The following is a 72,089-nucleotide window of genomic DNA, read 5'->3' on the forward strand; positions in this document are numbered from 1 at the left end:
TTCAAACACACTACAGCTCCCCGAAAGGGGAAGCCTCACGCCAGTCCACCTGTCCAAAGGACAGAAAAAAACACGGTGGGCTGGGGGGCGATCTCCTCCCTTTCAGGGAGCTGAAGATCGCTTATTGGTTCTTGGGCTCATTAAAAATTCTGCCAGTCCTACCAGTCCACAGGGGCAGTTAACCCCATCTGTGCTGCTGGTAGGACGTAAGGGAATTCCCTTTTCCATGATTTCCCAAACAAGGATAAAATTATTCAGCGCATCTCTGAGATGCCACTTAGCAGAAATGCTGTTAAAGACCGAGTCCAGCGCATGGCCAGCGATGTTAGTCAGCAGCTCACCACTGACTTACAAAAGGCAGCCTGCTACTCCATGTGCTTGGACGAAAGGGTCACAGATAGAAATAATCATGCAAGGCTATGCTGCTGGTGACATCATGAGAGAAGAGCTGGTGAAACTAGTGTCTTTGCCTAAAAGAACACAAGGGATAGATATCTACAATGCTGTGATGGAGGTTTCTTTGTCACAAGACATAAGACCAGAAAAAGTGGTTTCAATTACTAGTGATGGGGCGCCTTCTATGGTGGGGGCAACATCTGGTTTCATACAGTTCTTTGTTAAAGAAACGAAACATGAAGTCATTCAGTTCCATTGCATTATACACCAAGAAGCTCTTTGTGCCGGGGAAAGCAGCAAAAAACTTGACGATGTCCTCCAAGATGTCACAAAAATGGTGAATTACATCATGGCTCGCGCTGAGAATTCTCGACAGTTTCAAGCACTTCTTGAGGAGGTTCAGGCCCAGTATAATTGTTTACTTATGTACAATAATGTACGGTGGCTGAGCAGAGGACGAGTCCTGGAGAGATTTGTAGCCTGTTTGGATGAAATTAGGCTCTTCATGGATGAAAAAGAGCAGGAATCTCCACAGCTCACTGATATGGCCTGGCTTACCAACCTCATGTGTTTTACTGATTTTACACTGCACTTCAATGTACTGAACAAACAACTGCAAGGTGGAGGGAAAACAGCAGAAAGGAGGTTTTGCGATATCAAAACATTTGAGAGAAAACTACAGGTTTTTGAAAGAGACCTTGAAAGTGGGCAGCTAAAATATTTTCCAAATCTAAAAAAGCATTTAGAAAATGCTACAGCATTTGCAGACAATCCTACCAGCCACCAGGAAATCTACAAGGAATTTTCTAGCATCCTAGCAGCTGCGATGGTGAATTTTAATAAAAGATTTTTACAATTCCGTAAATTGGAGACAACCCTGTGTTTTCTCACTTCTCCAGATAAAGCCAAATTTGAAGAACTTGATCTTTCCTGCTTAGACTGGTTAGATTTAGGAATAGAGTTAAGCGAACACCTGGATGTTCGGGTTTGAGAAGTTCGGCCGAACTTCCCGGAAATGTTCGGGTTCGGGATCCGAACCCGATCCGAACTTCGCCCCGAACCCGAACCCCATTGAAGTCAATGGGGACCCGAACTTTTGGGCACTAAAAAGGCTGTAAAATAGCCCAGGAAAGGGCTAGAGGGCTGCAAAAGGCAGCAACATGTAGGTAAATCCCCTGCAAACAAATGTGGATAGGGAAATTAATTAAAATTAAAATTAAAAAAATTAAAATGAACCAATATCAATTGGACAGAGGTCCCATAGCAGAGAATCTGGCTTCACGTCAGCAGAGAATCAGTCTCTTCATGTCATAGCAAAGAATCTGGCTTCATGTCAGCAGAGAATCAGTCTTCATGTCATAGCAGAGAATCTGGCTTCATGTCAGCAGAGAATCTGTCTTCATGTCATAGCAGAGAATCAGGCTTCACGTCACCCACCACTAGAACAGGCAACTGTCACATATTTAGGCCCCGGCACCCAGACAGAGGAGAGCGGTCCCATAGCAGAGAATCTGGCTTCATGTCAGCAGAGAATCAGTCTTCATGTCATAGCAGAGAATCAGGCTTCACGTCACCCACCACTGGAACAGGCCACTGTCACATATTTAGGCCCAGGCACCCAGGCAAAGGAGAGAGGTCCCGTAACAGAGAATCTGGCCTTATGTCAGCGCAGAATCTGTATTCATGTCATAGCAGAGAATCAGGCTTCACGTCACCCACCACTGGAACAGGCCACTGTCACACATTTAGGCCCAGGCACCCAGACAGAGGAGAGAGGTCCCGTAACAGAGAATCTGGCCTTATGTCAGCGCAGAATCTGTATACATGTCATAGCAGAGAATCAGGCTTCACGTCACCCACCACTGGAACAGGCCACTGTCACATATTTAGGCCCAGGCACCCAGACAGAGGAGAGCGGTCCCGTAACAGAGAATCTGGCCTTATGTCAGCGCAGAATCTGTCTTCATGTCATAGCAGAGAATCAGGCATCACGTCACCCACCACTGGAACAGGCCACTGTCACACATTTAGGCCCAGGCACCCAGGCAGAGGAGAGAGGTCCCGTAACAGAGAATCTGGCCATATGTCAGCGCAGAATCTGTATTCATGTCATAGCAGAGAATCAGGCTTCACGTCACCCACCACTGGAACAGGCCACTGTCACACATTTAGGCCCAGGCACCCAGACAGAGGAGAGCGGTCCCGTAACAGAGAATCTGGCCTTATGTCAGCGCAGAATCTGTCTTCATGTCATAGCAGAGAATCAGGCATCACGTCACCCACCACTGGAACAGGCCACTGTCACACATTTAGGCCCAGGCACCCAGGCAGAGGAGAGAGGTCCCGTAACAGAGAATCTGGCCTTATGTCAGCGCAGAATCTGTATTCATGTCATAGCAGAGAATCAGGCATCACGTCACCCACCACTGGAACAGGCCACTGTCACACATTTAGGCCCAGGCACCCAGGCAGAGGAGAGAGGTCCCGTAACAGAGAATCTGGCCATATGTCAGCGCAGAATCTGTATTCATGTCATAGCAGAGAATCAGGCTTCACGTCACCCACCACTGGAACAGGCCACTGTCACACATTTAGGCCCAGGCACCCAGGCAGAGGAGAGAGGTCCCGTAACAGAGAATCTGGCCTTATGTCAGCGCAGAATCTGTCTTCATGTCATAGCAGAGAATCAGGCTTCACGTCACCCACCACTGGAACAGGCCACTGTCACACATTTAGGCCCCGGCACCCAGACAGAGGAGAGAGGTCCCGTAACAGAGAATCTGGCCTTATGTCAGCGCAGAATCTGTATTCATGTCATAGCAGAGAATCAAGCTTCACGTCACCCACCACTGGAACAGGCCACTGTCACACATTTAGGCCCCGGCACCCAGACAGAGGAGAGCGGTCCCGTAACAGAGAATCTGGCCTTATGTCAGCGCAGAATCTGTATTCATGTCATAGCAGAGAATCAGGCTTCACGTCACCCACCACTGGAACAGGCCACTGTCACATATTTAGGCCCAGGCACCCTGGCAGAGGAGAGCGGTCCCGTAACAGAGAATCTGGCCTTATGTCAGCGCAGAATCTGTCTTCATGTCATAGCAGAGAATCAGGCTTCACGTCACCCACCACTGAAACAGGCCACTGTCACACATTTAGGCCCAGGCACCCAGACAAAGGAGAGAGGTCCCGTAACAGAGAATCTGGCCTTATGTCAGCGCAGAATCTGTCTTCATGTCATAGCAGAGAATCAGGCATCACGTCACCCACCACTGGAACAGGCCACTGTCACACATTTAGGCCCCGGCACCCAGACAGAGGAGAGCGGTCCCGTAACAGAGAATCTGGCCTTATGTCAGCGCAGAATCTGCATTCATGTCATAGCAGAGAATCAGGCTTCACGTCACCCACCACTGGAACAGGCCACTGTCACACATTTAGGCCCAGGCACCCAGGCAGAGGAGAGAGGTCCCGTAACAGAGAATCTGGCTTCATGTCAGCGCAGAATCTGTATTCATGTCATAGCAGAGAATCAGGCTTCACGTCACCCACCACTGGAACAGGCCACTGTCACATATTTAGGCCCCGGCACCCAGGCAGAGGAGAGAGGTCCCGTAACAGAGAATCTGGCTTCATGTCAGCACAGAATCAGTCTTCATGTCATAGCAGAGAATCAGGCTTCACGTCACCCACCACTGGAACAGGCCACTGTCACACATTTAGGCCCAGGCACCCAGGCAGAGGACAGAGGTCCCGTAACAGAGAATCTGGCCTTATGTCAGCGCAGAATCAGTCTTCATGTCATAGCAGAGAATCAGGCTTCACGTCACCCACCACTGGAACAGGCCACTGTCACACATTTAGGCCCAGGCACCCAGGCAGAGGAGAGAGGTCCTGTAACAGAGAATCTGGCCTTATGTCAGCGCAGAATCTGTCTTCATGTCATAGCAGAGAATCAGGCTTCACGTCACCCACCACTGGAACAGGCCACTGTCACACATTTAGGCCCCGGCACCCAGACAGAGGAGAGAGGTCCCGTAACAGAGAATCTGGCCTTATGTCAGCGCAGAATCTGTATTCATGTCATAGCAGATATAATATTATTATAGGACTGATACTTTGCTTTTACTTTGTTTTTATCTGCTGCTGTAATAAATGTCATTATATTTATATATTACCACTGTATAATAAAGATCCCTTTACTTAAGAGAGTGCCCCACTTCCATTTTATACTTGAATATAATGGAGTGGCTCACCGCTGATTGTGGGTGGTACGGTGCTAACAAGCTCTGATTGAGGACACCCTGCCTCAATTGATAAAACGGGTGAAGAAAGTAAAATACTGAAGATTGTATTTCCTGTAATACATTGGGGGTAATATATCTAATTCAATGTCCATGCAACCGTCAGTACATAGGTCGGACAAAACGGGTTATGAAAATAAGGATTAATGAACATATTGCGAATATTAAAAAAGGTTATGATAAACATGCACTATCGAAACACTACAAAGAAACACACAACTGTAATCCAGAAGGATCAAAATTTATGGGACTAGAGAAGATAGAGCAACATTGGAGGGGAGGTGATTTTATCCAAAGAATGTCTAGAGCAGAATCTAGACAGATCTATGAATTTGGATCCATATTACCATTTGGATTGAATTCTGATATGGAGCTGTTTGGATTTTTATGAGGTCGGAGTCCCATTCCCGATGGCGGATCCCATGTTTGGCCGTTTATCGGCACTGGGACCCGCTCTCTGGTTTGGGAACCTGACCTATTCCGACCAATTCCATTTTGCATGTAGATTTTATTTTACATTCTATTTGTGATGTTTTATACTCAACCCTACATTTTATTAATTTTAGGTTTATCATGTGATTCATACAATTATATTGAATATACTATTTATGTTTTTAACCCTTGTAATAAACATGTTTATATATATTTTCATATTTTTCATATTTTTAAGTATCTACAAATATCAGATATGGCTCATATTTTATATATTATGAAATCGTAAGGCATAAAGTTTAAAAAGAGGAAAAACGCATTAGAAACGCATCCATAAGGAAAAAAAACGCTATAAAACCGCACATAAACCGCAAGAGGTAGTTAATTTGAGAATTTGGAATCCCGGATTATCTAACCATGGTTTGTGGATGACTTTGGGAGCATTTAAGGAACAGGAGGTTGGGAGTGCCGGATATGACCACTGAGGAAGGGATGTGGAATCATCCCGAAACGCGTCTGGGATATCGGACACTCTGGTGAAACCTCCGCAACAACTAATCTGTGCATGGCCATGCTAGACTTTGTTTCTATGAACCGAATCCAAGCTGTTCCAGCAAATAAATCGACGAACTAAGCGCAGTGATTTAGCTTACCGGACGGGAGTCCCGCGCTTGCTATCACGAGACTGGACTGTCGATCAGCACGAATAGCGAGGAAGTATTGGCGTCCTCTCTTCATCGGCTGCACACAGCTAGGAATAGGATTTCGGAATCATATGTGGAAGGAGGTAAGGGTTTTCTCCTCTCCTAATAACATTAGCCGCACTCACATCTGAGTGAACCGCTTGCTTCAGACGGCTGATTATAGCCTTGTTCAAAAATTACAAGTCCACAGAGTTTCTTATTATATGGTCCGTATGAAAAGACATTAACTGGGACAGTGTCTGTGACAACTACTGCTAACTACAGAAGGTTTAAGCACATATTGATGTGTATTGGACCACAACATAATTCACCTTGATATTGTGATTTTATTTTCACTTCGTTTATTTTTTCACAGACACAAAAGGGATTTATCTTCATTTTTATTTTTATTTTTGCTCTCACCACTATTTGTTTGGACATAAATCACTGAACACTTTTTCACCTCCACTAATTTTTGTGGTCCTCATCACATGCCATCCTTGGATATCGATTGCGTACTTGCGCTATTTGTCGCTATTATAGCTCCTCCATATTGCCATAATCCTTTGTGTAAAAGCTGCTAATTTATTGCCACATTATTACTGTTTAACAGTTGCTGCTGTTCATTGCTACAAGTGATATTATTTAGACACTATTGTGGTTGTAATTCATTGTCTATGGTCACACCAGACCAATTTCCTAGGAATTTTAATATTTTGAGTGTATATGTCAGTTGATTTTATTCATTGTATGAATTTATATTAGATATATAATAAATTATTTCATGCCATAGAGTGAGTGCTCGCTCGTATTCCATTTTATACTTGTTTCACTTTTTCAGACTGGGTGTTGTCTGTCAGTGGGAGCACCTCTGTTGGATCTCCACCTTATTTTAGTGCGACATTTCCTTATATTTATATAAATCTGAAGGTGTCGGCCCTTTAAAGAGTAATGAGGGGGGAGTCGCAGAGAGCGACGAGGAGAAAGCAAAGCTGTTAAATATTTTGTTCTCCAATGTATTCACTGAGGAAAATAAACTGTCAGATGAAATGCTGAATGTTGAAATAAATTCCCCATTAAAAGTGCCCTGTCTGACCCAGGAAGAAGTACAGCAGCGACTTAAAAAGATTAAAATAGACAAATCGCCAGGACCGGATGGCATACACCCCCGTATCCTAAGGGAATTAAGTAATGTCATAGCCAGACCCTTATTTCTGATATTTGCGGACTCTATACTGACAGGGAATGTCCCACAGGATTGGCGCATGGCAAATGTGGTGCCAATATTCAAAAAGGGTCCAAAAACAGAGCCTGGAAACTATAGGCCGGTAAGTCTAACATCTGTTGTGGGTAAACTGTTTGAAGGTTTTCTGAGAGATGCTATGTTAGAGCATCTCAACGGAAATAAGCAAATACCGCCATATCAGCATGGCTTTATGAGGGATCGGTCATATCAAACTAATTTAATCAGTTTCTATGAGGAGGTAAGTTCTAGACTTGACAGCGGCGAATCAATGGATGTCGTGTATCTGGACTTCTCCAAAGCATTTGACACTGTACCACATAAAAGGTTAGTATATAAAATGAGAATGCTCGGACTGGGAGAAAACGTCTGTATGTGGGTAAGTAACTGGCTGAGGGATAGAAAACAGAGGGTGGGTATTAACGGTGCACACTCAGATTGGGTCACAGTCACTAGTGGGGTACCTCAGGGGTCAGTACTGGAGGGGGTCACTGTCACTAGTGGGGTACCTCAGGGGTCAGTACTGGAGGGGTCACTGTCACTAGTGGGGTACCTCAGGGGTCAGTACTGGAGGGGTCACTAGTGGGGTACCTCAGGGGTCAGTACTGGAGGGGTCACTGTCACTAGTGGGGTACCTCAGGGGTCAGTACTGGAGGGGTCACTGTCACTAGTGGGGTACCTCAGGGGTCAGTACTGGGCCCTATTCTCTTCAATATATTTATTAATGATCTTGTAGAAGGCTTGCACAGTAAAATATCAATTTTCGCAGATGACATTAAACTGTGTAAAGTAATTTACACTGATGAGGACAGTATACTGTATATATATATATACTACAGAGGACAGTATACTGTATATATACTACAGAGGACAGTATACTGTATATATACTACAGAGGACAGTATACTGTATATATATACTACAGAGGACAGTATACTGTATATATATACTACAGAGGACAGTATACTGTATATATACTACAGAGGACAGTATACTGTATATATACTACAGAGGACAGTATACTGTATATATACTACAGAGGACAGTATACTGTATATATACTACAGAGGACAGTATACTGTATATATATACTACAGAGGACAGTATACTGTATATATACTACAGAGGACAGTATACTGTATATATACTACAGAGGACAGTATACTACTACAGAGGGATGTGGATAGATTGGAGGCTTGGGCAGATAAGTGGCAGATGAGGTTTAACACTGACAAATGTAAAGTTATGCACATGGGAAGGAATAATGCAAGTCACCCGTACATACTAAATGGTAAAAGACTCGGTAACACTGACATGGAAAAGGATCTAGGAATTTTAATAAACAGCAAACTAAGCAGCAAAAACCAGTGTCAGGCAGCTGCTGCCAAGGCCAACAAGATAATGGGTTGCATCAGAAGGGGCATAGATTCCCGTGATATGAACATAGTCCTACCACTTTACAAATCGCTAGTCAGACCACACATGGGGGACTGTGTACAGTTCTGGGCTCCTGTGAACAAGGCAGACATAGCAGAGCTGGAGAGGGTTCAGAGGAGGGCAACTAAAGTAATAACTGGAATGGGGCAACTACAGTACCCTCAAAGATTATCAAAATTAGGGTTATTCACTTTAGAAAAAAAGACGACTGAGGGGAGATCTAATTAATATGTATAAATATATCAGGGGTCAGTACAGAGATCTCTCCCATCATCTATTTATCCCCAGGACTGTGACTGTGACGAGGGGACATCCTCTGCGTCTGGAGGAAAGAAGGTTTGTACACAAACATAGAAAAGGATTCTTTACTGTAAGAGCAGTGAGATTATGGACTCTTTACTGTAAGAGCAGTGAGACTATGGACTCTTTACTGTAAGAGCAGTGAGACTATGGACTCTTTACTGTAAGAGCAGTGAGACTATGGACTCTATACTGTAAGAGCAGTGAGACTATGGACTCTGTACTGTAAGAGCAGTGAGACTATGGACTCTTTACTGTAAGAGCAGTGAGACTATGGACTCTTTACTGTAAGAGCAGTGAGACTATGGACTCTTTACTGTAAGAGCAGTGAGACTATGGACTCTATACTGTAAGAGCAGTGAGACTATGGACTCTGTACTGTAAGAGCAGTGAGACTATGGACTCTTTACTGTAAGAGCAGTGAGACTATGGACTCTTTACTGTTAGAGCAGTGAGACTATGGATTCTACTGTAAGAGCAGTGAGACTATGGACTCTATACTGTAAGAGCAGTGAGACTATGGACTCTTTACTGTAAGAGCAGTGAGACTATGGACTCTTTACTGTAAGAGCAGTGAGACTATGGACTCTTTACTGTAAGAGCAGTGAGACTATGGACTCTTTACTGTAAGAGCAGTGAGACTATGGACTCTTTACTGTAAGAGCAGTGAGACTATGGACTCTTTACTGTAAGAGCTGTGAGACTATGGACTCTTTACTGTAAGAGCAGTGAGACTATGGACTCTTTACTGTAAGAGCAGTGAGACTATGGACTCTATACTATAAGAGCAGTGAGACTATGGACTCTATACTGTAAGAGCAGTGAGACTATGGACTCTTTACTGTAAGAGCAGTGAGACTATGGACTCTATACTGTAAGAGCAGTGAGACTATGGACTCTTTACTGTAAGAGCAGTGAGACTATGGACTCTATACTGTAAGAGCAGTGAGACTATGGACTCTTTACTGTAAGAGCAGTGAGACTATGGACTCTATACTGTAAGAGCAGTGAGACTATGGACTATTTACAGTAAGAGCAGTGAGACTATGGACTCTTTACTGTAAGAGCAGTGAGACTATGGACTCTATACTGTAAGAGCAGTGAGACTATGGACTCTTTACGGTAAGAGCAGTGAGACTATGGACTCTATACTGTAAGAGCAGTGAGACTATGGACTCTATACTGTAAGAGCAGTGAGACTATGGACTCTTTACGGTAAGAGCAGTGAGACTATGGACTCTTTACTGTAAGAGCAGTGAGACTATGGACTCTTTACTGTAAGAGCAGTGAGACTATGGACTCTTTACGGTAAGAGCAGTGAGACTATGGACTCTTTACGGTAAGAGCAGTGAGACTATGGACTCTTTACTGTAAGAGCAGTGAGACTATGGACTCTTTACTGTAAGAGCAGTGAGACTATGGACTCTTTACTGTAAGAGCAGTGAGACTATGGACTCTTTACGGTAAGAGCAGTGAGACTATGGACTCTTTACTGTAAGAGCAGTGAGACTATGGACTCTTTACTGTAAGAGCAGTGAGACTATGGATTCTATACTGTAAGAGCAGTGAGACTATGGACTCTTTACTGTAAGAGCAGTGAGACTATGGACTCTTTACTGTAAGAGCAGTGAGACTATGGATTATATACTGTAAGAGCAGTGAGACTATGGACTCTTTACTGTAAGAGCAGTGAGACTATGGACTCTTTACAGTAAGAGCAGTGAGACTATGGACTCTTTACTGTAAGAGCAGTGAGACTATGGACTCTATACTGTAAGAGCAGTGAGACTATGGACTCTTTACTGTAAGAGCAGTGAGACTATGGACTCTGTACTGTAAGAGCAGTGAGACTATGGACTCTTTACAGTAAGAGCAGTGAGACTATGGACTCTTTACTGTAAGAGCAGTAAGACTATGGACTCTTTACTGTAAGATCAGTGAGACTATGGACTCTTTACTGTAAGAGCAGTGAGACTATGGATTCTATACTGTAAGAGCAGTGAGACTATGGACTCTTTACTGTAAGAGCAGTGAGACTATGGACTCTTTACTGTAAGAGCAGTGAGACTATGGACTCTTTACTGTAAGAGCAGTGAGACTATGGACTCTTTACTGTAAGAGCAGTGAGACTATGGACTCTTTACTGTAAGAGCAGTGAGACTATGGACTCTTTACAGTAAGAGCAGTGAGACTATGGACTCTTTACTGTAAGAGCAGTGAGACTATGGACTCTATACTGTAAGAGCAGTGAGACTATGGACTGTTTACTGTAAGAGCAGTAAGACTATGGACTCCTTACTGTAAGAGCAGTGAGACTATGGACTCTATACTGTAAGAGCGGTGAGACTATGGACTCTTTACTGTAAGAGCAGTGAGACTATGGACTCTATACTGTAAGAACAGTGAGACTATGGACTCTATACTGTAAGAGCAGTGAGACTATGGTCTCTTTACTGTAAGAGCAGTGAGACTATGGACTCTTTACTGTAAGAGCAGTGAGACTATGGACTCTTTACTGTAAGAGCAGTGAGACTATGGACTCTATACTGTAAGAGCAGTGAGACTATGGACTCTTTACTGTAAGAGCAGTGAGACTATGGACTCTATACTGTAAGAGCAGTGAGACTATGGACTATTTACAGTAAGAGCAGTGAGACTATGGACTCTTTACTGTAAGAGCAGTGAGACTATGGACTCTATACTGTAAGAGCAGTGAGACTATGGACTCTATACTGTAAGAGCAGTGAGACTATGGACTCTTTACGGTAAGAGCAGTGAGACTATGGACTCTATACTGTAAGAGCAGTGAGACTATGGACTCTTTACTGTAAGAGCAGTGAGACTATGGACTCTTTACTGTAAGAGCAGTGAGACTATGGACTCTTTACTGTAAGAGCAGTGAGACTATGGACTCTATACTGTAAGAGCAGTCAGACTTTGGAACTCTCTGCCTGAGGAGGTGGTGATGGTGAGTACAATAAAGGAATTCAGGAGGGGCCTGGATGTATTTCTGGAGTGTAATAATATTACAGGCTATAGCTACTAGAGAGGGGTCGTTGATCCAGGGAGTTATTCTGATTGCATGATTGGAGTCGGGAAGGAATTTTTTATTCCCCTAAAGTGGAGAAAATTGGCTTCTACCTCACAGGGTTTTTTGCCTTCCTCTGGATCAACTTGCAGGATAACAGGCCGAACTGGATGGACAAATGTCTTTTTTCGGCCTTATGTACTATGTTACTACTGTACTATACTATATTGTGCTGTACTATAATACACTGTACTATACTATACTGTGCTGTACTATAATACACTGTACTATACTATACTGTGCTGTACTATAATATACTGTACTATACTATACTATGCTGTACTATAGTGTACTATACTATGCTGTACTATAATATACTGAACTATACTGTACTATACTATGCTGTACTATACTGTGCTATTGTAACGGACCCGTTTCAGCAGACAAGGGGTTAAAATCAGTTTATGCGATAAGCCCCTTTCTGATAGACAGGCACAGCTACTGCAGGACACCAAACCCCCGAACTGGATACAAAGTAGCACTCCAAACTGGAACCTCACAAATAGCTGCTAGCAGACGAACAGGAATCAGGTTACACTCCTGGCAATCAGTCTCTAACAGCATACAGTGGATCCCCCCAATAACGAGACAAGGCTCCGTGTTGAGGGTCAAGCAGTGGTCTGACTGTACTTCACGTACAGCCTCTTTTATTCATAAACCACAAACATAGTACTGCCCACAGGGGTTTGAAATACAACCAATCAGTAATTTACAACACATACAATGTAACTACAGCAACCAATCGTTCACGCCCCCAGAGGACCAGAATGAAGACTGTGACATAGGATAGATACAACATATCCCCACAATGTATCATGGTCTCCTCCTCTCTGTCCCGGAGACAACCTGAGGAGCAATCCAATTATCTCTGAGGACAAAGGGAGATCGCCAATACACATGTGAGGACAACAGAACAGACATCACCATTTAAACACACAATGGGACAATGGCACAATAGAAACACACCCAGCATTTTCCTCCCAAGCTGACAAGTTACACTTATTATAAATTGTTACAACTTTGTGAGTTTACATTGGCCATACATATAACTTACATTAATTTAAACAGTATCACTTGGGGACAAACCTATCCAAAATTCACTTGAATAGGTTCAGGGGTTTAAAAGTTAGTATATGGCCCATAATCCTGGGGCAAGAGGCCAGCAGCCAGTCCTCTCCAAAACACCGTGGCGAGGTTGGTTTCGCCACACATCTCCCCCCCCCAGGGAAGACTAACCAGATACCTGACCTCACGCCGGTCGGTACCTGAGTTAGTCTGGCAGCCCACCCACAACTAAATACTGGACCTGTTGCATTTGGTAGCCTGTCTCTGTCCAGTGAGTCCACCAAGGTTATGTTGGAAGCTGGTACTCCCGGTCTCTGTGTTGCTCCCTGGCTTGGAGTGGAGGTTGCTTTGTGGGCAGGGATCAGCGGTACTCTGCCCTGGTGCCAGCGCTACCACGGAAGAAGCCTGGTTGGAGCCTGGTTGTTGGAGGGGGAGATCGACTGTCTCTACCCCCTGTGCTGTAAGTGCAGAGACCACGGTCCCATCTGCACTGTTGTGGGGCCTACTGTCTCCCCCTGGTGCGTTAAGCTGCCGCTGGGGAGAGGGGGTAACAAGCTCCTCTCCCATATATACTTCCAGCCGCTGGGGAGGGCGACCGACCTTCTCCGCTCCCAATACAGTGTCCTGCTGCTGGGGAAAGGAGACTGGGCTCTCTATTCCCTGCTGAACACTCTGCCGCTGGGGGACAGGACCGACTGTCTCTGCCCCCTGTAACTCCGCCTGCCACTGGGGAATGGAGACTGGGCTCCCAATTCCCAAAAAATCATGCTGCTGCTGGGGGGCAGAAACAACTACCTCTGCCCCCTGTAACTCAGCCTGCCGCTGAGGAGGAAGGACGCTGCTCTCCTCTCCCTGCATTTCACACTGCCTTCCCGGCATATCACTCTGCTGCTGGGGGGCAGGAACAACTACCTCTGCCCCCTGTAACTCAGCCTGCCGCTGGGGAGGGAGGACGCTGCTCTCCTCTCCCTGCACTTCAGACTGCCGCTGGGGAATGGAGACTGGGTTTGTCACCTTACTGTCCTGCTAAGCCTTTTCACTGGCGTGGAACAGCTGCTGGTAGCCCTGTTCCAGCGCCATCTCCCGGGTCACCAGGTGGACCAGGTCCTGCTCAATCTCATGAGTGTCGTCCCAGTCATACCTGCTCTCCCTCCATTCAAAGAGATCATGGAACCGGGCTTGTGTAGGGCTCCCAAACTCCAGCTCTGAAAAAGTCTCCCATAACAAGCCAGGACCATCAAACTCCTCTCCCTCCGGCTTGTCATGCTCAGCTGTCCTGGGTTGGTACTGTGCCCCATACCCCCAGAGCGCCTGGTAGGCATCTTCCAGCCACAGCTCCCGCCATGCTAGGAGTTCCAATTCCTTTACCCATTCCTCCCGGGGCTGCTCTCCCAGGAAGGGCTTCCGCAGGGCTATTCGCTTCTGCAACCGCTGGTCTTCCGTGGGGAGTCTCTCGTCCTGCATATACTCCACAATACCCAGTACCTGGTACCAGATGCCTTTGCGGACTGCATCTCGGTCATCCATGACACCCTCATCGTACTCCACTGCTGTTTCCATTCTGGTGCTGTCAGGGTCGCTGTACTAGGACATGCGTTGCCCTCAAATTGTAATTCCAGGGAATGATGTTTCTTTGCAGCTGTCCTTCTAGGCTGTGGGAACGATCCCGCCGCTGCCACCAATGTAATGGACCCGTTTCAGCAGACAAGGGGTTAACATCCGTTTAGGCGATAAGCCCCTTTCTGAGAGACAGGCACAGCTACTGCAGGATACACCAAACCCCCGAACTGGATACAAAGTAGCACTCCAAACTGGAACCTCACAAATAGCTGCTAGCAGACGAACAGGAATCAGCTTACACTCCTGGCAATCGGTCCTCTAACAGCATACAGTGAATCCCCCCAATAACGAGACAAGGCTCCGTGTTGAGGGTCAAGCAGTGGTCTGACTGTACTTCACGTACAGCCTCTTTTATTCATAAACCACAAACATAGTACTGCCCACAGGGGTTTGAAATATAACCAATCAGTAATTTACAACACATACAATGTAACTACAGCAACAAATCGTTCACACCCCCAGAGGACCAGAATGAAGACTGTGACATAGGACAGATACAACATATCCCCACAATGCATCATGGTCTCCTCCTCTCTGTCCCGGAGACAACCTGAGGAGCAATCCAATTATCTCTGAGGACAAAGGGAGATCGCCAATACACATGTGAGGACAACAGAACAGACATCACCATTTAAACACACAATGGGACAATGGCACAATAGAAACACACCCAGTATTTTCCTCCCAAGCTGACAAGTTACACTTTTTATAAATTGTTACAACTTTGTGAGTTTACATTGGCCATACATATAACTTACATCAATTTAAACAGTATAACTTGGGGACAAACCTATCCAAAATTCACTTGAATAGGTTCAGGGGTTTAAAAGTTAGTATATGGCCCATAATCCAGGGGCAAGAGGCCAGCAGCCAGTCCTCTCCAAAACACTGTGGCGAGGTTGGTTTTGCCACAGCTATAATATACTGTGCCGTACTATACTGTACTATAATATACTGTACTATACTGTGCTGTACTATAATATACTGCACTGTACTATACTATAATATACTATACTGTGCTATACTATACTATGTTGTACTATACTATACAGTGCTGCACTATACTGTGCTGTGCTATACTATACTGTACTATAATATACTATACTGTGCTGTACTATACTATACAGTCCTGTACTATACTGTGCTGTACTATACTGTAATATACTATCCTGTACTATAATATACTGTACTATACTATACTGTGCTGTACTACACTGTCCTATACTACACTGTCCTATACTACTATACTGTGCTATACTGTACTATAATATTCTGTACTATACTATACTGTGCAGTACTATACTGTGCTATACTGTACTGTACTATAATAATCTGTACTATACTATAATATACTGTACTATACTAAACTGTACTATTATATACTATACTGTCCTATACTATGCTATACTATACTATACTGTGCTATACTGTCCTATACTATACTATGCTATACTGTACTATAATAATCTGTACTATACTATAATATACTGTACTATACTAAACTGTACTATCATATACTATGCTATACTATAATATACTGCACTATACTATACTGTGCTATACTATACTGTCCTATACTATACTGTACTATACTGTACTATAATATACTGTACTATACTATAATATACTGTACTTCTCTAAACTGTACTATTATATACTATACTGTCCTATACTATACTGTGCTATACTATATTATACTGTACTATACTGTGCTGTACTATACTGTGCTGTACTATACTATACTGAACTATACTATATTATACTATACTATGCTGTGCTGTACTATAATATACTGTACTATACTAAACTGTACTATTATATACTATACTGTCCTATACTATGCTATACTATAATATACTGCACTATACTATACTGTGCTATACTGTCCTATACTATACTGTACTGTACTATAATATACTGTACTATAATATACTGTACTTCACTAAACTGTACTATTATATACTATACTGTCCTATACTATACTGTGCTATACTATATTATACTGTACTGTACTATAATATACTGTACTATACTGTGCTGTACTATACCATACTGTACTATACTGTGCTGTATTATACTGTGCTGTACTATACTGTACTATACTATACTATAATAATCTGTACTATACTATAATATACTGTACTATACTAAACTGTACTATTATATACTATACTGTCCTATACTATAATGTACTGCACTATACTATACTGTGCTATACTATGCTGTACTATACTGTCCTATACTATACTGTGCTGTACTATACTGTGCTATACTGTACTGTACTATAATATACTGTACTAAACTATTATATACTGTACTTCTCTAAACTGTACTATTATATACTATACTGTCCTATACTATACTGTGCTATACTATATTATACTGTACTATACTGTGCTGTACTATACTATAATATACTGTACTATACTAAACTGTACTATTATATACTATACTGTCCTATACTATGCTATACTATAATATAATATACTGCACTATACTATACTGTGCTATACTGTCCTATACTATACTGTACTATACTATGCTATACTGTACTATAATATACTGTACTATAATATACTGTACTTCACTAAACTGTACTATTATATACTATACTGTCCTATACTATGCTATACTATACTGCACTATACTGTGCTATACTGTCCTATACTATGCTGTACTATACTATGCTGTACTATACTGTGCTATACTATATTATACTGTACTATACTGTGCTGTACTATACTGTACTATACTATACTGTGCTATACTGTCCTATACTATACTGTGCTATACTGTACTGTACTATAATATACTGTACTATACTATACTGTGCTGTGCTATACTGTACTGTACTATAATATACTGTACTATACTATAATATACTGTACTTCACTAAACTGTTCTATTATATACTATACAGTCCTATACTATACTGTGCTATACAATATTATACTGTACTATACTGTGCTGTACTATACTGTACTATACTATGCTGTACTATACTGTGCTATACTATACTGTACTATAATAATCTGTACTATACTATACTATTCTGAAATTTACTATACTGTGCTGTACTATAATAATCTTTACTATACTATAATATACTGTACTATACTATACTACACTATAATATACTGTACTATACAATACTGTCCTGTACAATACTGTACTATACTATACTGTACTATACTATGCTGTACTATACTATGCTGTACTATACTATGCTGCACTGTACTATACTGTGCTGTACTATACTATACTATAATATATTATACTGTGCTATACTATACTATGCTGTACTATACTATAATATACTATACTGTACTATACTATAATATACTGCACTATACTGTGCTGTACTATACTGTACTACAATATACTGTACTATACTATGCTGTGCTATACTGTACTGTACTATAATATACTGTACTATACTATAATATACTGTACTTCACTAAACTGTTCTATTATATACTATACAGTCCTATACTATACTGTGCTATACAATATTATACTGTACTATACTGTGCTGTATTATACTGTGCTGTACTATACTATGCTGTACTATACTGTGCTATACTATACTGTACTATAATAATCTGTACTATACTATACTATTCTGTACTATACTATACTGTGCTGTACTATAATAATCTGTACTATACTATAATATACTGTACTATACTACACTATAATATACTGTACTATACAATACTGTCCTGTACAATACTGTACTATACTATAATATACTATACTGTGCTGTACTATACTATAATATACTATACTGTGCTGCACTATACTATACTATATTATACTGTGCTATACTATACTATGCTGTACTATACTATAATATACTATACTATAATATACTGCACTATACTGTGCTGTACTATACTGTACTACTGTACTATAATATACTATACTGTGCTGCACTATACTATAATATATTATACTGTGCTATACTATACTGTGCTGTACTATACTATAATATACTATACTGTGCTGCACTATACTATACTGTGCTATACTATACTATAATATACTATACAGTACTATACTATAATATACTGCACTATACTGTGCTGTACTATACTGTGCTGTACTATAATATACTGTACTATACTATAATATACTATACTGTGCTGCACTATACTATAATATATTATACTGTGCTATACTATACTATGCTGTACTATACTATAATATACTATACTGTACTATACTAAAATATACTGCACTATACTGTGCTGTACTATACTGTACTACAATATACTATAATATACTATACTGTGCTGTACTATACTATAATATACTATACTGTACTATACTATAATATACTGCACTATACTGTGCTGTACTATACTGTACTACAATATACTGTACTATACTATAATATACTGCACTATACTGTACTACAATATACTGTACTATACTATACTGTGCTGTACTATACTGTACTATAATATATTATACTGTGCTATACTATACTATGCTGTACTATACTATAATATACTATACTGTACTATACTATAATATACTGCACTATACTGTGCTGTACTATACTGTACTACAATATACTGTACTATACTATGCTATACTGTACTATAATATACTGTACTATACTATAATATACTGTACTTCACTAAACTGTTCTATTATATACTATACAGTCCTATACTATACTGTGCTATACAATATTATACTGTACTATACTGTGCTGTATTATACTGTGCTGTACTATACTGTACTATACTATGCTGTACTATACTGTGCTATACTATACTGTACTATAATAATCTGTACTATACTATACTATTCTGTACTATACTATACTGTGCTGTACTATAATAATCTGTACTATACTATAATATACTGTACTATACTACACTATAATATACTGTACTATACAATACTGTCCTGTACAATACTGTACTATACTATAATATACTATGCTGCACTATACTATACTATACTGTGCTGTACTATACTATAATATACTATACTGTGCTGCACTATACTATACTATATTATACTGTGCTATACTATACTATGCTGTACTATACTATAATATACTATACTATAATATACTGCACTATACTGTGCTGTACTATACTGTACTACTGTACTATAATATACTATACTGTGCTGCACTATACTATAATATATTATACTGTGCTATACTATACTATACTGTGCTGTACTATACTATAATATACTATACTGTGCTGCACTATACTATACTATACTGTGCTATACTATACTATAATATACTATACAGTACTATAATATACTGCACTATACTGTGCTGTACTATACTGTGCTGTACTATAATATACTGTACTATACTATAATATACTATACTGTGCTGCACTATACTATAATATATTATACTGTGCTATACTATACTGTACTATACTATAATATACTATACTGTACTATACTAAAATATACTGCACTATACTATACTGTACTACAATATACTGTACTATACTATAATATACTATACTGTGCTGTACTATACTATAATATACTGTACTATACTATAATATACTGCACTATACTGTGCTGTACTATACTGTACTACAATATACTGTACTATACTATAATATACTGCACTATACTGTACTACAATATACTGTACTATACTATACTGTGCTGTACTATACTGTACTATACTATAATATACTATACAGTCCTGTACTATAGGAAAAAATAATCCAGCTCACCTAACTGGTCTGCATATAATCCCGGCTCCAGAGGCCCTGGGGAAGTGTTCCCGTGGCAGGCAGAAAATAGTAAAGGAAGGGTCCCGGAGACAAATAAAATCCTCTTTCAGCTCTTCTTTATTAGTTATGGACATCGACAGACATAACCATCAGGTGCACGGCAAGGTTGACGCGTTTCGGGTGAGTACCCTTAGTCGTAACAAATTGCTAACTGTGGTCCCTCAATATAAAGGGGTTGAAAGCACCCCTCCTCTAATGGGGAGGAACTGGTTTCAAGCAGCATCCGTTGCACCACACCTAGACACACCTTTTTTCTTTCAGCTTGCATCAATCAGTTTGTAATTAGTAGTACACTGTGCGAACCTTTCCTTGACATCTTAACCCCAGGTTGCCCTGTGATTATTTTCAACAGAAGTCGCACAGTGTGAATACTTCCTTCCATAGAAAACATGAAATATATGTAAAAAAACCTTTGATACAAACATAGACATACTGTAACAAATATAAATACAATGGCCCTGTGTGTTCAAGCAAGTTCTAGTTAGCAGCCTAACACTGACAATCTCATGGTAGACTTGTCTAAGAATATGATGATAAAGATACATTGTTATATATCAATGGGGCTGCAGAACCACCATTACCAGGTAAAAGGCCGGACGTTTTGAATATAATCGTAAGATAGATCAGGTCGCAGATGGAATATGACAAGAAATTGCTACAATCCTGCGCAAGTTCATTGGAAATCTTTTCTTACAACATCCAAAATAAAATAAGGAGATAAAAACGCTGTGTAATGTCAGCGTTATAGAAGCAGTGACGAACAGAGATGCATAACCCTCATAGTAGTAGGGACTCTCACATGTACAAAATTATTGTTGTGATCATATGCATCACATTAATACTCCCGAAATGGCAAGAAAGACATCGGAGATATGTACCCGCCCAAATGTGGGTAAGCCTGACATATAATGCTAATAGTGACACATATCAATATTCTGCTGTGTTTGTCAGGTATATTATTGATATATATAGATGAGTTCTTTCTTGAGGTTGAGACCCCCTGGTACCCTAGTACCCAATCTGAAAATCCAGTAAGCCTCACGTAACAGAATTTTCTTACGATAATCCCCACCCCTTTGCGGAGCTAATACACGTTCAATGGCATACGCCTGAAAAAATGATACTTGGCGGGCATGAACGTGTATAAAATGTTTAGCTATATTTGAAATATTAAGAATATTGGGGTTAGCGATATAGTTGAGATGTTCTAAAACTCTGTTTTTGAACTTGCGGGCAGTGCTGCCCACATACATAAGGTCACATTTGGTGCATCGAATTACGTAGATAGTGCCTTCCGTATTGCAATTGATGTACATACGGATTGGGAAATTGTCTATATGGTCTGCACCAGTCCTGTACTATACTGTACTATACTATCCTGTACTATACTGTGCTGTACTATTATATACTATAATATACTGTACTATACTATAATATACTGTACTATTATATACTATACTGTCCTATACTGTGCTATACTATAATATACTATACTGTGCTGTACTATAATATACTGTCCTGTACTATAATATACTGTACTGTACTATAATATACTGTGCCATACTATGCTGTACTATACTATAATATACTGTCCTATACTATACTGTGCTGTACTATAATATAATATACTTTGCCGTATTGTACTGAGATTACGGAGGTGCAATGAGGGGGATTATAGGGGCAGTTTTCTCTACTTTTCTTACTCCCCAGAATATTTCCGGGGGTCAGTAAAGCGGGGTCCACACTTCTGGGGGGCGGGGCCATACTCTGCCCCATTGTACCGGCACCCCCTCTGCTGCAGCCAGGAGCCCAGGAGAGAAGTCCTCTGTCATCTGCGGAGCCCTGACCACAAGACGCATCTCTGCTCCCTGAGAGCCCTGTACACACATGAGGCGGCATCACTGCGGCGGGGAATGTGCGGGGACACGGAGCACTGGAGCCGGCAGGGAGCGGAGGCCGCCGCCTGTGTTACCCTCCCGGGCTCTCCGCGGCTCCAGCTCCTCCCCGCAGCGTCCAAGCAGCTTCCTGCGGCCCCACCTTGTGGGAAAGAGCCCTGGGATGGGGACGAGGGCCGGGAAGAGAGGGAACGAGCCCCCGCAGCGGAGCCATCGGGCCGGATCCAGCCGGATGTGCAGAACGTCAGGCAGAGCGGGAGGACTGTGGCGGAGATCCCGGGGCCTGCTCCGGCCTCCTCCGCCACAGACGGCGACACACGGTGAGGGGGGATGTCCGGGAGGAGGAAGGCGCGGAGAAGGCGGCCTCTCCTGTCCGGTTCTAGCCGCTAAAGGGCTCTTCTCCCGGGCAGGGAAGCACAAGGGGAGAGCGGAGCTGCAGCCGGGCTGAGAGGGGTGAAGGCGGGGCCTGTGTCCAGTGTCCGCCAATAGACGCGCAGGAGGGCGGAGCTCGGCAGCCAATCGCTGCGCAGCGCTCCACATATAAGAGGCGGTCCCGGCTCCGGCCTCAGTGTTTTCTCCAGGAGAAGTCTCTGTGTTTTCTCCCCACGTCTCACACGATGGCAGAGACCGCGCCAGCAGCCGCCGCTCCTCCTCCTCCCGCCGAAGCGGCCGCCAAGTCCAAGAAGCAGCCGAGGAAATCCGCCGCTGCAGCAGGGGGCGCCAAGAAAAGCAAGAAGCCGTCCGGTCCCAGCGTGTCCGAGCTCCTGGTCACAGCCGTGTCCGCCTCCAAGGAGCGCAGCGGGGTGTCTCTGGCCGCCCTGAAGAAGGCTCTGGCTGCCGGAGGATGCGATGTAGAGAAGAACAATAGCCGCATCAAGGTGGCCATCAGGGCTCTGGTCACCAAGGGGACCCTCACCCAGGTGAAGGGCAGCGGCGCCTCCGGCTCCTTCAAGCTCAACAAGAAGCAGCAGGAGACCAAGGACAAGGCGGAGGCCAAGAAGAAGCCGGCGGCTAAGAAACCTGCAGCTACTGCGGCCAAGAAACCCGCTAAATCCCCGAAGAAGCCCAAGAAGGCTCCGGCCAAGAGCCCGAAAAAGGCTAAGAAACCAGCCGCGGCCAAGAAAGCAGCCAAGAAGCCGAAGACTGCCCCCAAGCCCAAGAAGCTGGCCAAGAGTCCGGCTAAGAAGGCGGCCAAACCCAAGGCTGCCAAGAGTCCGGCCAAGAAGGCGGCCAAACCCAAGGCTGCCAAGAGTCCGGCTAAGAAGGCGGCGAAAGCCAAGAAGAGCGCGGCCAAGAAGTAACCGGCGCCGCCCACACTTCTCCCCCAAAGGCTCTTCTCAGAGCCGCCACCTCCTCCTCAGACGAGCTCCACTCCGCCCTTCTGCCCTCGTTCTCCGCTCACAGCGGGCGGGGGCTCCGGCTCCTCTGCGGGCAGAAATAGGGGGCGGGTTAACCCTGTCAGCGCCGCTCTCTTCCGTCTATCAGGGCCTCGCTGCTCTGCTGATAACCGCCCCTCACTGCGCGCCGCCCCCTGCTGGTAGTGATGCCGCCGCTGAGTGTACTGTGCCTGCAGGGGGTCGTGCGCTCTATCCCTGGACACCAGCGCAGCGATGGAGCCGCTCTTCTCCGCACAGTGAATACGGGACTGTTCTCCCCTTCTCCGGTAGGGGGCGGGAGAAGGCGGCCACTGACGGGTTAATACTGAGCAGGCTATGGGGGCGGGGCTATAGAACTAGTACCATGGCTTTTGAAATTCCCGCTCAATTAGAATTCAGCGGCCGTGGAGAAGCTCCGCCCCCGTCTCATCTGAATGGATGGAAGCCCCGCCCCCCGCTCTCTCCTCCGCCCCCCCCCTCTTCTCAGAGGCCCCCCCTTCTCTAGGACGGAGCTGCCGCATTGTGTGAATACATGGAAGCCTCATGTCCGAGGCGGATTATTCCCTCATTATAGACCACTGATCGGGAGGATGGGGGGAGTAGTGATCGTATACTCGGGAGGATGAGGTAGTAGTGATCGTATACTCGGGAGGATGGGGGGAGTAGTGATCGTATACTCGGGAGGATGGGGGGAGTAGTGATCGTATTCTCGGGAGGATGAGGGGAGTAGTGATTGGACACTTGAGGAGGATGGGGGGAGTGATTGGACACTTGAGGAGGAGGAGGTAGTGAAGGACGAGCGGCTGGATGGATCCACAGAGCCGGGCACTCGGGGATACACCGGTGCTATGGGGGCGGGGATAGGATTGGAGCTCAGGACATGGCGGAGAATGCGGGGACGTCTAGGACAAAGAGACGGAAGGGAAGAGCAGGGAGTCCGGGCAGACATTGCTGCTGTAGAGGGTTTGGCCGCTGAATTCTACCCGGACTGTAATTGGGCGGGAATTTCAAAAGCCAGAGATCAGCCAATCACTGTAAAGCACTTGTTATATAGCTCCGCCCCCTTCTCCAGCTCTGCGCTGGTGTCCGGGGATAGAGCGCACGGCGGGGCTCACATCCATCCATTCAGCTGAGCCGGGGGCGGAGCTTCTCCATGGCCGCTGAATTCTTACATCACATCCTAAACATTACAGCCTCCACATTACATTACAGCCTAAATATTACCAGCCTCCATGTTATATTACAGCCTCCACATTATTAATAAACAAAACTCCAGCGTGATTTGCAAGTAGTGTTACTTTTATTGGAATTGCGGCTTCAGCGTAACGTTTCGGCCTATTGGCCTTCTTCAGACTAATGCCGCTGGTGATGGTGAGAAGAAATTGGCGCTCTGTGGCAGTGTAATGCGGAAGTACCGCTGGTGAGAGTCTTCCGGTACTTCCGCATTACACTGCCACAGAGCGCCAATTTCTTCTCACCATCACCAGCGGCATTAGTCTGAAGAAGGCCAATAGGCCGAAACGTTACGCTGAAGCCGCAATTCCAATAAAAGTAACACTACTTGCAAATCACGCTGGAGTTTTGTTTATTAATGCTTAATTGGGGCGGGAACCCTACTCCAAGCCACAACAGAGTGCGACAAGGTTACAACCAAGCCTCCACATTATATTATCAACTTCAACAACATATTATAGACTCCACATTATTTTACAGCCTAAATATTACCAGCCTCCATGTTATATTACAGCCTCCGTATTAATGGCCTCTACATTAGTCTCCACATTATATTACAGACTCCATATTACCGGCCTCTACATTACATCAGGGCCTAAACATTACATTACAGCCTCCATATTACATCACAGCCTCTACATTATATTACAGCCTCCATACTACCAGCCTCCACATTACATTATATTACAGCCTCCATACATACTACCAGCCTCCACATTACATCACAGCCTTAATATTACCAGCCTCTGCTTTACATTACAGACTACAAATTATATTACAGCCTCCACATTACATTACAGCCTCCATATTACATTACCAGCCTCCACATTATATTGCAGACTCCATATTACCGTCCTCTACATTACATCACAGCCTAAACATTATGTTACAGCCTCCATATATTCAGTCTCCAGATAACATCACAGCCTCCATATAACTAGCCTCTACATTACATTGCAGCCTCCATACTACCAGCCTCCTCCACATTATATTACAGCCTTCATATTACCAGCTTACACATTACATTACAGCCTCTATATTTCATTACTGGCCTCCACATTATATTACAGCCTCCATATTACCGGCCTCTACATTACATCAGGGCCTAAACATTACAGCCTCCATATAACATCACAGCCTCCACACTATATGACAGCCTCCATATTACATCACAGCCTCCACATTATATGACAGCCTCCACATTACTAGCCTCTACATTACAGCCTTTACATATTATATTACAGCCTCCATATTACTAGCCTCTACATTAGCCTCCATACTACATTATATTACAGCCTCCATACTACCAGCCTCCACATTACATCACAGCCTTAATATTACCAGCCTCCATATTACATTACCAGACTCCACATTATATTGCAGACTCCATATTACCGCCCTCTACATTACATCACAGCCTAAACATTGTTACAGCCTCCATATATTCAGTCTCCAAATTACATCACAGCCTCCATATAACTAGCCTCTACATTACAGCCTCCATATTATATTACAGCCTCCATATTAGCGGCCTCTACATTACATTACAGCTTAAACATTGTTACAGCCTCCATATTAATTGACAGCCTCCGTATTACCAGCCTCTACATTACAGCCTCCCTACTACCAGCCTCCATTTTGTATAATCAATCTCAACATTATATTACAGCCTTCATATTTTCAGCCTCTAAATTACATTATAGCCTCCATATTATATTGCAGCCTTTATATTACCAGCCTCCACATTATATTACAGACTCCATATTACCGTCATCTACATTACATCACAGCATAAACATTATGTTACAACCTCCATAATTTCAGCCTCTACATTACATTACAGCCTAAACTTTATGTTACAGCCTCCATATTTTCAGCATCAAGATTACATCACAGCCTCTACATTATATGACAGCCTCCATACTACCAGCCTCCACATGATATTACAGCCTTCATATTACATTACCGGCCTGCACATTATATCACAGCCTCCGTATTACCGGCCTCTACATATTACATTACCGGCCTGCACATTATATTACAGCCTCCGTATTACCGGCCTCTACATTACATCACAGCTTAAACATTATGTTACAGCCTCCATATTACCAGCCTGTAAATTACATTATATCCTCTGCATTATATTAAAGCCTCTATATTATCAACCTCAACATTATATTACAGCCTCCACATTACATTATAGCCTCAATATTATATTACAGCCTCCACATTACATTGCAGCCTCCATATTATATTACCACCACTCCCCTCAGCAGATCACTACTGCCCTCATCCTCCTCACTGGCTGACCACTACTCCCCTCATCATCCTCAATACCATATAACTACTTCCCTCATTCTCCTTATTGCCCAATCACTACTCCCCTCATCCTCCTCAGTACCATATAACTACTCCCCTCATACTTAGTGCCCGATCACTACTTCCCTCATCCTCCTCTCTGGCAGATCACTACTCCCCTCATCATCCTCAATACCATATAACTACTCCCCTCATCCTTAGTGCCCGATCACTACTCCCCTCATCATCCTCAATACCATATAACTACTTCCCTCATTCTCCTTATTGCCCAATCACTACTCCCCTCATCATCCTCAATAGCATATAACTACTTCCCTCATACTTAGTGCCCGATCACTACTCCCCTCATCCTCCTCTCTGGCAGCTGTGCGGCTGCTCAGTGCTGGGCGGGAGGACGAGGCTCCGCTCCTACGGGCACATAACGGCTGAGGGGGTCCAGAGCTCTGCTCCTATTGGCTGGGAGAGCTCAGGATCTCGTCGCTCATTTGAATTTCCCGCCTATAGTCCCCAACTGCAAATGAGCTGCTGATCTACGGGAGGGGCCGGTCATGTGACCTGTACCCGCGTCATAAGCCACGCCCAGCGCCTCTCATTGGCTTCTCCACGAGTCTTGTCTTCGTTGGAGGCTTCTAATCCACCCAATGAGCGGCGCTGGGGGCGGAGCAGCAGCCTATAAAGGCGGCAGGAGGCGGCTCCTCCGGATCACACACATCAGAGTCTTCCTCGCTGTTCTGCTGTAGAGAACGATGTCTGGACGCGGCAAACAAGGAGGCAAAGTCCGGGCTAAGGCCAAGACCCGCTCCTCCCGGGCAGGGCTCCAGTTCCCGGTCGGCCGAGTGCACAGGCTCCTCCGCAAGGGCAACTACGCCCAGAGGGTGGGCGCCGGCGCTCCCGTCTACTTGGCCGCTGTGCTCGAGTATCTCACCGCCGAGATCCTGGAGCTGGCCGGCAATGCCGCCCGCGACAACAAGAAGACCCGCATCATCCCCCGCCACCTGCAGCTGGCCGTGCGCAACGACGAGGAGCTCAACAAGCTGCTGGGCGGCGTCACCATCGCCCAGGGAGGCGTCCTGCCCAACATCCAGGCCGTGCTGCTGCCCAAGAAGACCGAGAGCACCAAGTCGGCCAAGAGCAAGTGAGCCCGGCTCTGCTGCTGTGCCCCCCGGAACCAAAGGCTCTTCTAAGAGCCGCCCACATGGTCTGTACGACTGAGCTGGCGATGCCGCTGATCTCCGCTGTGCAGGAGGCGTCCATTACACACAGGGGCACTTACCGCTCCTGACCTGCTGCCAGTACGGGCAGACATTGCTGCTGTAGAGGGTTCGTCCCCTGTGTGTAATGGACTGCTCCTCCACGGCCGCTGGATTCTGACCGGACTGTAATTGAGCGGGAATTTCAAAAGCCAGAGATCAGCCAATCACTGTAAAGCACTTGTTCTATAGCTCCGCCCCTTCTCCTGCTCTCTGCGCTGGTGTCCGGGGATAGAGCGCACGGCGGGGCTCACATCATCCATTAGCAGATCACTACTGCCCTCATCCTCCTCACTGGCTGACCACTACTCCCCTAATCATCCTCAATACCATATAACTACTGACCTCATTCTCCTCAGTGTCTGATCACTACTCCCCCATCCTCCTCACTGATCACTACTCCCCCCACCCTCCTCTCTGGCCGATCACTACTCCCCTCATCCTCCCGAGTATACGATCACTACTACCTCATCCTCCCGAGTATACGATCACTACTCCCCTCATCCTCCCGATCAGTGGTCTATAATGAGGGAATAATCCGCCTCGGACATGAGGCTTCCATGTATTCACACAATGCGGCAGCTCCGTCCTAGAGAAGGGGGGGGGCTCTGAGAAGAGCGGGGGGCGGAGCAGCAGGAGGGGCGGGGCTCACATCCATACATTCAGATGAGACGGGGGCGGAGCAGCAGGAGGGGCGGGGCTCATAGCTATTCATTCTCTGAGCCGGGGGGCGGAGCTTGTCCACGGCCGCTGAATTCTTACCGGACGGTAATTGAGCGGGAATTTCAAAAGCCATGGTACTAGTTCTATAGCCCCGCCCCCATAGCCTGCTCAGTATTAACCCGTCAGTGGCCGCCTTCTCCCGCCCCCCACCGGAGAAGGGGAGAACAGTCCCGTAGTCACTGTGCGGAGAAGAGCGGCTCCATCGCTGCGCTGGTGTCCAGGGATAGAGCGCACGACCCCCCTGCAGGCACAGTACACTCAGCGGCGGCATCACTACCAGCAGGGGGCGGGGCGCAGTGAGGGGCGGGGCGGTTATCAGCAGAGCAGCGAGGCCCTGATAGACGGAAGAGAGATGTTAGCCCCGCCCCCGGCTCAGCTGAATGGATGGATGTTAGCCCCGCCCCCGGCTCTATGAATGGATGTGAGCCCCTCCCTTCTTGCGGCTCCGCCCCTGGCTCTGCTGAATGGATGAATGTGAGCCACGCCTCTCCTGTTGCTCCGCTGAATGGATGAATGTGAGCCCCGCCCCTCTATTTGCTCCTCCCCCGGCTCAGCTGGATGGATGTGAGGCTGCCAATTAGGAGCAGTGTTCCTGAACTCCAGGCCCCGCCCTCCACCTCTGATTGGCTGAGAAGTGCCGGTGGTTTTCATTTTCCAGCCTCCATGTTACCAGCCTGTAAATTACATCATATCCTTCGCATTAAAATAAAGTCTCTATATTATATTATCAACCTCAACATTATATTACAGCCTCCATACTACCAGCCTCCACATTCTATTACAGCCTCTGCATTACATTATAGCCTCCACCTTATATTACAGCCTCCATATTACATCTATGTTTTTATTACAGCCTCCATATTACATTATCTTCCTCCACATTATATTACAGCCTCCATACTACCAGCCTCCACATTCTATTACAGCCTCTGCATTACATTATATTAAAGGCTCTATATTATATTATCTTCCTCCACATTATATTACAGCCTCCATACTACCAGCCTCCACATTCTATTACAGCCTCTGCATTACATTATAGCCTCCACTTTATATTACAGCCTTCATATTACATCTATGTTTTTATTACAGCCTCCATATTATCAGGTAGCACATAATATCACAGCCTCCACATTACATTACAGCCTACACATTATATTCCAGCCTTCACATGATATTACAGCCTCCATATTATATTATCAACCTCAACATTATATTGCAGCCTCCATATTTAAAGCCTCCATATTACTTTATAGCCTCCACATTGCATCACAGCCTCTATATTATCAACTTCAACATTATATTACAGACTTCTTATTTACAGCTTCTTCATTATATTACAGCCTCCATATTAACAGCCTCCACATTACATCACAGCCTCCATATTATATTATCAACCTCAACAACATATTACAGCCTCTACATTACATTATAGCCTAAATATTACCAACCTCCACATTACATTACAGCCTCCATGTTACATTACCAGCCTCCACATTATATTACAGCCTCCATGTTACATACTGGCCCCCACATTATATTACAGCCTCCGTATTACCGTCCTCTACATTACATCACATCCTAAAAATTACATTACAGCCTCCAAACTACCAGCCTCCACATTACATCACATTATATTACAGCCTTCATATTACCAGCCTATGTATTACATTACAGCTTCCATTTTACCAGCCTCCACATTACATCACAGCCTCCATAGTATATTGTCAACCTCAACAACATATTACAGCCTCTACATTACATTATAGCCTCCACATTATATTACAGCCTAAATATTACAAGCCTCTACATTACATTACAGCCTCCATGTTACATTATCAGGCTCCACATTATATTACAGCCTCAATATTACAAGCCTCTACATTACATTACAGCCTCCACATTACATTATCAGGCTCCACATTATATTACAGCCTACACATAATATTACAGCTTCCAAATTATTTTCCAGCCGTCACATGATATTACAGCCTCTATATTACATTACAGCCTCCATATTATAATACAGCTTCCACATTATATTATCAAAATAAACATTGTATCACAGCCTCCATATTTAAAGCCTCAACATTACATTATAGCCTCCACATTACATCACAGCCTCTATATTATCAACCTCAACATTATATTACAGCCTCCATATTTACAGCATCTTCATTATATTACAGCCTCCATATTAACGGCCTCTACATTACATCACAGCCTCCATATTATATTATCAACCTCAACAACATATTACAGCCTCTACATTATATTATAGCCTCCACATTATATTACAGCCTAAATATTACCAGCCTCCACAATGCATTACAGCCTCCATGTTACATTACCGGCCTCCATATTATATTACAGCCTCCGTATTACCGACCTCTACATTACAGTCTCCATGTTACATTACCGGCCTCCACATTATGTTACAGACTACATATTACCGTCCTCTACATTACATCACATCCTAAACATTACATTACAGCCTCCATACTACCAGCCTCCACATTACATCACAGCCTCTACATTATATTACAGCCTCCACATTACATCACAGCCTCCATAGTATATTATCAACCTCAACAACATATTACAGCCTCTACATTACATTATAGCCTCCACATTATATTACAGCCTAAATATTACCAGCCTCCATGTTACATTACTGGCCTCCACATTATATTACAGCCTCTATATTACCAGCCTCCATGTTACATCACCGGCCTCTACATTATATTACAGCCTTCATATTTACAGCCTATGCATTATATTACAGCCTCCATATTACCAGCCTCCACATTACATCACAGCCTCTACATTACATTATAGCCTCCACATTATATTACAGCCTAAATATTACCAGCCTCCATGTTACATTACTGGCCTCCACATTATATTACAGACTCCATATTACTGTCCTCTACATTACATCACATCCTAAACAATACATTACAGCCTCCATACTACCAGCCTCCACATTACATCACAGCCTCTACATTATATAACAGCCTTAATATTTCCAGCCTATGCATTATATTACAGCCTCCATATTACCAGCCTCCACATTACATCACAGCCTCCATAGTATATTATCAACCTCAACAACATATTACAGCCTCTACATTACATTATAGCCTCCACATTATATTACAGCCTAAATATTACCAGCCTCCATGTTACATTACCGGCCTCCACATTATATTACAGCCTCTATATTACCAGCCTCCATGTTACATCACCGGCCTCCACATTATATTACAGCCTCCGTATTACCGGCCTCTACATTACAGTCTCCATGTAATGCATATTTTGCCAATCCCCTGCCCATTGAGATGGGGGTTCGCCGTTTGTGACCTTCATCTACTGGAGGATGGCTGCCAGGGCGACGTTCCATGGCGCACATTCCTACCAGTGGTGGACAGATGTGGATTAGCGCGTGCGCCGCCGGTGGAGGACCCCGTGCTGCCTATTGAGGAGGAGGCTGAGATGTCTCTTTACGGCATTATTGGAGGACGATGCCTTCTGTGTCTGTAAGGCTAGCCCAGAGCGCTGACCTCTAGAAGTCCTCCTCCAACAGAACGGTCCCCTGATATCCCGGCACCAGTAGTATGGGAAGCAGACAAAGCCGCGGCCAGAGGATAGCTGATCTCCATAGGCAGAGAGACTGTCAGATCCCAGCAGTCCAGCAGGAGACCCACCATCCCTGGCGGCAGCCTCCACCGCTCACAGCTGCCCCGCTGCCATTCTGCTGCCATCTCTACGTCTGTGAAGCCTTCCTTCTCTGCTCATGGAGACAAAGCATCAGAAGCCGCGAGCCGTGCAGTGATGAGCGAGCGCTCGGCCGAGTAGCGCCATGCTCCAGTCTCCTCCCCGCACGTCTGGCGCCTTCTTAGCAGCCAATAACCATGCAGGTAAGTATCGCCATCGGCCATGTTCTCTCCTGGCATCACAGTGACTGGCTGGCCGGAGCGCGTCCTGCTATATGGCCCCCGGTCACGGGGTCGGCTCATTGCCGGTCAGGGAGATCGGGGTCGCACATTACTCTTCTCAAGACCTTTCCAAGACCCAAAAGTCCTTTTAATTGGCAGCAATTTCAAGGGCAGATTTGCACTTTTTATATATTTCTAATTGACACAAACCCCTCTTCATTGTCTCTCCTACTAGAAGGCGTCTGACTTCTGCCGTCTGTGCAGCACCTTCTGTGTATCCGGCAGAGAGCGGAAGAAGAGCCGTGAAAACAGCCGGTTGTGCCCCAGAATCTGACCACATTGCTGCTGTCAGCTGTTTAACCCATTCATCTCCGTGCTCTGCATTAGAATACCGTCTGAGCGCTTCAGGCCATATATTGGGAGAAAGTGAGGATCAGCATAGACACAAATTCCACTGAATCTGCACCCAGTTTTCTTGTCTGCACTAGAAACCGTTAATGGCCGCGCATTGCATCTCTGCCCCGTCTGAGCGCTTCAGGCCATATATTGGGAGTAACATAGTCCTAGATATAACCGCCATCATACAGCAGTGTCTGCAGATGACAGTAATACTGTCCCGGATCTGTGCCGTGTCATATACCGCCCTGCACCTGAGGACGGTCTGTTGTGGGCAGTAAAAGGTCCGTCAGTATGAAGAAGGCCAGCACTAAGGGACGGGGGAGTGGGCGTTATGCTGATGGGTCAGGCAGAGGTCGTGGCACTGGGCGCAATGACACTGTGCCCGCTGCCGGGCACCAAAAAAGAGTAATAAAACCGCACCCAGCAACTAACCCCTGCAAATCTATGGAGACCCTCCTCTCCATACTCAGTCACTTTGGTTCCCTGTCCAGTTTTACAGTGAACCCCTCCACATCTCAGGTCCTACATATTGGCCTCTCACCCCCTGTTCTCTCGTCCATCCAGAAGAACTCCGCATGTAACTGGCGCACCCAACAACTAACATGTCTTGGGGTGAAGCGCACTCCCTGTCTATCTGATTTATATACAATGAAGTACAAACCCCTTCTACTCTCAATGGCCGCCCAGCTGGACTCCTTGGACTTTCCATACCTTTCCTGGTTTGGGAGGAAGAACATCCTCATGTCTCTGGTGGTAATTCCAAGACTAACCTATCTGATGCAAGTACTCCCTATTGAGACCCCCAAAAACTCTTCTATCGCCCTGAGTAAGATGATGCGCAGATCTATATGGCAGGGAGAAGCTCACCTATCTCATTTGACACGCTTACTAAATCTAGAGCTCACGGAGGTATTGCCTGACCCTGAAACTGAAAGCTATCCAACTCTCCAGGGGTGTGGCCTGGGTTAGAAGCCCCTCCCATAAAACATGGCTTCCCCTGGAGAATGCCTTTCTTCACACCCCTGCCCGAGCCCTCCTGCCGGCTGACAGACCACCTCCGTCACCTAGCCTGATACCCAACCCCATGATTGGTAACACATTAAAGGTTGGGGGTGGTTCTCGGCCAGCGGTGGGGCTTTGGCACTACCCGCTCCTCTCTTACTCGTTACAGATGTTTCAGCTCTAGCCCCTAAAGAGTTAAGAGAAAGCTGTCCTATCCCCTTAAGGTACTCCAAGCTCCCCCTATCCGACATTTTGGATTCAGATGGCTGTATGCTTCCTGAAGCTGAGCTTCACATGAAGTTGGGACTACCCAGGGGCGGATTAAGTGCATGATAGGCCCGGGGCCGTCTACCCAACTTGGGCCCCCCCCCTCCTCCATTTTAGTTTAGTTTTTTTATTGTATGAAGAGGCTGCGGTGCTTCATGGGCGCCACAGTCTCTTCTTAGATTATATGACATCTTCAGACTAAAAAAAAATACCCCAAATTGGGTCCTAAACTGAAAAATTTGGTCACCAAATTTAAAATACATATAATTATAATAAAAAAGACATGGAGGAGAATACAGCACCACATACCTCCTACATCCAGGGACATCTCCTGTCATGTAGACCTTCTCTTTCCTCATCTCCTCCATCTGACCCAGACCACCATGACAGATTCTTTCAGCCGCATCTCGTCTCTACAGTTTGTAACAGACACGTTAGATTTCTCCATTTTTCCATCAACCTCCTCATCCTGGTGTCCCCACAGTGTCATCCTGCTGCCACCCCCAATACTGTGCCCGTTGTGCCCCCCAATGCCCCAGGTACTATACTGCTGAAAAAATAGTGACCCTAATAGACATAATTGGGGTAATTTATCAAACTGGTGTAAAGTAGAACTGGATTTCCAAAAGAGCTGTCAAATATGAAAGGTGGAATCTGATTGGCTGCTATGGGCAACTAAGCCAGTTCTGCGTTACACCAGTCTGATAAATTACCCCAAATGTTCCTATAGTGTCCACAGCAGCTATAATGTCCCCTAGAGACCCTCTATTGTGCTCCAGGCAATAATCCCTGTATAGTGTCCCCAGAAATAATAGAATTGCCTCTACAGTGCCTCCCCAATAGCAACACCCCCATATAGTAATTTCCACCACACTGCCCCCCACATAGTAATCCCCCCATAGTAATTTTCCCCCACACAGTAATTTCCCCCAAACTGCCCCCATATAGTAGTTTGCCCCCCACATAGTAATTTGCCCTACACTGCCCCCACATAGTAATTTGCCCCCACACTGCCCCCACATAGTAATTTGCCCCCACACTGCCCCATTTAGTAATTTGCCCCCCACACAGTAATTTGCTCTACACTGCCCCCACATAGTAATTTGCCCCCACACTGCCCCCACATAGTAATTTGCCCACACACTACCCCATATAGTAATTTGCCCCCACACAGTAATTTGCTCTACACTGCCCCCACACAGTAATTTTCTCTACACTGCCCCCACATAGTAATTTGCCCACACACTGCCCCCACACAGTAATTTTCTCTACACTGCCCCCACATAGTAATTTGCCCACACACTGCCCCATATAGTAATTTGCCCCCACACTGCCCCCACATAGTAATTCTGTCCCCACACTGTCCCCACATAGTAATTTGCCCACACTGTACCCACTAAGAAATTACCCCACACTGTCCCCACATGGCAATTTCCCCCACACTGCCCCCACATAGTAATTTGCCCCCACACTGCCCCCACATAGTAATTTGCCCCCACACTGCCCCCACATGGCAATTTCCCCCACACTGCCCCCACATAGTAATTTGCCCCCACACAGTAATTTTCCCCCACACTGCCCCCACATAGCAATTTGCCCCCACATAGCAATTTGCCCCCACATAGCAATTTGCCCCCACACTTCCCCCACATAGCAATTTGCCCCCACACTTCCCCCACATAGCAATTTGCCCCCACACTTCCCCCACATAGCAATTTGCCCCCACACAGCCCCCACATAGCAATTTGCCCCCACACTGCCCTCACATAGCAATTTGCCCCCACACTGCCCCCACATAGCAATTTGCCCCCACACTGCCCTCACATTGCAATTTGCCCCCCAAATCCACTCCACGGAGCAGAACAACCAGACACAAGACAGAATCCCAGCCATTACCAAATGTCTTTCACGCATCACTCTACCCTCTATCCTGGTCGCATCGCACGCTGAGCTGTTAGGACCTTTCTCCATAGATGAGGTCCGGTCCACCATGCTGAACTGCCCGTTGGGTATAGCTCCAGGCCCAGATGGCTTCCCATGCTCCTATTACAGATCCTTCCTCTCAGTTTTTCTCCCACGACTGACAGACACGTTCAGCGCTTATCTGTCCAGCGTCCCAATCCCAAAGCAATCACTGGAAGCTTATATTACTCTGATCTATAAGGAAGGGAAAGATCCTGCAAACTGCGGCAGCTACAGACTTATATCCTTGTTATGTCTGTTAGCAAGCAGGATGGGATCCCGAGCGCTATCCTGAATTTCACCAGAACAGGTCGGGTTTGTGGCGGGTAGAGAGTGGAAGGACAATACGAGGAGAGTGCTGTCCCTACTTCAGATAGTGTCTCAGAAGAAACATCCACTGGTTCTACTGGGGACAGACGCTGAGGAGGCCTTCAACAGGGTGGACGGGACCTATATGGGACACGTTTTATGTCACCTTCATTTCCCTCATTCCATCATAGAGGCCATCTTTATAATGTGCGCATTTCCAACTGCCAGATTACTCATGAATCATTCCTTATCCTCCCCATTCAGGATTTACACAAGAGAGCGAGGCTGGGCTGCCCCCTATCCCTGCCTTATTCCTACTCGCCCTCAAACCCCTCTTGTAAATGATTAGAGAACACCCAGATATAAAAGGCTATTCCTGTGGAAAGTCTACACACAGCGTGGCGTCATACATGTAATGCTAATGTAAAGACAAAGCCAAACTGACTTGTGTGCCGTGTCACGCTGCTTCGAGAACTCCACCAACATGGCCAGCGGTGATGACGGCTGTGGCGAAACCAACCTCGCCACTGGGTTTCGGAGGGGCCTGGCACCAGCCTCTTGCCTCAGGATTATGGCCCATACTAACTTTAAAGGAGCAGACAGACCGGCCGCACAGCTTAAATCTGTCTTTGCAATTGTATTTTGTTATGTGAGGGTACCCAGATAGCTAATTGTATTGTATTTGTGTATTCTGAGTGCCATTCACCTAATGATATGCTCTCAGACTTGAGCTCTCTGGGAATATGTTAAATGTCTGTGTTGGCTGGGAAGGTTGTGACATTGTGTGTTTCGGTGGTGATTCCTGTCCTGTTGTATCCACATGTGTATTGGTGATTTCCCTTTGTCCTGAGAGATAATTGAATTGCTCCTCGGTTGTCTCCAGGACAGAGAGGAGGAAACCATGATGCATTGTGGGGATGTATTGTGTCTGTGTATTCTGAATTGCTGCATATCTGTCCTGTGTCACAGTCTTCATTCTGGTCCCCTAGGGGCGTGTCCACCAGATGGGGACCTGCATAAATACGGGCGGGTAGCCCTCAATAAAGTGTTCCTGTTTTATCCTTCATCATGTTGAGGCTGGTGTTTGGGTAACTGATCGACGCTGGGGATTGCTATACGCTGGGAGATTTGCTATACTCCCCTGGCTATAACTACTAGCTCTTTTAAGAGCTGTTCCTGCTCTCTGGTTTTAGGAGAGGTTCACCCACTGGAGCCTGGAGCCTTGTCGTAGGTCCAGGGTGGGTAGGAGACGGTGAGACCTCAACCAAGCTTCGGCGGATCGTGGGGTCTGCAGTGCGTACGGTGTCAAGTGGAGTGCTTGGAGTCCTCGGAAAGCACTAGGAGCATCTATCAACGGAGGTACCCGGTCGGGGTGCTAGGCGTTCCGTTACATTTAGTGGCAAGCAGTGGGATGGCGTCCTAGTGTGAGGAGAAGCAGCTCGGAGACACCGTTCGTGGATTTACTAAATTGAGGGCAACGCTACTATCCGTACAGCGCCCCTGGCTACAGCAGGATGGAATCGGCTAGTCTTCGGACAGCGTTCTATGACGAGGAGGAGGAGGCAGCCGCAGACTACAGGGATGCAGACAGAAAGGAAGTCTGGTATGATGCCCTGGAAAATGCCCAGCGGCGGCGAGGTGAGAGTCTCCCCAGTTATGAGCAGCGGCTACAGAAGCGTGTGGCGATGCGGATGGGTCTCTTGGGAGAACAGCCCCTGGATGACTGGGTAACAGAGCTCCAGAACCTGGTATGTAAGGAGCTTTGGCTAGAGGACGCTTACCAGGCCCTAAGGTGGCTTGTCATTCAACATTCCCCCTGAATGGCTGAGCACGACAGACCCGAGGGTGAGGAGTTTGATGGACCGGGGTTACTATGGGATGCCTTGGAGGAGGACATTGATCTTGGCAGCACGGAGGAGTCTAGGTTTTAAGATATCTACGACTACCGGATGGGCATGCATGTTTATGCTGACGGAAGGTAGGTGAGCAAAGACATGACCCACCTGGTAACAAGGGAGTGGGAGCTGGAGCAGACCTACCAACACCTGCTCAGCTCCATTAATCCCCAAACTACTCGACAAGCAGAGCCAGATCTGCCCCACTACAACTGGGAAGACTTGCCGGCGATACCCCCTGCTTCCCTACCAACTCCCAAAGTAGGGAACTTCGTAGACTGGTTCTGGGAAGACCTCCCGATGGCAGGTGGAGATGGGACCGAGGTCTCTCCACCGGCCCTACAGAGATGCTGGACGGCCGGTTCAGATCCCCCACCAACCCTGCAGGAATGCCAGGAGGAGGAGGTAAGCGATTCCTCCTCTCCACAGACGATCTGCAACAAGGTCCTGGGGATAGGATTCCCTGACCACATCCCAGTAGAAGAGCTGGCATCTGGGCAGAGTGAAGTCAGCCTCTGCCCTCCCCTATCCTCTTCTCCAGAGCCGGACATCCCACAGGCTACCCCAGGGGAAGAGCTGGCATCTGGGCAGAGCACAGTTGGCCTCTGCCCTCCCCTATCCTCTTCTCCCGAGCCGGACATCCCACAGGCTACCCCAGCGGAAATGCTGGCATCTGGGCAGAACGCAGTTGGCCTCTGTCCTCCTCTATCCTCTTCTCCAGAGCCGGACTTCCCACAGGCTACCCCAGCGGAAGCGCTGGCATCTGGGCAGAGCGAAGTCTGCCTCTGCCCTCCCCTATCCTCTTCTCCAGAGCCGGACTTCCCACAGGCTACCCCAGTGGAAGAGCTGGCATCGGGGCAGAGCGCAGTCGGCCTCTGCCCACCAAGTACCTACAGCTCCAAGCTAGAGAGCAACAAGGAAGCAAGGAGTAGCAGATGCCCCCTCAACAGCTGGGGACATACAGAACAGAGCCAGGCCCCAAAATTCAACAGGTCCAGTATTGGGTTGTGGGTGGACTGCCAGATTAACTCAGATACCGACCGGCATGAGGTCAGGTATCTGGTGAGTCTTCCCTGGGAGGGGGAGATATGTGTCGAAACCAACCTCGCCACTGGGTTTCGGAGGGGCCTGGCTACCAGCCTCTTGCCTCAGGATTATGGCCCATACTAACTTTAAAGGAGCAGACAGACCGGCCGCACAGCTTAAATCTGTCTTTGCAATTGTATTTTGTTATGTGAGGATACCCAGATAGCTAATTTTATTGTATTTGTGTATTCTGAGTGCCATTCACCTAATTATATGCACTCAGACTTGAGCTCTCTGGGAATATGTTAAATGTCTGTTTGCTGTGGGGGTGTGACATTGTGTGTTTGGGTGTTGATTCCTGTCCTGTTGTATCCACATGTGTATTGGCGATTTCCCTTTGTCCTGAGAGATAATTGAATTACTCCTCGGGTGTCTCCAGGGCAGAGAGGAGGAAACCATGATGCATTGTGGGGATGTATTGTGTCTGTGTATTCTGAATTGCTGCATATCTGTCCTGTGTCACAGTCTTCATTCTGGTCCCCTAGGGATGTGTCCACCAGATGGGGACCTGCATAAATACGGGCGGGTAGCCCTCAATAAAGTGTTCCTGTTTTATCCTTCATCATGTTGAGGCTGATGTTTGGGTAACTGATCGACGCTGGGGATTGCTATACGCTGGGAGATTTGCTATACTCCCCTGGCTATAACTACTAGCTCTTTTAAGAGCTGCTCCTGCTCTCTGGTTTTAGGAAAGGTTCACCCACTGGAGCCTGGAGCCTTGTCGTAGGTCCAGGGTGGGTAGGAGACGGTGAGACCTCAACCAAGCTTCGGCGGATCGTGGGGTCTGCAGTGCGTACGGTGTCAAGTGGAGTGCTTGGAGTCCTCGGAAAGCACTAGGAGCATCTATCAACGGAGGTACCCGGTCGGGGTGCTAGGCGTTCCGTTACAACGGCATTCTCAGCTTTACTATCCCACTTCTATGTCTCCTTGAAAAATGCTTCAGGCGCTGATGGATGAGGCACAGGAGGAAGAGGAGGAGGAACAGGGATCATCCCCACAGTTATCAGGCCAGTCATCCACAGGTGGCTCCGAGGGTGGGTTCCTGCACCAACAGCGGCCAGGTACCCAACTGTCCAGCCAGGGCACAGGTCTGGAGGATGAAGAGAAGGATCCCCGTTCACTGCAGGGTGACACCCAAATCAGACCACGGGCATCACTGGAGTGTTCTGCAGTGAACATTTTACAATTTTTGACATGAATAAACCCCTGCTCTGAATAGGTGACAGGGACTTAAATTTCTAAAATTCGTCTTTAATTGGCCCTTTCATTCAATCCTTCTGCTTTAATAGCTTCTCCCACATTTCCGCTTCATCCCATTGCAGCCATTGACCTCCCTTGGATGTGGTCTCTCTTTCTCACGCTCCCTCTCTGGCGTAGAACCCTGATTCGCCGCTAACCGTGATCACCATGGTAGGCGCAGAAAAGAACATGGAAACTTGATAGAGCAGATATCCAAATGGATGGTGAACATCACGGGGACGTGCAACATGGTGGAGCAGTAAGTGTGCACACGCCTACATGAACTGACTGACAGGGGTCAGCCCCTGCAACTTCTGGGTCTCCAGATTGGGCACATGGCCTGAGCTTGCCCTTTACCCCTTGGAGGTGCTGGCCTGCCCTACAGCCGGTGTACTCTCTGAACGTGTGTTTAGCACGGCTGGAGGGCGTTATCACAGGTTATATTTCCCAATGTTTTGGGGTGTACCCTAATTTAAAAAATATATAAATAAATTTAAAACCAAAAAGCAGTGTAGGCTACCTCCTCCTCTTCCTCCACCGCCGCTTCCACCTACACCGCCACATCCACCGCCTCCTCAACCTCCTACTCCATATGGACCTCGTCCTCCTAGATCAAGATTATTAGTTTTAATTTTTACGTATTTTGTTGTTTAAAGTCATTTCCCTATCCACATTTGTTTGCAGCGCACTTGCCATGCTCTTAACCACATTTTGATGCCATTTTCAGCCCTCTAGCCCTTTCCATAACATTTTTACAGCCATCCTGTTCCTTGTTCCTGTGGTGGTTACGGTGTCGAGCGGAGTGCTTGGAGCCCTCGGGAAGCACTAGGAGCACCCATCAACGGAGGTACCCAGTCGGGTGCCAGGAGATCCTTTACAGTGGTGGCAGCAGTGGGATGGCGTCCTAGTGCGAGGAGGAGCAGCTCGGAGACACAGTTTGTGGAGTATATTGAGGGCAACGCTAGTATCCGTACAGCGCCCCTGGATACAGCAGGATAGAATCAGCTAGTCTTCGGACAGTGTTCCATGGCGAGGAGGCGGCCGCGGACTACAGGGATGCAGACAGAATGGAAGTCTGGTATGATGTCCTGGAAAATGCCCAGTGGCGGCGAGGTGAGAGTCTCCTCAGTTATGATCAGCGGCTACAGAAGCGTGTGGTGATGCGGATGGGTCTCTTGGGAGAGCAGCCCCTGGATGAGTGGGTAACAGAGCTCCAGAGCCTGGTATGTAAGGAGCTTTGGCTAGAGGACGCTTACTGGGCCCTAAGGTGGCATGTCTTTCAACATCCCTCCTGGACGGCCGAGCACGACTTACCTGAAGGGAAGGATTATGATGGACCTGGGTTACTATGAGAGGCCTTGGAGGAGGACATTGATCTCGCAGCATGGAGGAGTCTATGTTTTGGGACATCTACGACTACTGGATGGGCATGCATGTTTTTGCTGGCGGATGGGAGGTGAGCAAAGACATGACCCACCTGGTAACAAGGGAGTGGGAGCTGGAGCAGACCTACCAACACCTGCTCAGCTCCGTTCATCCCCAACCTACCCGACAAGCAGAGCCAGATCTGCCCCCCTACAACTGGAAAGACTTGGCGGCGATACCCCCTGCTTTCCTACCAACTTCCAAGGTAGGGAACTTCATAGACTGGTTCTAGGAAGACCTCCCGACAGGAGGTAGAGATGGGACCGAAGTCTCTCCACCGGCCCTACAAGGATGCTGGGCAGCCAGCCCAGATCCCCAACTACAGCCAGTGTTACCCGGAGTCCAGACAGTCGGTCTGACTCCCCATCGGCAGCTTACCTTACCAGGAAAGATGACAGCAGGTCTCTCTCCCCAGCGGCAGACAGGATCACAGGGAGAGGAGATTGTCGGTCCCCCGTCCCTGCAGCAACCAGCATTACTAGGAGTGGAGATGGTCGCACCCACTACCCAGCACCAGGCAGCGTTACCGAGAGTCGAGACAGTCGGTCTGACTCCCCAGTAGCAGTGGGTTGTAAAGGGAGTAGAGACAACCGGTCTCTCTCCCCAACCACAGGGGGACAGCACCCCTAACTCCGATGGTGCAGATGGGACCGCGGTCTCTGCACCAGACCTACCGAGATGCTGGACGGCCGGTACAGATCCCCCACCAACCCCGCAGGAATGCCAGGAGGAGGAGGTAAGCGATTCCTCCTCTCCACAGCCGATCTGCAACAATGTCCTGGGGGTAGAGACGTCCCGAACTATTCGCCGGCGAATAGTTCCCAGCGAACATCACTTGTTCGCGTTCGCCGCGGTGGGCGAACATATGCGATGTCCGGTCCGCCCCCTATTCGTCATCATTGTGTAAACTTTGACCCTGTACCTCACAGTCAGCAGACACATTCCTGCCAATCAGCAGCAGACCCTCCCTCCCTGACCCTCCCACCTCCTGGACAGCATCTGTAACGGATCCCCTTCCGTTAATGGACGCTTCCTAGCTTGCGCCGAGGACCACAAGCACCGCACTGGACACCACAAGCACCGCAGACTCCACAACCGCCGTAGCTTAACTGGAGCCGCGCCGTCTTCCTTCCACCCTGAATGAACCTCCAGCATTCAGGACCGTGTGGGAAAGATCTCTCCTGCAGGGAATATGCAGAGCATAGCAATCCCCAGCATGATACAGCAATTCCCTCCAATAACGAGACAATGCTACGTTTTGAAGGGTTAGAAAAACAGGAACTGAGCTGAACTCTTTATTGAGGGCTACCCGCCCGTATTTATGCAGGTCCCCACAATGCATCATGGTTTCCTCCTCTCTGCCCTAGAGACACCCGAAGACAATTCAATTATCTCCTAGGACAAAGGGAGACCACCAATACACATGTGGGAACAATAGGAGAGGAATCACCACCCGAATACACAAAATCCTCTCTTCTGTCTGGGATATAATTATGGATTAACATAACTATCACAGACAGTAAAAATACAGTTTTTAAACATACACTGTAACTTTAAAACCATACATTCCATCTCCATAAAAATTACATATTTAAACTCAGCATACATCAAACATAAACACTTCCAAAAATCACACAAATCCCTCCAGCGGATCAAAAGTTTAGTGGAAGTCCTTTATGACCGACCGCAAGCACAATTTCCTGCCCAAAACAGTTCCATAGATTTGGGCTGTGCGGTCGGTCAATTTCATGCAGAAAAACTACTAAGTCCCATCTTCGAACGGGACTTAGTCTCTGGAGCTGAAAGTTCAGTATGGAAGAGGGTAAGGGTCAGCGGCGTTCGTGTATCCGCGCATCCGATTCCAGCTCCACAGAATCCCCAGCATACACCGCTGACCGCGTTCGGTCCCACCAACAGTCCAGACATGCGGCACAGTTCTGTCACACTGTTCCTGAAGGGCAACATGTCCCGGGGCCATAGTCGTAGGGCAGGAGGCTAGCCATAAGTCCTCTATAATGCCCAGTGGCAAATGGAAGTTTGTCACACATCTCCCCTTTGGGGGGAAGACTAACCAGGCACCTGACCTTCTGTCGGTCAGTGCCTCCGTTAGTTGATCCACCAACCCACAGTAACCAGATGCCCGAGTAGCCCACCCACAACAAACAGGTACAAGGGTGACCCACCCACAAGAAACAGTTACTGCACCTGGGTATTTTGCTGTGGTGATGGGGCAACATGCTGTGGGGACTTGAGGGAGGGCAGACGCCGACTGCACTCTGCCCAGCTGCCAGCTCTTCTGCTGGGGTGCTGAGACCATAGTCCGGCTCAGTAGCCAGAGGAACATGGGAGTCAGCAGGGGTTAACATCGCCTCTGTTAACCCTGAGGCCACGTTAGGAGTTAACTGGTAGGAAAATTTGTACTTACCCCCTCCTTCTGTTGTCCTGGTGAGGGTAGTGGGGGATCTGGACAGGCTGTCCAGCATCCCGGTAGGTCAGGCGCAGAGACCACGGTCCCATCTGCGCCGTCTGGGCGATTGGTGTCTCCCCTTGTTATGGTAAGCTGCCGCTGGGGAGAGAGGGTGCTTCGCTCCTCTCCCTGAAACACAGGCTGCCGCTGGGGAGGAGGGACGACACCTTCAGCTCCCTGGGGTACACACTGCCGCTGGGGGGGAAGGACGACACCTTCGGCCCCCTGGGGTACACACTGCCGCTGGGGAGGAGGGACGACACCTTCAGCTCCCTGGGGTACACACTGCCGCTGGGGGGGAAGGAGGACACCTTCGGCCCCCTGGGGTACACACTGCCGCTGGGGAGGAGGGACGACACCTTCAGCTCCCTGGGGTACACACTGCCGCTGGGGGGGAAGGAGGACACCTTCAGCTCCCTGGGGTTCACACTGGCGCTGGGGGGAAAGGACGACACCTTCGGCCCCTTGGGGTACACACTGCCGCTGGGGAGGAAGGAGGAAGGACGACACCTTAAGCTCCCTGGGGTACACACTGCCGCTGGGGGGGAAGGAGGACACCTTCAGCTCCCTGTAACACCCACTGCCGCTGGGGGGGAAGGACGACACCTTCGGCCCCCTGGGGTACACACTGCCGCTGGGGGGGAAGGACGACACTTTCAGCTCCCTGGGGTACACACTGCCGCTGGGGGGGAAGGAGGACACCTTCAGCTCCCTGGGGTTCACACTGCCGCTGGGGGGGAAGGACGACACCTTCGGCCCCCTGGGGTTCACACTGCCGCTGGGGGGGGAAGTACAACACCTTCAGCTCCCTGAGGTTCACACTGCCGCTGGGGGGAAGGACGACACCTTCGGCCCCCTGGGGTACACACTGCCGCTGGGGGGGGGAGGACGACACCTTCGGCCCCCTGGGGTGCACACTGCCGCTGGGGGGGGAAGGACGACACCTTCGCCCCCCTGGGGTACACTCTGCCGCTGCGGAGGAGGGACGACACCTTCAGCTCCCTGGGGTACACACTGCCGCTGGGGGGTGGGGGAGGAGAACACCTTCAGCTCCCTGGGGTTCACACTGCCGCTGGGGGGGGGAAGGACGACACCTTCGGCCCCCTGGGGTACACACTGCCGCATTCGGAAGCTGGTGGTGTGCGATAATGGGCGAAATCTCGTAGCAGCTATCACGGTCGGCGTGACTATCACATACGTGACGCAGAGGGAGGGAATAAGGAAGGCCCTGCCCAAGTGAGAGGGAAGATGGTGACCCCTGACTCACCTGACGGCTGGCACCTGGCTGCCCTGACGTCCCTAGACGGGTTCCTCACCCGTACGCCGATCACGTGCCTAAAGCCCTGGCTTTCCCTAAGCTGAGCCCTAGATAGTGAACAGGGCGGTGGGAACACTAGTCCGCACCACTAACTCTAAAGGAAAACACCAAGGGAAGGACAGACAATACAAACTCAACATATAATCCCAGGTGGGCGACAACAGGAGACAACAAGAAGCCCAACAGGGATCCGGAGGGTAGCACTCTGGAACGACAACCAGGATTCACAACTCCAGTGGGTCAGTATAGATGTCCAGGCAGGAAGCTCTATAACTGGCATCTAGAGAAGTGTGAGGGGAGAATATAAGGAGGTTGGGAGTGGCAGACAAGAAACAGCTGAGGAGGAGAAGCTACGGATCCCTGATTGAGACAAAAAGGATAGCAAGGCAAACACAGAAAACAATCACTAAGAAATAACGTGATCTTTAGATATAGAGCGCGCAGCCACCCGCTGCGACCTCCTGACCCCGGGTATAACGGATTCAGACGTGGCTCTAGATACCCTCGTGACAGTACCCCCCTTTTCACGAGGGACCTCCGGACACTCAGGACCAGGTCTCTCCGGATGAGAGGTATGGAAAGCCTGAATTAACCTGTTGGCGTTTACCTCTGACGCTGGAACCCACATTCTTTCCTCGGGACCGTGTGAAGGCTGAAATCTGTAGGCTGTAATATAATGTGGAGGCTGTAATATCATGTGGAGGCTGTAATGTAATGTGGAGGCTGTAATGTAATGTGGAGGCTGTAATGTAATGTGGAGACTGGTAATATGGATGCTGTAATGTGGAGGCTGTAATATAATATGGAGGCTGTAATATAATGTGAGGGCTATAATATAATATGGAGGCTGTAATATAATGTGGAGGCTGTAAGAAAATGTGAAGGCTGTAATATAATGTGGAGGCTGTAATATAATATGGAGGCTGTAATATAATATGGAGGCTGTAATATCATGTGGAGGCTGTAATATCATGTGGAGACTGGTAATATGGAGGTTGTAATTTAATGTGGAGCCTGGTAATATGGAGGCTGTAATATAATGTGGAGCCTGGTAATATGAATGCTGTGATATAATGTGAAGCCTGGTAATTTGGAGGCTGTAATATAATGTGGAAGCTGTAATATAATGTGGAGGCTGTAATATAATGTGGAGCCTGGTAGTATGGAGGCTGTAATAAAATGTGGAGCCTGGTAATATGGAGGCTGTAATATAATGTGGAAGCTGTAATATAATATGGAGGTTGTAATTTAATGTGGAGGCTGTAATATAATGTGGAGCCTGGAAGTGTGGAGGCTGTAATATAATGTGGAGCCTGGTAATATGGAGGCTGTAATATAATGTGGAGCCTGGTAATATGGAGGCTGTAATATAATGTGGAGCCTGGTAATATGGAGGCTGTAATATAATGTGGAAGCTGTAATATAATGTGGAGGCTATAAAATAATATGAAGGCTATAATGTAATGTGGATGCTGTAATATAATATGGAGGCTATAATGTAATGTGGAGGCTGTAATATAATGTGGAGCCTGGTAATAAGGAGGCTGTAATATAATGTGGAGCCTGGTAATAAGGAGGCTGTATTATAATGTGGAGCCTGGTAATATGGAGGCTGTAATATAATGTGGAGCCTGGTAATATGGAGGCTGTAATATAATGTGGAAGCTGTAATATAATATGGAGGCTATAATGTAAAGTGGAGGCTATAATGTAATGTGAAGGCTATAATATAATATGGAGGCTGTAATATAATGTGGAGGCTGTAATATAATGTGAAGGCTGTAATATAATGTGAAGGCTGTAATATAATGTGAAGGCTGTAAAATAATATGGAGGCTGTAATATGTGGAGGCTGTAATATCATGTGGAGACTGGTAATATGGAGGCTGTAAAATAATGTGGAGGCTATAATATAATATGAAGCTATAATGTAATGTGGATGCTGTAATATAATGTGGAGCCTGGTAATAAAGAGGCTGTAATATAATGTGGAGCCTGGTAATATGGAGGCTGTAATATAATGTGGAAGCTGTAATATAATATGGAGGTTGTAATTTAATGTGGAGGCTGTAATATAATGTGGAGCCTGGTAGTGTAGAGGCTGTAATGTAATGTGGAACCTAGTAGTATGGAGGCTGTAATAAAATGTGGAGCCTGGTAATATCGAGGCTGTATATTAATGTGGAAGCTGTAATATAAAATGGAGGTTTTAATTTAATGTGGAGGCTGTAATATAATGTGGAGCCTGGTAATATGGAGGCTGTAATATAATGTGGAGCCTGGTAATGTGGAAGCTGTAATATAATATGGAGGCTGTAATGTAAAGTGGAGGCTGTAATATAATGTGGAGGCTATAAAATAATATGGAGGCTATAATGTAATGTGAAGGCTATAATATAATATGGAGACTGTAATATAATGTGGAGGCTGTAATATAATGTGAAGGCTGAAATATAATGTGGAGGCTGTAATATAATATGGAGGCTTTAATATAATGTGGAGGCTGTAATATAATGTGGAGCCTGGTAATATGGAGGCTGTAATATAATATGGAGCCTGGTAATATGGAGGCTGTAATATAATGTGGAAGCTGTAATATAATATGGAGGCTATAATGTAAAGTGGAGGCTGTAATATAATGTGGAGGCTATAATGTAATGTGAAGGCTATAATATAATATGGAGGCTGTAATATAATGTGGAGGCTGTAATATAATGTGGAGGCTGTAATATAATGTGGAGCCTGGTAATATGGAGGCTGTAATATAATGTGGAGCCTGGTAATATGAAGGCTGTGATATAATGTGAAGCCTGGTAATATGGAGGCTGTAATGTAATGTGGAGCCTAGTAATATGGAGGCTGTAATATAATGTGGAAGCTGTGATATAATATATAGGTTGTAATTTAATGTGGAGGCTGTAATATAATGTGGAGCCTGGTAGTGTGGAGGCTGTAATATAATGTGGAGCCTGGTAGTATGGAGGCTGTAATATAATGTGGAGCCTGGTAATATGGAGGCTGTAATATAACGTGGAGCCTGGTAATATGGAGGCTGTAATATAACGTGGAAGCTGTAATATAATATGGAGGCTATAATGTAAAGTGGAGGCTGTAAAATAATATGAAGGCTATAATGTAATGTGGATGCTATAATAAAATATGGAGGCCATAATGTAATGTGGAGGCTGTAATATAATGTGGAGCCTGGTAATAAGGAGGCTGTAATATAATGTGGAGCCTGGTAATGAGGAGGCTGTAATATAATGTCGAGCCTGGTAATATGGAGGCTGTAATATAATGTGGAGCCTGGTAATATGGAGGCTGTAATAAAATTGTGGAAGCTGTAATATAATATGGAGGCTATAATGTAAAGTGGAGGCTGTAATATATCGTGGAGGCTATAAAATAATATGGAGGCTATAATGTAATGTGAAGGCTATAATATAATATGGAGGCTGTAATATAATGTGAAGGCTGTAATATAATATGGAGGCTGTAATATGTGGAGGCTGTAATATCATGTGGAGACTGGTAATATGGAGGCTGTAATATAATGTGGAGCCTGGTAATATGAAGGCTGTAATATAATGTGGAGCCTGGTAATATGGAGGCTGTAATATAATGTGGAGGCTGTAATATAATGTGGAGTCTGGTAGTGTGGAGGCTGTAATATAATGTGGAGCCTGGTAGTATGGAGGCTGTAATATAATGTGAAAGCTGTAATGTAATGTGGAGGCTGTAATGTAATGTAGAGGCTGGTAGTATGGAGGCTGGTAATATGGAGGCTGTAATATAATGTGGAGGAAGACAATGTAATATGGAGGCTGTAATAGAAACATAGATGTAATATGGAGGCTGTAATATAAGGTGGAGGCTATAATGTAATATGGAGGCTATAATGTAATATGGAGGCTGTAATGTAATATGGAGGCTGTAATGTAAGGTGGAGGCTATAATGCAGAGGCTGTAATAGAATGTGGAGGCTGGTAGTATGGAGGCTGTAATATAATGTGGAGGTTGATAATATAATATAGAGACTTTGTTTTAATGCGAAGGATATGATGTAATATACAGGCTGGAAAATGAAAACCACCAGCACTTCTGAGCTCAGCCAATCAGAGGTGGAGGGCGGGGCCTGGAGGTCAGGAACAGCCCCGCCCCCAGTTCTCTTTCAGGTCCGCCCATGCTCCATATATAGGAGGGCTCTGGGCTGAGCAGTCACTGCTCTCTGCTCCTCACACCTAGAAGATGTCTGGTCGCGGTAAAGGAGGGAAAGGGCTCGGGAAAGGCGGCGCCAAGCGGCACAGGAAGGTGCTCCGTGATAACATCCAGGGCATCACCAAGCCTGCCATCCGCCGCCTAGCTCGCAGGGGAGGCGTCAAGCGCATCTCCGGCCTCATCTATGAGGAGACTCGCGGGGTGCTGAAAGTCTTCCTGGAGAACGTCATCCGGGACGCCGTCACCTACACCGAGCACGCCAAGAGGAAGACCGTCACCGCCATGGACGTGGTCTACGCGCTCAAGCGCCAGGGCCGCACTCTCTACGGCTTCGGGGGTTAATGCTGCCGCCTCCGTCCTCACAGCACAAAGGCTCTTCTCAGAGCCGCCCACATCTTCCCGGGGAGGAGCTACAATTCCACTGAGGGGTTAACACCGCCCGCACATCAGGAGATCAGCGGCGCCCTGTGCTCAGTACAGCCGGAGGTCTACATTACAGAAACCCCCCAATAATCGGTGTAAATCCCGAGGCCCAGGTGTTCTCCACCGCAGCTACGAGACGAGCTGTGCTCGGAGACTGAGGGGTTAATCCGTCCTGCCAATGAGCGGCGCTGGTACAGGTCACATGACCGGCTCCTCCCGTAAATCAGCAGCTCAACTATAGGCGGGAAATTCAAATGAGGGACGAGATGCTGAGCTCTCCCAGCCAATAGCAGAGCTCTGGACCCCGCAGCCGTTATGTGCCCGTAGGAGCATCGTCCTCCTGCACTGAGCGGCCGCACAGCCTCTCTCCAGGGAGCGCCACACTGAGGAGGATGATGGGAGTAGTGATCGGGCATGGAGGAGGGGAGCTTGTAGTGTAACTTCCGATAGCGTTACCGCATCTCATCTAGCTGACAGGGAGGAAAACCGCAGCCACTGTGAGAACGGGGAGACCCGGGAGCAGCTCCGCTGGAGACAGGGTGGGGGCTCTGAGAAGAGCCTTTGGGTCCGGAGAGCGGGGGCGGCGCTCACTTGGCGCTGGTGTACTTGGTGACGGCCTTGGTGCCCTCGGAGACGGCGTGCTTGGCCAGCTCTCCGGGCAGCAGCAGGCGCACGGCGGTCTGGATCTCCCGGGAGGTGATGGTGGAGCGCTTGTTGTAGTGAGCCAGGCGGGAGGCTTCCCCTGCGATGCGCTCGAAGATGTCGTTGACGAAGGAGTTCATGATGCCCATGGCCTTGGAGGAGATGCCGGTGTCGGGGTGGACCTGCTTCAGCACCTTGTAGACGTAGATGGCATAGCTCTCCTTCCTGCTCTTCCTCCGCTTCTTGCCGTCCTTCTTCTGGACCTTGGTGACGGCTTTCTTGGAGCCCTTCTTGGGCGCTGGGGCGGACTTGGCTGGATCGGGCATTCTGACTGAGGACAAAATCTCGTCTGTTCTCCTCCTGCCACCGCGGCGGTATTTATACACGGGCCATGCAAATGAGCTGCTGCTGACTGCGCGCCGATCTACTGGAGGAGAGGGTCACGTGGTGTCTCCACTTATCCCAATTGGCAGCCTCACATCCATCCAGCTGAGCCGGGGGCGGAGCAAATAGAGGGGCGGGGCTCACATTCATCCATTCAGCAGAGCCAGGGGCGGAGCCGCAAGAAGGGAGGGGCTCACATCCATTCATAGAGCCGGGGGCGGGGCTAACATCTCTCTTCCGTCTATCAGGGCCTCTCTGCTCGGCTGATAACCGCCCCGCCCCTCACTGCGCCCCGCCCCCTGCTGGTAGTGATGCCGCCGCTGAGTGTACTGTGCGTGCAGGGGGGTCGTGCGCTCTATCCCTGGACACCAGCGCAGCGATGGAGCCGCTCTTCTCCGCACAGTGAATACGGGACTGTTCTCCCCTTCTCCGGTGGGGAGCGGGAGAAGGCGGCCACTGACGGGTTAATACTGAGCAGGCTATGGGGGCGGGGCTATAGAACTAGTACCATGGCTTTTGAAATTCCCGCTCAATTACCGTCCGGTTAGAATTCAGCGGCCGTGGACAAGCTCCGCCCCCCGGCTCAGAGAATGAATAGCTATGAGCCCCGCCCCTCCTGCTGCTCCGCCCCCGTCTCATCTGAATGTATGCATGTGAGCCCCGCCCCTCCTGCTGTCTCCGCCCCCCGCTCTTCTCAGAGCCCCCCCCTTCTCTAGGACGGAGCTGCCGCATTGTGTGAATACATGGAAGCCTCATGTCCGAGGCGGATTATTCCCTCATTATAGACCACTGATCGGGAGGATGGGGGGAGTAGTGATCGTATACTCGGGAGGATGAGGGGAGTAGTGATCGTATACTCGGGAGGATGAGGGGAGTAGTGATCGGACACTGAGGAGGATGGGGGAGTAGTGATCAGACAGTGAGGATGAGGGGAGTAGTGATCAGACAGTGAGGAGGATGGGGGGAGTAGTGATCAGACAGTGAGGAGGATGGGGGGAGTAGTGATCAGACAGTGAGGATGAGGGGAGTAGTGATCAGACAGTGAGGATGAGGGGAGTAGTGATCAGACAGTGAGGAGGATGGGGGGAGTAGTGATCAGACAGTGAGGAGGATGGGGGGAGTAGTGATCAGACAGTGAGGATGAGGGGAGTAGTGATCAGACAGTGAGGATGGGGGAGTAGTGATCAGACAGTGAGGATGATGGGGGAGTAGTGATCAGACAGTGAGGATGGGGGGAGTAGTGATCAGACAGTGAGGATGGGGGGAGTAGTGATCAGACAGTGAGGAGGATGGGGGAGTAGTGATCAGACAGTGAGGATGATGGGGGAGTAGTGATCAGACAGTGAGGAGGATGGGGGAGTAGTGATCAGACAGTGAGGATGGGGGGAGTAGTGATTGGGCAATAAGGAGAATGAGTGAAGTAGTTATATGGTATTGAGGATGATGAGGGGAGTAGTGGTCAGCCAGTGAGGAGAATGAAGGCAGTAGTGATCTGCTGAGGGGAGTGGTGGTAATATAATATGGAGGCTGCAATGTAATGTGGAGGCTGTAATATAATATTGAGGCTATAATGTAATGTGGAGGTTGATAATATATTATAGAGGCTTCAATATAATGCGGAGGATATAATGTAATTTACAGGCTGGTAATATGGAGGCTGTGATGTAATGTGGAGGCTGTAACACAATGTTTAAGCTGTGATGTAATGTAGAGGCCGGTAATACGGAGGCTGTAATATAATGTGGAGACTAATGTAGAGGCCGGTAATGTAATATGGAGACTGTAATGTAGAGGCCGGTAATACGGAGGTTGTAATATAATGTGCAGGCCGGTAATGTAATATAGAGGCTGTAATGTAATGCAGAGGCTGGTAATATGAAGGCTGTAATATAATGTGGAGGCTGGTAGTATGGAGGCTGTCATATAATGTGGAGGCTGTGATGTAATCTTGATGCTGAAAATATGGAGGCTGTAACATAATGTTTAGGCTGTAATGTAATGTAGAGGCTGAAATTATGGAGGTTGTAACATAATGTTTATGCTGTGATGTAATTTAGATTACGGTAATATGGAGTCTGTAATATAATGTAGAGGCTGGTAATATAAAGGCTGCAATATAATATGGAGTCTATAATGTAATGTAGAGGCTGAAAATATGAAGGCTGTAATATAATGTTGAGATTGATTATACAAAATGGAGGCTGGTAGTAGGGAGGCTGTAATGTAGAGGCTGGTAATACGGAGGCTGTCAATTAATATGGAGGCTGTAACAATGTTTAAGCTGTGATGTAATGTAGAGGCCGCTAATATGGAGGCTGTAATATAATATGGAGGCTGTAATGTAGAGGCTAGTTATATGGAGGCTGTGATGTAATCTGGAGACTGAATATATGGAGGCTGTAACATAATGTTTAGGCTGTGATGTAATGTAGAGGGCGGTAATATGGAGTCTGCAATATAATGTGGAGTCTGGTAATGTAATATGGAGGCTGTAATGCAGAGGCTGGTAATATTAAGGCTGTGATGTAATGTGGAGGCTGGTAGTATGGAGGCTGTAATATAATGAAGTATGGAGGCTGTAATGTAGAGGCTAGTAATATGGAGGCTGTAATATAATGTTATGTAAAGGCTGTAATGTAATGTAGAGGCTAGTAATGTGGAGGCTGTCATATAATGTGGAGGCTGTGATGTAATATGGAGGCTGTCATATAGTGTGGAGGCTGTGATGTTATATGGAGGCTGTAATGTTTAGGCCCTGATGTAATGTAGAGGCCGGTAATATGGAGGCTGTAATATAATGTGTAGGCCAGTAATGAAATATAGAGGCTGTAATGTAATGTGTAAGCTGGTAATATGAAGGCTGTAATATAATGTGGAGGAGGCTGGTAGTATGGAGGCTGCAATGTAATGTAGAGGCTAGTTATATGGAGGCTGTGATGTTATCTGGAGACTGAATATATGGAGGCTGTAACATAATGTTTAGGCTGTGATGTAATGTAGAGGACGGTAATATGGAGTCTGCAATATAATGTGGAGGCTGGTAATGTAATATGGAGGCTGTAATGTTATGTGGAGGCTGTAATGTAATGTGGAGGCTGTAATATAATTTGTAGTCTGTAATGTAAAGCAGAGGCTGGTAATATTAAGGCTGTAATGTGGAGGCTGGTAGTATGTATGGAGGCTGTAATATAATGTAATGTGGAGGCTGGTAGTATGGAGGCTGTAATATAATGTAGAGGCTGTGATGTAATATGGAGGCTGTAATGTAATGTTTAGGCCCTGATGTAATGTAGAGGCCGGTAATATGGAGTCTGTAATATAATGTGGAGACTAATGTAGAGGCCATTAATACGGAGGCTGTAATATAACATGGAGGCTGGTAATATTTAGGCTGTAAAAAAATATGGAGGCTGTAATATGTTGTTGAAGTTGATAATATAATATGGAGGCTGTGATGTAATGTGGAGGCCATTAATATGGAGGCTGTAATATGTTGTTGAAGTTGATAATATAATGTGGAGGCTGTAATGTTTAGGATGTGATGTAAGAATTCAGCGGCCATGGAGAAGCTCCGCCCCCGGCTCAGCTGAATGGATGATGTGAGCCCCGCCGTGCGCTCTATCCCCGGACACCAGCGCAGAGCTGGAGAAGGGGGCGGAGCTATAGAAGAAGTGCTTTACAGTGATTGGCTGATCTCTGGCTTTTGAAATTCCCGCTCAATTACAGTCCAGTTAGAATTCAGCGGCCGTGGAGGAGCAGTCCATTACACACAGGGGCTCTTGCCGCTCCTGACCTGCTGCGAGAACGGGCAGACATTGCTTCTGTAGAGGGTTCGTCCCCTGAGATCAGCCAATCACTATAACATACTTATTCTGTAGCTCCACCTCTTCTTCCGCTTGGGCTCCGCCTCTTGTGAACGATGATTGGTAACCGAAGTTTTGGCGGCACATCATTGTACGAATAAACCAATAGGGATGTAGGGGTGTGGTTTACATGAGCCAATGAGGACGAGGCCGGGAGTATAAATGATCTGCACGGTCCGTTCCTCACCTCATTCTCTTGCTGTGTACAGATCTCTGCAGAGCCATGGCCAGAACCAAGCAGACAGCCCGTAAGTCCACCGGCGGGAAAGCTCCCCGCAAGCAGCTGGCCACTAAGGCCGCCAGGAAGAGCGCCCCCGCCACTGGCGGAGTCAAGAAGCCTCACCGCTACCGGCCCGGGACCGTCGCTCTCCGGGAGATCCGGCGCTACCAGAAGTCCACCGAGCTGCTCATCCGGAAGCTGCCCTTCCAGCGCCTGGTGAGAGAGATCGCCCAGGACTTCAAGACCGACCTTCGCTTCCAGAGCTCGGCCGTCATGGCCCTGCAGGAGGCCAGCGAGGCTTACCTGGTCGGGCTCTTCGAGGACACCAACCTCTGCGCCATCCACGCCAAGCGGGTCACCATCATGCCCAAGGATATCCAGCTGGCCCGCAGGATCCGAGGGGAGAGGGCTTAGATCTGCGCCCCGCACCCAACAAAGGCTCTTCTCAGAGCCACCACCTCCTCCAGAGACGAGCTCCACTCCGCCCTCCATTCTCCACCTCTGCTCACAGGAGGCGGGTTAACCCTTTCAGCGCTCTAATTAGTAAGAGCAGTTCCTTTATTCTAAAAGCGCTCTCTGTATCTCCCCCCGTCTATCAGGGACTCGCTGAACGTGACCGATAACCGCCTCCATCCTCCCTGCCCCCCGCCATCTCCACTCAGCGCTGCTGGGGGCGTGGCTATAGGACAAGTGCTTTACAGTGATTGGCTGATCTCCTGGCTTTTGAAATTCCCGCTCAATTACAGTCCGGGTAGAATTCAGCGGCCAAACCTTCTACAGCAGCAATGTCTGCCCGGACTTCCTGCTCTTCCCTTCCGTCTCTTCGTCACAGACGTCCCCGCATTCTCCGCCATGTCCTGAGCTCCAATCCTATCCCCGCCCCCATAGCACCGGTGTATCCCCGAGTGCCCGGCTCTGTGGATCCATCCAGCCGCTCGTCCTTCACTACCTCCTCCTCCTCAAGTGTCCAATCACTACTCCCCTCATCCTCCCGAGAATACGATCACTACTCCCCCCATCCTCCCGAGTATACGATCACTACTCCCCCCATCCTCCCGAGTATACGATCACTACTACCTCATCCTCCCGAGTATACGATCACTACTCCCCCCATCCTCCCGATCAGTGGTCTATAATGAGGGAATAATCCGCCTCGGACATGAGGCTTCCATGTATTCACACAATGCGGCAGCTCCGTCCTAGAGAAGGGGGGGCCTCTGAGAAGAGGGGGGGGGCGGAGGAGAGAGCGGGGGGCGGGGCTTCCATCCATTCAGATGAGACGGGGGCGGAGCTTCTCCACGGCCGCTGAATTCTAATTGAGCGGGAATTTCAAAAGCCATGGTACTAGTTCTATAGCCCCGCCCCCATAGCCTGCTCAGTATTAACCCGTCAGTGGCCGCCTTCTCCCGCCCCCTACCGGAGAAGGGGAGAACAGTCCCGTATTCACTGTGCGGAGAAGAGCGGCTCCATCGCTGCGCTGGTGTCCAGGGATAGAGCGCACGACCCCCCCTGCACGCACAGTACACTCAGCGGCGGCATCACTACCAGCAGAGGGCGGCGCGCAGTGAGGGGCGGTTATCAGCAGAGCAGCGAGGCCCTGATAGACGGAAGAGAGCGGCGCTGACAGGGTTAACCCGCCCCCTATTTCTGCCCGCAGAGGAGCCGGAGCCCCCGCCCGCTGTGAGCGGAGAACGAGGGCAGAAGGGCGGAGTGGAGCTCGTCTGAGGAGGAGGTGGCGGCTCTGAGAAGAGCCTTTGGGGGAGAGGTGCGGGCGGCGCCGGTTACTTCTTGGCCGCGCTCTTCTTGGCTTTCGCCGCCTTCTTAGCCGGACTCTTGGCCGGACTCTTGGCAGCCTTGGGTTTGGCCGCCTTCTTAGCCGGACTCTTGGCCAGCTTCTTGGGCTTGGGGGCAGTCTTCGGCTTCTTGGCTGCTTTCTTGGCCGCGGCTGGTTTCTTAGCCTTTTTCGGGCTCTTGGCCGGAGCCTTCTTGGGCTTCTTCGGGGATTTAGCGGGTTTCTTGGCCGCAGTAGCTGCAGGTTTCTTGGCCGCCGCCGGCTGCTTCTTCTTGGCCTCCGCCTTGTCCTTGGTCTCCTGCTGCTTCTTGTTGAGCTTGAAGGAGCCGGAGGCGCCGCTGCCCTTCACCTGGGTGAGGGTCCCCTTGGTGACCAGAGCCCTGATGGCCACCTTGATGCGGCTATTGTTCTTCTCTACATCGCATCCTCCGGCAGCCAGAGCCTTCTTCAGGGCGGCCAGAGACACCCCGCTGCGCTCCTTGGAGGCGGACACGGCTGTGACCAGGAGCTCGGACACGCTGGGACCGGACGGCTTCTTGCTTTTCTTGGCGCTCCCTGCCGCGGCGGATTTCCTCGGCTGCTTCTTGGACTTGGCGGCCGCTTCGGCGGGAGGAGGAGGAGCGGCGGCTGCTGGCGCGGTCTCTGCCATCGTGTGAGACGTGAGGAGAAAACACAAAGACTTCTCCTGGAGAAAACACTGAGGCCGGGGCCGCCTCTTATATGTGCAGCGCTGCGCAGTGATTGGCTGCCGAGCTCCGCCCTCCTGCGCGTCTATTGGCTGACACTGGACACAGGCCCCGCCTTCACCCCTCTCAGCCCGGCTGCAGCTCCGCTCTCCCCTTGTGCTTCCCTGCCCGGGAGAAGAGCCCTTTAGCGGCTAGAACCGGACAGGAGAGGCCGCCTTCTCCGCGCCTTCCTCCTCCCGGACATCCCCCCTCACCGTGTGTCGCCGTCTGTGGCGGAGGAGGCGGGAGCAGGCCCCGGGATCTCCGCCACAGTCCTCCCGCTCTGCCTGACGTTCTGCACATCCGGCTGGATCCGGCCCGATGGCTCCGCTGCGGGGGCTCGTTCCCTCTCTTCCCGGCCCTCGTCCCCATCCCAGGGCTCTTTCCCACAAGGTGGGGCCGCAGGAAGCTGCTTGGACGCTGCGGGGAGGAGCTGGAGCCGCGGAGAGCCCGGGAGGGTAACACAGGCGGCGGCCTCCGCTCCCTGCCGGCTCCAGTGCTCCGTGTCCCCGCACATTCCCCGCCGCAGTGATGCCGCCTCATGTGTGTACAGGGCTCTCAGGGAGCAGAGATGCGTCTTGTGGTCAGGGCTCCGCAGATGACAGAGGACTTCTCTCCTGGGCTCCTGGCTGCAGCAGAGGGGGTGCCGGTACAATGGGGCAGAGTATGGCCCCGCCCCCCAGAAGTGTGGACCCCGCTTTACTGACCCCCGGAAACATCTGGGGAGTAAGAAAAGTAGAGAAAACTGCCCCTATAATCCCCCTCATTGCACCTCCGTAATCTCAGTACAATACGGCAAAAGTATAGTATATTATAGTACAGGATAGTACAGTATAGTACAGTATATTATAGTACAGTATATTTTAGTACAGCGCAGTATAGGACAGTATAGTATATTATAGTATAGTACAGCATATAATAGTACAGTATATTATAGTACAGTATATTATAGTATAGGACAGTATAGTACAGCACAGTATAGTGCAGTATATTATAGTATAGTGCAGTATATTATAGTACAGTATATTATAGTACAGCACAGTATAGTACAGTACAGTATATTATAGTATAGCACAGTATATTATAGTATAGTACAGCATAGTATAGTATAGTGCAGTATAGTATAGTATAGTATTGTACAGTATAGTACAGCACAGTATAGTATATTATAGTACAGTACAGCACAGTATATTATAGTATAGTATATAATAGTACAGTATATTATAGTATAGTACAGTATATTATAGTACAGGATAGTATAGTATAGGACAGTATATTATAGTATAGTACAGTATATAATAGTACAGTATATAATAGTACAGCGCAGTATAGTATAGTACAGTATATAATAGTACAGTATAGTATAGGACAGTATAGTATATTATAGTATATAATAGTACAGTATAGTATATTACAGTATAGTATATAATAGCACAGTATATTATAGTATAGTACAGCAAAGTATAGCACAGTAGAGTCCAGTATATTATAGTACAGCACAATATCTTATAGTACAGTATTATACAGCATAGTATAGTACAGTATATTGTAGTACAGTATAGTACAGCACAGTATAGTACAGTATAGTATAGTACAGCACAGTATAGTACAGTGTAGTATAGTACAGTATATTATTGTATAGTACAGTATATAATAGTACAGTATAGTATAGGACAGTATAGTATATTATAGTATATAATAGTACAGTATAGTATATTACAGTATAGTATATAATAGCACAGTATATTATAGTATAGTACAGCAAAGTATAGCACAGTAGAGTCCAGTATATTATAGTACAGCACAATATCTTATAGTACAGTATTATACAGCATAGTATAGTACAGTATATTGTAGTACAGTATAGTACAGCACAGTATAGTTCAGTATAGTACAGCACAGTATATAATAGTATAGTACAGTATAGTATAGTACAGTATATTATAGTACAGTATAGTACAGCACAGTATATTATAGTACAGTATATTATAGTACAGCACAGTATAGTATAGTACAGTATAGTACAGTACAGTATAGTACAGCACAGTATAGTACAGCAAAGCATAGTACAGCACAGTATAGTACAGTATAGTATAGTACAGTATATAATAGTACAGTATAGTATATTACAGTATAGTATATAATAGCACAGTATATTATAGTACAGCATAGTATAGTACAGTATAGCATAGTACATTATATTATAGTATAGTACAGCAAAGTATAGTATATTATAGTACAGTATATTATAGTACAGGACTGTATAGTACAGCACAGTATAGTATATTATAGTATAGTATAGTGCAGCATAGTATAGGACAGTATAGTATAGTACAGTATATTATAGTACAGCACGGTATGGTATAGTATATTATAGTATAGTACAGTATAGCTTATTATAGTATAGTACAGTATAGTATAGTACAGTATAGCACAGTATAGTACAGCATAGTATAGTACAGTATAGTACAGCACAGTATAGTATAGTACAGTATCGTACAGCATAGTATAGTATATTATAGTATAGTATAGTACAGCACAGTATAGTATATTATAGTATAGTATAGTGCAGCATAGTATAGTATAGTACAGTATATTATAGTACAGCACGGTATGGTATAGTATATTATAGTATAGTACAGTATAGTTTATTATAGTATAGTACAGTATAGTATAGCACAGTATAGTATAGTACAGTATATTATAGTATAGTACAGCACGGTATAGTACAGCACAGTATTGTACAGTATATTATAGTACAGCACAGTATAGTATAGCACAGTATAATACAGTATAGTGTAGTACAGTATAGTACAGTATAGTATAGTACAGTACAGTACAGCATAGTATAGTACAGAATAGTATTGTAACGGGTCTCCTAGCACCCCGACTGGGTACCTCCGTTGATGGATGCTCCTAGTGCTTCCTGGGGGCTCCACATATAAAATGGAATAGGACAGCACAGTATAGTACAGTATAGTATAGTACAGCACAGCATAGTATAGTACAGCACAGCACAGTATAGTACAGCACAGTATAGTACAGCACAGCATAGTATAGTACAGCACAGTATAATATAGTACAGCACGGTATAGTACAGAATAGTACAGTAGAGTACAGCAAAGCATAGTACAGTACAGTATAGTACAGAACAGTATATTACAGCACAGTATAGTACAGTATAGTACAGCACAGCATAGTATAGTACAGTATAGTACAGCACAGTATAGTACAGCATAGTATAGTACAGCACAGTACAGTACATCACAGCATAGTATAGTACAGCACAGTATAGTACAGTATAGTACAGCACAGTATAGTACAGTATAGTATAGTACAGTATAGTACATCACAGTATAGTATAGTACAGTATAGTACAGCACAGTATAGTATAGTACAGCACAGTATAGTACAGTACAGTACAGCACAGTATAGTACAGCATAGTATAGTACAGTATAGTACAGTATAGTACAGTATAGTATAGTACAGCATAGTATAGTACAGCACAGTATAGCACAGTATAGTACAGCACAGTATAGTACAGCACAGCATAGTATAGTACAGTATAGTACAGTACAGCACAGTATAGTACAGCATAGTATAGTACAGTATCGTACAGCACAGAACAGTACATCACAGCATAGTATAGTACAGCACAGTATAGTACAGTATAGTACAGCACAGTATAGTACAGTATAGTATAGTACAGTATAGTACATCACAGTATAGTATAGTACAGTATAGTACAGCACAGTATAGTATAGTACAGCACAGTATAGTACAGTACAGCACAGTATAGTACAGCATAGTATAGTACAGTATCGTACAGCACAGTATAGTACATCACAGCATAGTATAGTACAGTATAGTACAGAATAGTATAGTACAGTATAGTATAGTATAGCACAGCACAGTATAGTACATCACAGCATAGTATAGTACATCACAGCATAGTATAGTACAGCACAGTATAGTATAGTACAGCATAGTATAGTACAGTATAGTACAGTACAGCACAGTATAGTACAGTATCGTATAGTACAGCACAGTATAGTACAGCATAGTATAGTACAGTATAGTACAGTACAGCACAGTATAGTACAGAATAGTATTGTAACGGATCTCCTAGCACCCCGACTGGGTACCTCCGTTGATGGATGCTCCTAGTGCTTCCCGAGGTCTCCACATAATAAATGGAATAGGACAGCACCACTTCCTGGAACACATAGTCCGTGGTATGGCGGCGCTGCTCGTGGCGTCAGCTCCCGACCTCAGGGGCCCCTCAAACGTAGAAAAAACTTCAGAAAAGTCGCGGCCCTCTTGTTCTTGAATCGAAGCTTAGCGTTTAATCACACTGAAAGGATACAGCAACGTCTGGACACCCAGGTCTTTCTCAGCTACATGTGGTTTACAAGTGAAGCTCAATACTTATATAGGTGTAACATTCAATCCGGATTGGTTGAGGGGTTGTCCCCCAGAAAGGTCACATCCCCCCCCCTTACATATTCACCCAATCGTGTTCTAAAGTGATAATAACATTCAGTAATAAAACAGCATAACCATCTCAGCTGTGTATATAAAACCGCTAATTTCTAACGATAATTTGTTTTCCCTTAGTCCTAACAGTGGCACAGATGGGGTATTCTGCCCCTGTGGACTGGTTAGGACAGGTGGAAGTTTTAATGAAATAATAAAAAACTGACATATACACGCCCTCCCTGCCCCCAATAAAGAGGGGAGTGACCCTCCGGACATCGTGTAATTACAAGTAGACAATAATAACCACAATTACTAAAAAAAAGGGGGGGGGGGGGATTTGTGTGCCACTGTTAGGACTAAGGGAAAACAAATTATCGTTAGAAATTAACGATTCCCTTACGTCCTAACTAGAGATGAGCGAACTGTATAGTTCGGGTTCGTACCGAATTTTGGTGTGTCCGTGACAAGGACCCGAAATGTATATACATTTTCGTAAAAGTCCGGGTTCGGTGTTCAGCGCTTTCTTGGCGCTTTTTGAAAGACTGCACAGCAGCCAATGAACAAGCGTCATACTACTTGCCCCAAGAGGCCATCACAGCCATGCCTAGAAACAATGGGACAGGAAAAAGGGGGAGGAGAAGAGGCACAGAACAACAATGCCTGTAACCTAGCAACCATTACAGTAAGAGCAGATATATACAGTCCACAACACACCGCAATACAATTTAACCGAACCCATAATAACATACATAATATTAAAGACGGCCTGAATGCAATCTGCTACACAGTCTTAAAGGGGCATTGTTCCTAAAAGTCATAACATGTCCACGGATGGCCCTTAAAGGGCCAGTAGCAGCAATATAAAATACCACATGCCCAAATATTGCATTCAAACGTACAAATTCACCAGGGGCCATAGTCAGCAGGTAGGAGGCGGGCAGCCAGGCCTCTCCAATGCCCAGTGGCAAGGCGGGTTTCGCCACAGCGAGATTAGGCAGGGATTTACTTACTGAAGTGATCGATATACAGCTGTGTATCATACAACCTCTGCTATTCAATTGCTCACTGTTTTAAGGCTGCCCACTTTTTTCTGGGGTGATCGGCGGCCATTTTGTGTCTTGTGGTGCGCCAGCACAAGCTGCCACCAAGTCCATTTTTAACCATCAATAGTGTTTTTTGTTTTTTTTGCTATATCCTACATCAGGGGCTTGGCTGTGCTTGCTATTTTATTGAGGGGTAAAATACAATTGCCAAAAATAGCAGTACCCTAAATCTGGTGTTTCAGCTGTGGCTAGCCAACTGTAATACTGTCTGCTGTCTGCCGAAGCACAGTTTTTGTTTTGGGTTGAATACAATTCCCAATTTAGCAATTCCCTAAATAATTGTTTTCTGCTCTATCAGGCCAAGGTTAAATCTATCCATAAAAGGGTATATTAGATTGAAGGTGCGGAGAGGGTCATCCTCAATAACTTCACACGCTACCGTGCATTTCCAAGTCTAATTCTGTCCGTAAACGTATACCTGTCACCCAGCGCCTAAATACTAGGCCTACAATTTATATTCAGCTAAATCTGTCATTACTGCTGTGCCTGTATTAGGGTAATACGGTACCTAAATAGATAGCCAGACAGTGTTAGGTGTCTGTAAAAAAAGGCCTGAATTTGAATTCAATACATTGGGCCAAATAATATTTTTCTTATTGTGGTGAACGGTAACAATGAGGAAAACATCTAGTAAGGGACGCGGACGTGGACATGGTCGTGGTGGTGTTAGTGGACCCTCTGGTGCTGGGAGAGGACGTGGCCGTAAGCAGCCCGGGGTAAACGTCAGCAGGCCGTTCTGAAACTCATATGTTTGGGGGACAGGCCCCACACCGCACAGGAGTTGTGGCGGGGTATAGAACAACAGACCGACGAGTGGTTGCTGCCGGTGAGCCTCAAGCCCGGCCTGGTGGTGTGCGATAATGGGCGAAATCTCGTTGCAGCTCTGGGACTAGCCAGTTTGACGCACATCCCTTGCCTGGCGCATGTGCTGAATTTGGTGGTGCAGAAGTTCATTCACAACTACCCCGACATGTCAGAGCTGCTGCATAAAGTGCGGGCCGTCTGTGCGCGCTTCCGGCGTTCTCACCCTGCTGCTGCTCGCCTGTCAGCGCTGCAGCGTAACTTCGGCCTTCCCGCTCACCGCCTCATATGCGACGTGCCCACCAGGTGGAACTCCACCTTGCACATGCTGGACAGACTGTGCGAGCAGCAGCAGGCCATAGTGGAGTTTCAGCTGCAGCACGCACGGGTCAGTCGCTCTGCGGAACAGCAACACTTCACCACCAATGACTGGGCCTCCATGCGAGACCTGTGTGCCCTGTTGCGCTGTTTCGAGTACTCCACCAACATGGCCAGTGGCGATGACGCCGTTCTCAGCGTTACTATCCCACTTCTATGTCTCCTTGAGAAAACACTTAGGGCGATGATGGAAGAGGAGGTGGCCCAGGAGGAAGAGGAGGAAGAGGGGTCATTTTTAGCACTTTCAGGCCAGTCTCTTCAAAGTGACTCAGAGGGAGGTTTTTTGCGACAGCAGAGGCCAGGTACAAATGTGGCCAGACAGGGCCCACTACTGGAGGACCAGGAGGACGAGGATGAGGAGGAGGTGGAGGAGGATGAGGATGAAGCAGGTTCACAGCGGGGTGGCACCCAAAGCAGCTCGGGCCCATCACTGGTGCGTGGCTGGGGGGAAGCACAGGACGATGACGATACGCCTCCCACAGAGGACAGCTTGTCCTTACCTCTGGGCAGCCTGGCACACATGAGTGACTACATGCTGCAGTGCCTGCGCAACGACAGCAGCGTTGCCCACATTTTAACGTGTGCAGACTACTGGGTTGCCACCCTGCTGGATCCCTGGTACAAAGACAATGTGCCCACCTTACTTCCTGCACTGGAGCGTGATAGGAAGATGCGCGAGTACAAGCGCACGTTGGTAGACGCGCTACTGAGAGCATTCCCAAATGTCACAGGGGAACCAGTGGAAGCCCAAGGCGAAGGCAGAGAGGAGCAAGAGGTCGCCAACGCAGCTGTGTCACGGCCAGCTCCTCTGAGGGCAGGGTTAGCATGGCAGAGATGTGGAAAAGTTTTGTCACCACGCCACAGCTAACTGCACCACCACCTGATACGGAACGTGTTAGCAGGAGGCAACATTTCACTAACATGGTGGAACAGTACCTGTGCACACCCCTCCACGTACTGACTGATAGTTCAGCCCCATTCAACTTCTGGGTCTCCAAATTGTCCACGTGGCCAGAGCTAGCCTTTTATGCCTTGGAGGTGCTGGCCTGCCCGGCGGCCAGCGTTTTGTCTGAACGTGTATTCAGCACGGCAGGGGGCGTCATTACAGACAAACGCAGCCGCCTGTCTACAGCTAATGTGGACAAGCTGACGTTCATAAAAATGAACCAAGCATGGTGTTACGACACTCACCGCCAGGTAGATGAAGCCGCCGTTTAGTGAATAAGCCCCTTTCTCCAGAAATGCAGTTTTTAATCCAGCTGATCGTCAAACTCCCGAATGGAGCATACGAAGTGGCAACTCCCGATCAGCAATTCAGTCGAACTCCTTACACAGCTAGCAATAAACGAAAGCGCTGTCCCAATAATAAATCCCTCCACAAACGAGACCAAGCTCCGTCTTGAAGGTCAAACAGGAATCAATTTTATTGAGGGCTACCCGCCCGTATTTATGCAGGTCCCCATCTGGTGGACACGCCCCTAGGGGACCAGAATGGAGACTGTGACACAAGACAGACATGCAGCACTACAGAACAATACATCCCCACAATGCATCATGGTTTCCTCCTCTCTGCCCTGGAGACACCCGAGGAGTAATCTAATTATCTCTCAAGACAGAGGGAAATCACAAATACACATGTGGGGACAACAGAACAGAAATCACCATTTAAACACACAATGGGACAACCCTTTTTAATACACAGACATTTAACATCCCAAAATGGCACAAATTAGACCAGGAGTTCAAGTTAGTTCAAGTCCTTTGTGAACAATGAGGCCATTTAGGTTAACTAGCAGCACACTCTTCTCCTGGGTGGCCGTCCGTTCGGTAGTTTCAATCGGTATTTAGGGAAACACACGAACAGGGGCATACGGACAGGAAAACCAGCGAAATGAAGGCAAACAGACGAACCAGCAATATAGGTCTATACAGATGGATCCGTCACACATGGATCCCACAGGACCTGTCCATCCCTTGTGCAGATTAGACATTAACTACCTCCCCTTAACCATATATTATTGTACTCCAGGGCACTTCCTCATTCAATCCTATTTTTATTTTCATTTTACCATTATATTGCGGGGCAACCCAAAGTTGAATGAACCTCTCCTCTGTCTGGGTGCCGGGGCCTAAAAATATCTGACAGTGGCCTGTTCCAGTGGTGGGTGACATGAAGCCTGATTCTCTGCTATGGGACCTCTCTCCTCTGTCTGGGCCTAAAAATATCTGACAGTGGCCTGTTCCAGTGTTGGGTGACATGAAGCCTGATTCTCTGCTATGACATGAAGCCTGATTCTCTGCTATGGGACCTCTCTCCTCTGTCTGGGTGCCGGGGCCTAAAAATATCTGACAGTGGCCTGTTCCAGTGGTGGGTGACATGAAGCCTGATTCTCTGCTATGACATGAAGCCTGATTCTCTGCAATGGGACCTCTCTCCTCTGTCTGGGTGCCGGGGCCTAAAAATATCTGACAGTGGCCTGTTCCAGTGATGGGTGACATGAAGCCTGATTCTCTGCTATGACATGAAGCCTGATTCTCTGCTATGACATGAAGCCTAATTCTCTGCTATGGGACCTCTCTCCTCTGTCTGGGTGCCGGGACCTAAATATCTGACAATGGCCTGTTCCAGTGGTGGGTGACGTGAAGCCTGATTCTCTGCTATGACATGAAGCCTGATTCTCTGCTATGATTCTCTGCCTGATTCTCTGCCATGAGACCTCTCTCCAATTGATATTGGTTAATTTTAATTTATTTTATTTTTCATTTTGATTCATTTCCCTATCCACATTTGTTTGCAGGGGATTTACCTACATTTTGCCGCCTTTTGCAGCCCTCTAGCCCTTTCCTGGGCTATTTTTACAGCCTTTTTAGTGCCAAAAAGTTCGGGTCCCCATTGACTTCAATGGGGTTCGGGTTCGGGGCGAAGTTCGGGTCGAGTTCGGATCCCGAACCCGAACATTTCCGGGAAGTTCGGCCGAACTTCTCGAACCCGAACATCCAGGTGTTCGCTCAACTCTAGTCCTAACCATTGGCACAGATGGGGATTTTGCAAGTAGAAACCCCCATGGGAGGGTCCTCATGCCTGGCGGAAGATAACACTGTCCGGCCAAATGAGGAATAACTATGTATTCTAGTATCCACTCTATAGTGTGAGATATAAGTGGAGTGAGAACTCCAAGAAGCTGACTTACAGATCACGTCCAATGGGATCGAGCTTCTCTCTGCAAAAGAAGTGGCCACTGCTCGAGTAGAGTGGGCCCTTACAAATTCAGGGGGCTCCGAGCCCTGAGACATATAAGACTCCCGAATTGCCTCTTTAATCCAGCGACTGATGGAGGGCTTAGAGGCTTTCCTCCCCTTATGGGTACCGGAAAAAAGGATAAGGAGGTTTTCATCCTTCCTAAATACCTTGGAGCGTTCCAGGTAAATCTTAAGACATCTCGAAATGTCGAGGGTATGGAGCCCTCTTTCCTCAGAGGAGGGGGGTGGAGCCAACGTTGGCAGGGAGATCACCTGGTTAATATTGTCAAAGGAAGGTGAAAGTAGGCAAAAATTTGAGAAGTACCCGATCCTGCAGGAACTTTGTATAAGGCTCAAAGGCAGAAAAAGCCTGGAGTTCCCCAACTCGCTTTGCAGAGGTAACAGCCAACAAGAAGGTGATCTTCCAGGTCAGGAACTTGAATCCCGCCTCCTCCAGGGGCTCAAAGGGGGGAGATGATAACCCCCTGAGCACGACCGATAAATCCCAAACAGGGATAGGTTTGATTACTGTAGGCTTTAATCTTGAAGGCTCCCTTCAGGAATCTCTTGATAAGGGGGTCTTGAGAAATAGCTCTGTTGAGACAAGCAGAGATTGCTGAAATCTGCACTTTAAGGGTAGCTGGTGATAGCCCCCTGTCCAGACCGTCTTGAAGAAATTGGAGAATTATTGGGATGGAAGCTTCAGCGGATGTTTGCTGATGCCTTGTACACCAGGATGAAAAGATCTTCCAGATTCTGGAGTAGGCCTTATTGGTAGCTTCTGATCTGGAGTGCTCTAAGGTTCTCAAGACAGACCCTGATAGCCCTTCTATCCTTGGAAGGGACTGGTCAACCTCCAGGCCGTCAGGTTGAAGATTTGAGGAGATCTGGGTGTCCCCCGACACCAGTACTCTCTTTGGGGGAAGCCTGAGAAATTGACCCCGACTCATCTGTAAGAGTTGGGTAAACCAAGCTCTTTTTGGCCAGTATGGGATAATGGCGATAACTGATGCTTGGTCCTGCCTGATTTTCATCAAGACCCTTGGTATCAAGGAAATTGGAGGGAAGATGTAGGCCAGCCTGAACCTCCATGGGATTGACAGAGCATCTATAGCCACCGGGTTGTCCTCCCTGTAAAGGGAGCAATACCTCTCCACCTTGGTGTTGAACCTCGTTGCCATGAGATCGTTCTCTGGCATGCCCCACTTGAGTGTTATCTCCTTGAAGACCTCTGGATGAAGTGACCATTCTCCGGTTGGAAGACCTCGGCTCAGGCGATCCGCAATCACATTGAGAACTCTGCGAATGTGAACATCTGATAAGTGGGTGAGGTTCCGTTCTGCCCAATCCAATATCACCCCTATCTTTCTCAGGAGACTTTGTGACCTCGTGCCTCCCTGCTTGTTGATATACAGCACAGCGGTCATGCTGTCTGTACCTTCACTGCCTTCCCTCGAATGAAGGGAGCAAAATGAAAAAGAGCTAGTCTGATTGCTCTGATCTCCAGGAGATTTGATGACAATAACCTCTCCTGAGGTGTCCCAGTTCCCTGGACTGTCATGTCCTGAAGATGCGCACCCCAGCCTACTAGGGTAGCACGGAAGCACTGAAAAACTATAAGGAATAAAATAGAACATGTAAAAAACAAATAAAAGTGGCCAAACTAGAGACCGAGAGATTAATTGCCAAAGAGAGTAAAACTAACCCTAAAATGTTCTTCAATTATATAAATGGTAAAAAGTATAAATCTGAAGGTGTCGGCCCTTTAAAGAGTAATGAGGGGGGGAGTCGCAGAGAGCGACGAGGAGAAAGCAAAGCTGTTAAATATTTTTTTCTCCAATGTATTCACTGAGGAAAATAAACTGTCAGATGAAATGCTGAATGTTGAAATAAATTCCCCATTAAAAGTGTCCTGTCTGACCCAGGAAGAAGTACAACAGCGACTTAAAAAGATTAAAATAGACAAATCGCCAGGACCAGATGGCATACACCCCCGTATCCTAAGGGAATTAAGTAATGTCATAGCCAGACCCTTATTTCTGATATTTGCGGACTCTATACTGACAGGGAATGTCCCACAGGATTGGCGCGTGACAAATGTGGTGCCAATATTCAAAAAGGGTCCAAAAACAGAGCCCGGAAACTATAGGCCGGTAAGTGTAACATCTGTTGTGGGTAAACTGTTTGAAGGTTTTCTGAGAGATGCTATCTGAGAGCATCTCAACGGAAATAAGCAAATACCGCCATATCAGCATGGCTTCGTGAGGGATCGGTCATGTCAGACTAATTTAATCAGTTTCTATGAGGAGGTAAGTTCTAGACTTGACAGCGGCGAATCAATGGATGTCGTATATCTCGACTTCTCCAAAGCATCTGACACTGTACCACATAAAAGGTTAGTATATAAAATGAGAATGCTCGGACTGGGAGAAAACGTCTGAATGTGGGTAAGTAACTGGCTCAATGATAGAAAACAGAGGGTGGGTATTAACGGTACACATTCAGATTGGGTCACTGTCACTAGTGGGGTACCTCAGGGGTCAGTACTGGAGGGGGTCACTGTCACTAGTGGGGTACCACAGGGGTCAGTACTGGAGGGGTCACTGTCACTAGTGGGGTAGCTCAGGGGTCAGTACTGGAGGGGTCACTGTCACTAGTGGGGTACCTCAGGGGTCAGTACTGGAGGGGTCACTGTCACTAGTGGGGTACCTCAGGGGTCAGTATTGGAGGGGTCACTGTCACTAGTGGGGTACCTCAGGGGTCAGTACTGGAGGGGTCACTGTCACTAGTGGGGTACCTCAGGGGTCAGTACTGGAGGGGTCACTGTCACTAGTGGGGTACCTCAGGGGTCAGTACTGGAGGGGTCACTGTCACTAGTGGGGTACCACAGGGGTCAGAACTGGAGGGGTCACTGTCACTAGTGGGGTACCTCAGGGGTCAGTATTGGGCCCTATTCTCTTCAATATATTTATTAATGATCTTGTAGAAGGCTTGCATAGTAAAATATCAATTTCCGCAGATGACACTAAACTGTGTAAAGTAATTAACACTGAAGAGGACAGTATACTGTATATACACTACAGAGGACAGTATACTGTGTATATATACTATAGAGGACAGTATACTGTATATATATACACTACAGAGGACAGTATACTGTATATATATACTACAGAGGACAGTATACTGTATATATACTACAGAGGACAGTATACTGTATATATACTACAGAGGACAGTATACTGTATATATACTACAGAGGACAGTATACTACTACAGAGGACAGTATACTGAATATATATATATATATACACACTACAGAGGACAGTATACTGTATATATACTACAGAGGACAGTATA

At 46.9% G+C, this 72,089-nt stretch overlaps 5 protein-coding genes across 5 annotated transcripts; 3 read left to right on the plus strand and 2 right to left on the minus strand.

Annotated features, from left to right (window-relative positions):
- The first annotated feature begins 22,869 nt into the window (after window positions 1-22,869).
- LOC120982648 (histone H1C-like) lies at window positions 22,870-23,553 on the plus strand. The gene has a single exon (XM_040412905.1). It carries the CDS (start codon window positions 22,870-22,872, stop codon window positions 23,551-23,553), a length of 684 nt encoding a protein of 227 aa, XP_040268839.1.
- Window positions 23,554-24,340: 787 nt separating this feature from the next.
- Window positions 24,341-52,069, minus strand: LOC120982682 (histone H2B type 2-F). Its single transcript, XM_040412939.1, has 2 exons — window positions 51,486-52,069; window positions 24,341-24,368 (listed from the first exon to the last, which is right to left on the minus strand). The coding sequence occupies exon 1, from the start codon at window positions 52,067-52,069 to the stop codon at window positions 51,689-51,691; it is 381 nt and encodes a 126-aa protein (XP_040268873.1). The 3' UTR covers window positions 24,341-24,368; window positions 51,486-51,688.
- Window positions 27,927-28,390, plus strand: LOC120982666 (histone H2A type 1-like). Its single transcript, XM_040412924.1, has one exon. The coding sequence runs from the start codon at window positions 27,927-27,929 to the stop codon at window positions 28,317-28,319; it is 393 nt and encodes a 130-aa protein (XP_040268858.1). The 3' UTR covers window positions 28,320-28,390.
- Window positions 52,070-56,110: 4,041 nt separating the features above from the next.
- LOC120982665 (histone H3) lies at window positions 56,111-56,689 on the plus strand. Its single transcript, XM_040412923.1, has one exon. The coding sequence runs from the start codon at window positions 56,214-56,216 to the stop codon at window positions 56,622-56,624; it is 411 nt and encodes a 136-aa protein (XP_040268857.1). The 5' UTR covers window positions 56,111-56,213; the 3' UTR covers window positions 56,625-56,689.
- Window positions 56,690-57,991: 1,302 nt separating this feature from the next.
- On the minus strand, window positions 57,992-58,651 carry LOC120982653 (histone H1A-like). Its single transcript, XM_040412911.1, has one exon. It carries the CDS (start codon window positions 58,649-58,651, stop codon window positions 57,992-57,994), a length of 660 nt encoding a protein of 219 aa, XP_040268845.1.
- Window positions 58,652-72,089: the final 13,438 nt, after the last annotated feature.

This window comes from Bufo bufo, assembly GCF_905171765.1.
Source record: "Bufo bufo chromosome 1 unlocalized genomic scaffold, aBufBuf1.1 SUPER_1_unloc_1, whole genome shotgun sequence".
Taxonomy (NCBI): Eukaryota; Metazoa; Chordata; class Amphibia; order Anura; family Bufonidae; genus Bufo; species Bufo bufo.

Coding starts and splice junctions, on each gene's coding strand:
- LOC120982648 (XM_040412905.1), top strand. CDS start 22,870: ATGGCAGAGACCGCGCCAGCAGCCGCCGCTCCTCCTCCTCCCGCCGAA.
- LOC120982666 (XM_040412924.1), top strand. CDS start 27,927: ATGTCTGGACGCGGCAAACAAGGAGGCAAAGTCCGGGCTAAGGCCAAG.
- LOC120982665 (XM_040412923.1), top strand. CDS start 56,214: ATGGCCAGAACCAAGCAGACAGCCCGTAAGTCCACCGGCGGGAAAGCT.
- LOC120982682 (XM_040412939.1), bottom strand. CDS start 52,069: ATGCCCGATCCAGCCAAGTCCGCCCCAGCGCCCAAGAAGGGCTCCAAG.
- LOC120982653 (XM_040412911.1), bottom strand. CDS start 58,651: ATGGCAGAGACCGCGCCAGCAGCCGCCGCTCCTCCTCCTCCCGCCGAA.